Below are 72,089 nucleotides of genomic sequence, written 5' to 3'. Positions count from 1 at the left end.
CAGACACATCAGACAAGATGTGTAATATATATAAATAAGGGACATAAAAGAGCAAGCTACTGCTTCCTACTAACTAATAAGAATTAGAAGGAAAAAAATCTATCACTTTGGGAGGGCTGTGGCATAACTGACCATTGACTTTCTTGTACCTTTGGCTGAAGTATTGGCCATTGCCAGAGAAGAGATGCTGGGCTAAGTTTGATCATTTATTTTTATCATTATTTTGGCAATAAAATATAGCAAATAGAATAAAATTGATTCTTTTTCAAATAGATACATCTACAGCAAAGAAAAATTGTAGCTACATGATGCCTAAGTCAACCAAACTAATCTCCACAGACTTGTGAAATTAAATATTTTTATTTTGTTATGATTTTTTTTCTGACAGACAAGGGACAGAAATAATTTTTGTTTATTAAGATAATTTCTTTCCCAGATTTTATATATAGGAAAATAAAATAATTAGTTTTCAAATGTTTTTTAACCATATGACTTGGAGTGGGTATTTAAAATCAGATCCTGATTTTAAATGCCCTCTGTGAGGGCTTTAAGAACAGCCCAAATTTCTTGTGGGAGCTCTTTTCCTTCCATAAACATTTAAACACTAATATACAATAGTGAAATATTTATGATACATTTCAGTGATAAAATGTTAAGCCCCTTTAGTTAAATAATAAAAGATCCCTTATTTTTTCAAAATATTTAGTGCCCATTATCTGCTGATTATCATTGAGTTCAATAATTTTAATCAAATTGCAAGCTTCTCCTATTTTTTGATTTTTATTTTTGCTGAAATTTGTACTACTCCACAACACATTTCCTGCAAAAACAAAATATCCCTTCAAAAAACACCTTACAAATTGTATTGTCACACATCCTACATAGAAATCATGTGTAGAATTTAGAAATCATGTGTAGAAATCATGTGTAGAATTTAGGCTATAAAGAAATCTTTTCTTCCTCATGTTCAAATTCTTGTTTCATACATTCATCAATTTTAAGAATGTAGGAGGCAGTTGAAAGTGGGTAGATATAGGTTAGGTATTAGGAGGAAATTCTTTTCCACAAAGGTGGTGAGGCATTGGAACATGATTCCCAGAGAAGTTATGGATGTCCCACCCCTGGGGACCTTGAAGTGTTCAAGCACACTCTGAATTGGGTTCTGAGACACTTGGTCTGTCTGCTGGAAGGTGCCCCTGCCCATGATGTGGGAGTTGGAACAAGATGATCCCTTTTGTTCCCTTCCTACTTGGACCTTTCTATGCATCTAGCCAAATAATATTTTCTACTTAACACAGTCGAGACCAATAACTTGTATCTGAACATATTTATTAGTTGTGCTGAATATAGCACAACTTTTGTCAAGGTTTATAGCCTTTATTTGATAAACCCAGGAAATACAGAATCTCCTAGGAGTCTGTTCCAATGGCTAAACACTGTGTTAGAAATGTGCCTTCTTTCTCATATGAAAAGTACTAATACATCCAGAAGAGCTGAGATAGCCTCTTACAATGGCAAACTCCAGAATTCATGGAGTTAGAAAATATATTTGTAAATAAATGAAATCTGAATTCTGTTCTCCTTAATTGTAGAGCACATAAGAGCAAGTGGTGTACAAAGAATTATTTTTTCCTTCTAAAACATTCTTTTAAACTAGAAATTGATTAATGAATTAATAGCCAGCAAATGGCTCTTGTGGCTAATGAGGTCCAGTGAATACAGGCAGGACAGCCTGACTCATACATATCTACAGTCTTCATTTTCAGCACTACAGACATTGCTGAACAGCAGATATGAACTTTCCTAACAGAAACCCTCACCCATACATGTGCCTTATAGGCATTCATTAATTAACATAGAAAAAGTGTCACATACATGTCATATCAGATTCTTCAAAAATACATGAGGCCCTGAGAATCAGAGTATTCTTACCCTAATTAGCCTACCAGAAGGATGTATCCTTTCTTCATAAAAAAAAAAAAGATGATTCTCCCGAAGTTAGACTAAGACTGTTAATGCAACTGCTTGGCTCTTCTTGTTATTTACACCTAGCAATAAGAAGGAACACTGAGGACAGCAAGGCTTACTGTATTTGCTTTTAGGCGTCTGCCCCTTGCCAGACCGCAGTGCCATAATGTAAATGTTAGTTGTGTGGTTGATTTAATGTAAATGTTAGTTGTGTGTTTGATTTCATACACTGCTGTCTGCAGACAACCACATCAAATGAATATGCATGCTATGTAGAATAGCACTTTGCCCTTTGTGAATTCCACAAATGCTGCTTTGCTGGTTTTGCAGCCCTGTGGCTGTGTGGTTTTTTGCAGATTGAGAGGGAAGTGCTCCTGTGCCTTTCAGGGCCAACTGACTGGGAACACCTTGGCTCAATCATCCCCTCGGATCCTGGAGATCTTACATAACTTGGCAAGACATCCCTCATGCCAGCAGATCAGAGTGCTCCTGCATTTCACAGCACCCCCTGTTCTTTGCTGTGAATATCTTTGCTGCACTCGCTATGATTTATAAAGTGGTGTGCAAGCTGCTGACTATTTATATACACATGGACTGAAATTGATCCAGAACAATTTCCTATGTGTATTATGACTTTGGCCAACAAACATGAATGAAGTACATACAGTGGCTGTTGCCCAGGGAAGGATCATTCTACACCGATGACAAATGTGTGGCAACAGCCAGGGAGTTAGAGAAGGGGACGTGACCAGGCTGACAAAGTGTCCCTCACTACAATTTGGCGTGTAATTACGAATTCAACATAACATGGGAATATCACCTAAAATGTTAATTAGCTAAAACAGAGTCCATGAAACAATGGTCCTCCAGGTACAGTGATCTTAAGGAAAGAGTAAAATTTGACTGTTATGCAGAATGTCTGTAAGCCTAAAGAGGAAGGTCCCTTTTTCTTTTAAGACCATGTGTTTCTACATGCTACTCTGAGGAACACACAGCTGTTTGGCTATGTTGCCATTTTGCCTGATGAGTATTCAACTGCCTGGCAGAGCTTGTGGGCCGAGGCCAAACTTTGCTTATACTGGTGTTTACTGGATTCCTTCTAAATTCCTTTTATGAACTATTTTACTGTGTATGCAATAATACTCTGCTTTGCTTGAAGGATTCCAGGAGCTTTATTTTGCCTCCCCATCCTCCTAAAGTGAAGAATGCTGGTAGTAAAGGTCACACAGCTTTTCCCCTTTAATCTTCAGATAAATAAAGTGTAGGAAGAAATAGGAGAGGTAAAGAAACAAGAAGACAGAAAAGTTGCAAAGGAGAAAAAAAGAAAATGAAACTGAAAATAAAGAAATATGGAAATGAAATAAAAAAGGCAAAGGAAAATACATGGCAACAAAGTTTAAATATAGTTGCTTGACTGTTTAAATTCTAAAATTACCCCACATCCTCATAATAAGATTAATAGGTTTCAAAGGACTAATAATCACCAGTATGACTGAATGCCTTTAAACTGTCTCTGCTTAGTCAACCTAGGAGGACTTTCTGCTTCCCTGATTGCCATACACATGATCCTTTTCTTTGTGAGCTCTAACCTGTCATGGGTCATTTTTCTTCATGCCTTTCTCTTTGCTTTCCTTCTCTGAACTCTGAACTCTTTTTCTCCATGCTCTGAAGTATCTTTCCCTCACTTTCTGCTCCAATTCTTCCTTCCAGAGACATAAACGTGCTTCCTGAGCACTCTACGGGAGTATCCCTGAGAATTTCCCTATGGATGTGACACTAAACTCCATCACAAAGACTTAATTCTGCTAGTGCCATAACCAAATATTGACATTTTCTCCACTGTAGCCCAGCTTTCCTCACTGAGGTGTTGGCCTTTCATGCCATTTTTAGTCATTTGCCTTTGGCACAAATTTAAATTAGTTGGATGAGGCAGAGAAGGTCTACTATTACTCAAATACTGCTGCCTCACAATCAAATATGAGGTCTCAATAAATTCCTCTTACAACACTGGGTTTGGTAGCTCCCTTATCTCTAGTAACCAGGCATTTCTCACAGTTGTTATTAAGTTCACTCACAACCATTAGTAAGGAGTGCTGAAGTCAAATTGCAATTGCAATTTGACTTCAGCTTTTTTATGTGAAAAATCCCATACTGAGCTCTGAGTTCTGTCTGTAAGGAAACGTTGTACTCTTTGCTGATTGCACACAGCTCTTCCTTTTTCTGGCATTCATTCATTTGCTGAAAGCCTGAGCAACCATCTAAATCCTTAAAGACCAACCTGGATAGGCAGGAAAATGACAGGCACGTGGGACAACCACTTCTGAACCAGGATTCAAAAGTGTGCCTATCCTAACAGGAGAAGAAGCAGAGGTACCCCCCACTTCACTGAAGTGAGTGTCTGAACCTTTTGGTTTTCCTTTCCCAACTCAGCAAACTTTCAAAACTATTTTGATTTTATAGGTCTGGCACTTGCTTTTCCTAATAACAAGCATTCAGATGCAGATAAAAGCCTAAAGTGCTTTGATTCTTCTTTTTTGTTGCAATTTGTTTGTTTAATTCTTCATGCTCTTGGCAGTCTATGAACTGATGCAACATTCTCCTTTCGCCAGTCTTAAGATTCCTTAGGAACAAATATATCAGGCTTATTAAGAAGCTCCAGGAATTAGGCAGCATGTAGATGATAGGTTCACAAAGTGACAATTCACACGATCCTGCTTAATGTAAAATTAAACTCAGGACACTGAAGTTAACAGTTTATAGGGGCTCAAAACTGACCTACACAGCTCCTCATTTGAGGAATGATCTATAACACCCCTACATCCAGCTCAGGAAGTCTGTCAGCCTTAGGTTGTGGAGGCCTGGAGCATATGCAAATGAGAAATTATTCTGTCCTGCCTGGTCTTTATATTCCTCCTCCTGTGACAGGTACACTACTGAGCTGAATGAACTTTGAACCTCAGCCATTACAAACCCACTTATATTCGGAAGCTTTGTACTGCCCTGGACTCCTCTACACACTGGGAATTCTCACTTGCCTTCCAACCTCTTCCCAGATGCTTTGCATTGACCAGCATATTCAGGGATGTTGGAAAGCATTTGAATTTACTTCCTAGCATTGATTCTACCTATAGATCTATGTATAGATCTTGAATGGATTTTCTAAAAACATTTGTTAATAAGCAAGTTGTTTCATTGACTAAAATGTCATGAGATTTCCTAGTAACCTGGTAAATTGGTATATGTCTGAGCAATTAGAAAAGTTGAGATAGCTATCTCTGAGAATAATTCTGATGTACATTAGGGATCCTCTATACTTAATTTCTAATATTAGATGCAGGATAAAAATGTCACCCCCCTTAACTGATAGCCTGATAGTATCAGTTTCTTCCATGTGTACTTGCTTTCCTTAAGGCTGCATAAGTCATATTTTCCTTTCCCTTTTTAAAATAACTGACAAATTTCTGAGCAAACCTAAACTAAAACAATTTCTGAGCTACTTGATATTTCTTTTTCTAACTGAGCAAGCTAAGCATTTATGCAGGAGCCTTAACCAAAAAAAAAAAAAATGACAATAAAAGAAATCCCATATGGTACTCTTAAAGACAGAGGTTCTTCTATGCCTTTCCATACTTCATTCCCATGCCAAGTACAAACCAAAACTATATAAATACACAAACTTCATTATAAAATCAAAGGGGTTGATGCATACAAAAATTATAAATCCTAATCTGTAAGCAGTCAAATGACTCAAAGATCACTGATAAAAAGAAGATATTAAAGGCAGCACATCCTTGCCATACACCAACAAGATTTTCCCTGCTGGGTGACCTACCTCAGCTAACCGTCAAAAAGAATCAGTCTCAAGGGAATGTTTTGCTTATGGATTTATAAATGTTGACAATAATCCTAAATGGATGTTAGGGGAATTGACAAATCTCAGCATTTTTCTTGATGTATGTGTGCCTGGGGGAATTTTGGAGGCCTCAGCATTCATTAAAAAGAAGCAAGCCATTGACAGCTGACAGGGAAAGACAGGTAGCATAGATAGAAAAGTAGAAGCTATTTGTTGACATAAAATTCTGAAGCATAACCTAATAATCTAGTATTTTCTTCCACTGTTGTTTCTAGGCTCACTCAAAGTGTACAGACCATACAGCCCAGTGTGCTTAGTGAAACAATAAATCTGCTTACTCTATAAATACCTTTATTGTCAAAGTTTGAATGCTCAGGAAAATAATGTGGACCAGATTAAAGGTGGAATTAGTGCTTTAGTAAGGATCTGGGGGGCAGCTGAGGGATATATTTTTGTTTTTTTCTCTGTATGCATACATGGGGTTCTTTTCCCCTGGAGGTCACAGCACATGTTAAAACAGCATCCTCTGGAAGAAAAGAGTTCTGAGCTTTGCTATGACTTCTTATCTTGACAGATGTGAAAGAAGGTGAAAGACAACAAATGAGGAAACTCAGAAGTTTGATTCTAACTTTATGTTTGATTGTGAGCTAAATTGTTGCTGGGACCACTGGCAGGGAAACTTGCAAAACCTATCCAGGAGTCTAAAGAAGGTCTTTGATTAATTTTCCTTTATAGTGCATTAATTACATCTATCTTTTCTAGCTAGCAGCTTTCCACTTAAATCTGATTTGACAGCAAGTGAAAACTAGAAAAATATGATAATCTGAAAAATTATTTGTGGATTTCTTTTGATAGTGAAATAAACAAAAATACTGGAAAATAGAATGGCAGTTACTCCTGTCCTATTGAGAAATAATACTTTCTAATGGTTTTAAAAAAAATATTCATATTGCTAGCACTCTATAATCCAGATTACTGTGAGTGCATTTGTGAGTGTTGGAATAAAATGCCAGAGGGCACTTAAAAGCAAATTTTTCAATATTTCATTGAATCCAGTTTTAAACAAAGGTAGCAACAGGTCCTCCAGCACCCCTGGGGCCCACAGGAACACATCTATTTCCTCTCTTCCACATTACCCCTTGTCTCAAGGAAAGTGATTAAATAGCAGTAGAAGTCACAGCAGTAAAATAGACCATGCCCCATTATAGGAAGCAGAATGAATAGACTGATCATACTTGTAATCTTAGAAGGCAAAAGAAAAGACAACAATGTAGTTATTTAGAGAGGAAGGAAATTGAGAAAAAAACAAATTTGTTGATTCTGGCCAACATCATATAGAAAGTCTGTGCAAAGCTGAGAAATAATTCAGATCTCTGAATTTGTTTTTTGACACTATCTCCTTGTGCTGCTCCATTCTCTTTTGTTGCTTTACTCCACCCTACATTGTATTTCTGACAAATATTAATAGAGTTTCTGTGTCCACTTCCCTTCACCAGGGTTAATACTCTACCCAGGCTGACCACAGGTCTTGCAGCTGATATTCAGTGGGACTTTCACAGTTAATGTGCAGCAGAAGGAAGCACATCATTTGTTTATTTTTTCCTTTTTTTTTTTTTTTGTGAGAGTTTCTTCTCTATCACAATCATTTCTGTGATGTTTTCCTGTTTTTATCTGTTAACTATGTGTCAATAACTAAAACCAGTATTTGAGCAAAAACCATAGCAAATCTTGACCTTTTTTTGCTGAGGCAATAACGAGTGAGTTTTGAATGGAGCCCCAGATGTCTTTTTAGGATGCACTGTAAACTTATTTTTAATTTCCTGTCTACTACCAGCCTTAGTCCATCAGTATTGCCCTTGCTTTCACAGACTTCTATATATCATGGAATATTTGTATTTTGGATTGTTTTCCCCAAGAAGTAATAGCTTCCATTTTACTGGCTGACATTCAACATAGTGCAACACATAACTTTAAAATTTTTTCTGTGTTATTTTTCTGGTTTCAGCAATGCTTGTTTTCCTTCATCATGACTGTACATATGGAGATTCATTGTAAAGAAACGGTCATATGCGTAAAATCCCAAATTCCTAGTAGGTGGGTGAAGTGCTTTACTTCTGTCAACACTGACCCATCCATCCCTATATCCTCTTGTCAGAGATAAGAGTTCAGAGGCACCAAGGTACAACCTGGCTCAGTTGCTCATTCAGTTAAATGGAACCTAATGAGTTCTCAAATTGATGGATTTTCATGAAACTCCTGACCTTAAAAGGAAAATGAAGTTTTAAGGAAAAGTACATAATAAAAAGGTTTAGAGTGTGTGTGTATCGGAGAAAAATTTACCATGGGGTTTTAGGCTTCACCTATTGTGTTAAATTGATAAGCTCTCACTGTCTCATAGAGTTTTGTTACTGCATCTGACATTTCTGTTCATGAGAACTTTGTCTCTTCTATAAGATGATACCCATCCTACCCTCCAAAATTAGATCTCTGACTTAAGATATTATTTCATAACTTGTAGAGGTTAAGAAATATCCTTATTTGAAAGCTGGTGAACTACCCAAGGTGTCTGCTGGCCCTCACACATTGTAACAGGCTTGAACATTTCCCTTCTCCATCAGAACCCTAACTTAAACCAGCTACAACAATGTGAGATGTCTCCCACCAAACTCAGTGTTTGCTCTTGTTCTTAAGCAAAACATTTTTTCATTTCACCAAACTCTTTTAGCTTTGATGCTCTCCTGATTTGCCTCTGATAATTAACAGTCACTGGGCTACAGCTCCTCAAACTCAACGTGAACAACTTCCTTGCTCTAACAAAATTAATTTCAGATGTTGTGTAGCTAAATGACATAAGAAATTATCTTCATTATGGCTGTAATTCATTATGAGTGGGCTAACACAAGGATCTCTGTGTCCTTTCAAGTCTCACATGGGCCATTAGGCCACTTCACCTGGAGTGAGGAGATGTCTGAATGGCTGTACCAGAACCAGGCAGCATCTGTCTATGACACAGTGAAACTGTAGCAGGCTCCAAGCCAGCCCCGTGTATTTTGGATCTTAGAGGAAGACCTTTGACTCTGCTTTCACTGCCAGGAAAGCTTGGACACTTAAGCGTTGGAGTCCCATATTCCAAATTAAAAAAAGATAATCAATGACAATTTTTTTTTTTTTTTTTTTTTTAGTTTTTCTGAGGAGAAAACACATTACAATCATGTGCAGCTCTATAATCCAGTTTTTAATTCCTATATTCCTATCTCTAATTTCCTACTCGTGATGTCTTGGCAACTGTTTCTGCTCCAGGAGGTATTTTTTCCTCCCTCTCCTACTCCCTCTGAAGTCCCACACGTGCCAGGAAACGAGCAGGCACTGCCTCCCCCATGCCCTGCCCTGGGGCAAGGCACCCCGGGGCCAAGGGTGAGGAATGAAGCCCAGGAGATTTCCTGGTGATTACCAAAGGTGAGTGATGGAAACGAGGGGACACTAGAAACGATTGCAGGAAACAGATATCATTATCTTTGCTAGTTTCTCACAACAACAACAGTTACCTGGGGCACACCAGACATTTTCCTTCATGTAGCAGCTAATTATCAGAGACCAGCGGTACAATACTGACAGCAGCTGTAGCTTGTGCAGAGATCAGCCCTGGCTTGTGTTCTTTCCACCCACTATCTCTTCCAGACCTGGTTTGTAATTCAGGTTATATCACTTCAAAGAATTTGACCTTCCTCTCTGTCATCCAGCTGCAACACACCGAAGCAAAGGCAATGGGTTTACATTGAAGTGGAAGAAAAATCAGTTCAGAGATTTGAGTGCTCAAAGGAAATAGTTTTTCCTTCTCAGAAGATCTTTCCCTATCTACTGCTAAATGGCGCTGCCTGCAAGCACTGGTGATCAATTTCTTCTACATACATAAAGGAATGGTTTAGATGATGCAAATATGTAAAAATATGCTTTTTACATATTCAGCAGAATTATTCTCAGGTGAACATTTTAAGTATCTATTGCTGTTGCAAACTAAAAAAAAAAAAAAAAGGTGTGTTAGTGTTTTGGATTTAACTGATTAAAACACTGCACTAACAGAAACAGAGTCCACATTTTGGGACTCACATGGTAAACAACTAACATTAAAGCCTGAAGCAACACAACCTGCATAAAACAATGGAAGCATCACAAAAACACCCTGTGCAAGAGCAAGGGGGATGAATGTTGCAGATCATGATCTGTGGCATCTTTTGAAAAGGATTTTATTTAAATATATATATTTTTTTACCATTACTTTTCTCATTATATATCCCAGCACATGAATGAGACAACTACATGAAGCTTCCCAATATCTTTGCTGAATTACTGAGTTCTGCCAATGCCCTCCTGAATGCTGCGACAGAAGAGTGGAACTTTCCTCAGTGTGCAATTCCTACATGCAGAAATAGGAGTATGGATGTACATTGAACACAGACTCCCGAACTGCTGCCTGTGGGCTGGTGGTGCCCCACATCATCACCTCTGACCTGTAGATACACATCCCATACACAGTGATTAAACTGAATGCTAAAGGTGAACCATCGTCTTTGCTGAAAACTGGCATTGGCTCAGAATCCCAACAATTTGGGAATAACAATTTGAGTCCTGTCACTGATCAGCTGTGAGCAAGATGCTTCACCTCTGTGTGCCTTTGTTTCCCTTCCAACACCATCTGCTTTGCTTAATTAAAGCGAAAGCTCTTCTCTGCAAAGACCGTCCCTTCACAGGCATTTGTGAAATGCTTTTCACAGTGCACCTCTGAATTCATTCAGGACACAGCGCTGCCAAGCTAACATTGATTACTACCATTAACAATCTCTGTTTTAACTTGTCATCTATGACAGCAGTATTACTAACAGGAAACTCGAATCCTAAGAAGCAAAAAAAACCCCAAAATTCAACATGAAAAAAGAACTCTGTGTTCTGTTTGGGGTATTGCCCTTTCAATCAAATATGAGAAGAATCCTTACATCCAAATGTGGATGCTAAACTATCAGGATCTTCCGCAGATTGCTGTGGAGTGTAGCAACCTCTGGGTGTGTAGGATATTTCAAAGCACTTTGCTTCTGAAAGCATCATTTTTCATACAGTCATTTGCATGCAGTTTTGTAGCCTTGTTTTTCATGGATTTTTCAAAATGCTAATTTTTGCCTACTCTGCTATAATCTACTTAGAGTTTGGGTGGGATCTTACACAAGGGATGCAAGGGATGTACAAGGGATAATATCTGGAAGAAATCAAAGGCGAAGGCTGTTGCCTAGTTTTAGCTGCAGAAATAAAGCTGTTTCAACGCAACCCTAATTACAGTTTTGTGGTGCTTTGTCGAGCCCTGCTGATAAGTTTCCGTGGTAAACAGCTCTTTATTGTTCTTTCACATTCAGTCACCATGGCAACTAGCATTTTAGGGTTTGATCCTGAGAGATGCCAAGCACCTGCTTCTGTGAGAGTATCTATGGGAGAGGAGGATTCAAGACATCTTATAAGATCAATCCTTTCAATGACAACAGATTTACTACAGGAGAAAAAAAGGAGATATGAGGGGAAGAAAGCTTTTGATGTGCCTTTTTGGAAGGAATTGTGAAAAAAATCACAGGTAGTGTTTGGCTCCAGTCATACCTTGCAAAGAAAAACAGTATCTGACACTGCTGCTCACGGGTGTAGTGCAAAACAAAACTAAACAACATAAAACTCACAAAAACCAACAAACAAAACCAGAAACAAAAACAATAACAACATAAAAGAGGCCTGACTAGCCTAAGGATCTAACTCTAAAGGAAATTCTAGTCAGAAACAGAGCCTCAGAATGTCACTAACAAAACGTCGAGAAGACGAATTCCCTTTTATTCATTGCCAAATCCTTCATTGTCTTCTTGTTCTAAAAAAAAAAAAAAGAAGATATTGCTTGGGAGGTCAAATTCAGGTGACAAACAGCTGAGCAAATTTTCTATTTTAGCTTCTGAAAAATCCCTGAGGGACTCTTCTTTGTCTTTTCTGCTTGTGCTGACCTCAAGCTGTTGGTCAGAACCTGGAGGAATCACTCAATTTCGCAGAGTAGTGCTTTTTTTTTTTTTTTTTTTTTTTCTGTACAGCTCCATTTCCTCTGAATTTATCTTGACGTCTCAGTAGGAAGATAGAAGGTTTGTGTCAGCAGTTAGCAGATCGTTTGAATGTAGGCAGGTGTGAAGATACCAATTGCTCCCTTATGTGATGCTGCCGGGAGCGGAGCGGAGGGGAAGGCTCTGTGCCCCCAGCTGCCAGCCCGGCACTGCGGGATGCCCCGGTCCCTGCCCCGGTCCCTGTCCCGCTCCCTGCCCCGGTCCCTGCCCCGCTCCCTGTCCCGCTCCCTGCCCCGCTCCCTGCTCCTGTCCCTGCTCCTGTCCCTGCCCCGCTCCCTGCCCCGCTCCCTGCTCCTGTCCCTGCCCCGCTCCCTGCCCCGCTCCCTGCCCCGCTCCCTGCTCCGCTCCCTGCCCCGCTCCCTGCCCCGCTCCCTGCTCCTGTCCCTGCCCCGCTCCCTGCCCCGCTCCCTGCCCCGCTCCCTGCTCCGCTCCCTGCCCCGCTCCCTGCCCCGCTCCCTGCTCCTGTCCCTGTCCCGCTCCCTGCCCCGCTCCCTGCTCCGGTCCCTGCTCCTGTCCCTGTCCCGCTCCCTGCCCCGCTCCCTGCCCCGCTCCCTGTCCCGCTCCCTGCCCCGCTCCCTGCTCCTGTCCCTGCTCCTGTCCCTGTCCCGCTCCCTGCCCCGGTCCCTGCTCCTGTCCCTGCTCCTGTCCCTGCTCCTGTCCCTGTCCCGCTCCCTGCCCCGCTCCCTGCCCCGCTCCCTGTCCCGCTCCCTGCCCCGCTCCCTGCCCCGCTCCCTGCCCCGCTCCCTGCCCCGCTCCCTGCTCCGGGTCTCTCCTGCTGCCCTGCAGCGCTGCTGGCCCGGGGATGCTGCCAGCCTCAGGGCAATGGTTTTGTTCGCTCCGCTTCAAAATATTGGCCCGGGGTTATTCTGTGTAAATGCAGCCTCCATCTGAAGGGCACAGTCACCTCGGGCTTCGTCGGCGTGGTAGGAGGAGGCAGCACTTCCTAGGTGGCATCTTACAGGGAGCGAGTCACCTTTTAGGTGTTTTGATTTCTTGTTAAATTTTAAAAAGCGTGTTCTAGGTCTCTATTTGCAAGGCACCTCAATTAATGGCCCAGCTAATTAGAATGGGGAAGTTATTGCATTCATACATGTACAACATTGCAAATTTAGGTATTTTGTTTTCAATTAGGCCTCAGACAAAAAAAAAAAAAATAAGATCATGCTGCATACAAGAACATATCTCTTGTTCATCCCTGCAAATATGCAAATATGCACAAGAGAAGAAATCAGTTTCTTCAAATGACAATTTGGGAACACCTTAACTGCAATCTTAATATCATGGCATCTTTATGTGTGTGTATGATAATTTGTGCAAATAAAATTGTCATCTATTTTATAGTTATGTACTGTTAAGATATACTCTTATAAGAAGTTTTTAAAAACACACAAACCGGCGATGGGGATTGCAACACAATGTTGAAACCACCTGGACAAAGGAGGAGGACTTCATTCACAAGGAATTGAACATGGCCAGGGACAGGGATGTATCACCCATCAAGGTGGTCCAAGGAACGCCTGGACGATAAATATCTGAAACTGAGATAGCCAGAGCCAGCAGGGAGATACATCTCAGTACCGAATTCCGGGAACGGGTGTTCATCACTCTCCGGACATGTATTGTTCAATTTGCCACAGAGAAAAGAACTCCACCTGAATACATGCAGTCCAAAAAGGAAGAAAAGGGACTCTGTCTCGAGCAAGCAAAATTGTATAAAAATCAGCCAGAGAGGACAGTCAGTGTGGAGCACAGGAGACCCTCTGCTCCACCGGCCAAACCTGTGTCTCAGCCAGTGCCAACACCTGAGCTCGGCACTGACCTTTTGTTTTCTTTTTTGATAGTGGCTTTCCTTTTTGTTGTTACTCTCCAAATTTATATTTGGTACATTTAATAAATTTTCTTAAATTAATAAATTGGAGCTTTCATTTATAACATTATTGCTATTAGTGGTAAGGTTATGGTAAGGTTCAAGATTTTTATGGTTTGTACTTTAAAATATTTTCCTAAGAACAATTTTTTTTTTTTTACCTTTCTTTCTTGCTTTCATAGCCCAGGTGTAACAACAACTGAAAGGAAAATAAAGATTAAACATTGGCCAAATTGAAACAAAGCAATATGGGTTACAGACAAACCATGGAACATGATTTAGTGGTGGACTTGCAGTGTTAGGTTAACAGTTGGACTTGATTTTAGAGGTTTTTGCCAACACAAATGATTCTATGATTCCCTCTGATTTGGGTCTACTAGCAATGAGTATTAGAAAGTGTGTCACCTTTAAAAATGAGTACTTTGAGACAAAGTCACACAGTTGCCTACTAGACTACATAGCTGTAGAAGTTTAGGAAGAAAAAGTATCCACACAGCTGAGGCAGAGAAAGCTCTTGGTCCTATAAATGAAACTATGTCTAAAAAACTATTAAAGAATATGTTCTGGAACATCTGTAGTCATCCAAGGGTTACCATTAGGGGACTGAGTTAAGATTTTTTAATATATATATGGGAAGACTGGCTTAATGACTGTTAGATCAGGAAGATTTCATAAGATATTAGCTTGCAAAAGGTCTAGTGATCTGTAGATTCCTTATTCTGTCACCTACCTCACAGTAAAGTAGTATGTGTCACTATGTGTCACAGTGTTAGTAAAGTGCAGCCCTGAAAAAGATGAAATCCAGTGTTAAAAATGATGACGGAATTAGGTGCAGTTTAAGGCAGGAAGGACAGGTGGTCAGCAAAAAACAAGTATGATTTTATATGTCACTAACTTGCAGGTGAGCTGTGGATGGTCAAGTTATTCCCTCTGCATTAAACCTGGTATGGACTGAAGTATTATTCATGTCAATTCAATGACTGGAAAAGCTGCATATACAATGTACACACAGCAAAATTGAGCATTAGAGTGCTACTATTAAATACAAAATAAGATGTGATTTAAAATAACTTTTGGCTCATCTTCCAGTAGAGAAATCTTTCTTTGTGGAGCAGGATCACCTGCATTATTAAGCTGTAATGTATCTCTGCAAGAAAGTGTGCCACCTCATACATTAATCTGGCTGCAACACTGTTCTAGGAAAAGATAGGTTGGGGTTCATCCATCTACACACAAAACAGCCACCCCAGGGTATCTCTCTACCAAAAAGGATTGGCCCTTCTAGGGTCCAATCCATCTTATCCTTAAGCACACTTCTAAAATAGGTTGAGGAATGCCCAGGCTTGCCCATGTGATTCAAACAGGAGTTTATAATATGCAGAAAGTTATGCACTAAATTTAGGGCAAACAATTTTTACCCTGAACATCTAGGCATGACTCTCTACAGTTTGGAACTAAAATTTTCCTTGTATTTTGAATTTGTGTAATATCTAATAGACCTTAGCTCTAACCTAGGACTGTGCTTTAGCTCACTTGAGCAAAATAATGCTTGAAATTTAATGCTGTTACTTCCCCAGTAGATTCAGGTGGACTTTTGCCTCAGTGCAAAGCTACACTTAGACAATTTGTTTAACAGGTATAGTCAGTCAGCATTGCCACTTCACACTTTTTGCTGAAGTCTTTTCCAACCAGAACTTTTCCAGCCACACCTAAAAGGAGGTTCCAGGATTGTCCCCAATGTATATAAAGAAAAATAGTTGTAATGTAGTGAATATCAGATCATTTAAAGGCATGAAGTCTAAAGGTTCATTGTTGTAAGAGTTGCCCAAGATCTTGTGAACTTATTTCATGCTGTGCACTTACATCTTTTTTCACATCCATTTTCCCCTTGTATCTGCCAGTAAACTTAGACAAGGTTGAACCATCATGTCAGCAGTGCATTTGTCGGCTTGTGCACTCAAATCTCTTTTTCTCCTGCTTTGTCTCTAAATACACGTTTATCTCTATGCCAAGCTGTATATCTGTTCTATATGTCCGCGGGGTGTGTGGGGAGAGGCCAATTTGCTGGTTGTAACAAGTAAATGGCCAGTATTTCCCAGTAGTTAGCAGAGCTATATTCTGAATATTTGGCAACTTTCATGATCAAACTATAGCAGTAGATTTAGTTCTAAGTACCTCGTCTTTACTCTGTGCAAATTAATCACCAGCTGGATGTGTGAGATACTGAGTGACATCCCCTGCTCCAAGAATATGACCCAGCACTTGTAGAGGAAAAGAAAGATAAAAAGGAAAGGAGACAGAGCTGTCCTGCTGTTCTGTAACACAGGGGGAACCTCACACAGCAGGTTGCAATCTGAACTGTCCCGTTTCATTATGCCACTGAGGCAGGCTCCTGCAGTGCATTAAGGTTTTAAAATCATTTAGGAAATATGAAGACACATTGTTATTAAATAATTTCATTGCACTTCAAAAACAATTTTCTGATGTCCATTTTTTAGCATAATGAAAATTGTCTTTCACCAGTGGGGACTGGCAAGTGTATATAGACTGAGTTTCTGTAATAATATGATTAGTATGGAAATGGAAATGGACTGTAAATAATACTTAGGATGATCTTTTATTCAGCCACATCAAGGAATCACACAAAGGCTTCCTTAGAGTGACTTCCATGGTCTACTGAAAACACAGAAAATTTATCCAGAGAGGATTTTCATGATCAGCCTAAAGTTATACCTAATAAGAATTTATTCATAGTAGACTCTTAGTTAATTTGGTTAATTTTTTTTGAAACAAAGTGAAAACCTTGAAGACACATTTACATGTAGAAAAATAAATGGTTATTATATAAATATTATCTGACTATTGTCACACAATCTTTATTTCACAGAAGAATGTATATATATATGGCAAAATCAGTGTCAGTCATCTGTGTTCATGAAGCATTGCAAAACCAAAAAATTTTATTCAGAATTCTAAATTCAGAAATCTACCTATGGAAACTTCTTTTTGATTTCAAGAAGCAAAAACTGAAAAGAAAGCTTTTCTTATTTTGTCTTGAAAGTTGTGATTAATTGCTTTATACTTATTTTAAAAATTAGTCCAGTAATAGATGACTGTTTACAGTTTTTGCAACATTTATTTACATTTATGGCAAAAAGTATATGCTTTTGATTCTAATCAGGACTCTCTGCAATGCATGCATTTTTCGTAAAGTATGTAAGGGAACTTTCTTTAATTTTTTATTATTGAGCTTCATTTATCTACAGGGTATATTTACAAGTTAGATGCAAACTGAAAATGTATTTAGGTGTGAAAATAAGTCAGAAGCCTCAACACATACTACTTAAAAACTGATGAAAAATATAAAAGTGTCATTGGAACTTCATTTGTACTCACACCAAGCTGTGAAGAAAAGTTACTGGAAAAGGGAAGCCTTTAAGGAGATGTGCACTTGCATCACCTCGTGTTTTCAAGATACTGTAGATTATAAAAGATCTGTATTTAGACCACCTTATGACTAGATTTATTTTGAATTTCAAACAGCTGGAACTTTGTCAATATTTTCCCCTATCAAAAGTGGTTTAGAAGCTGGGCCCCTGTAGGGGAGCCACATGTGTGGTGAATTCCCATGAATTACACACAGTCATTTTTATTCAGGAACAAAGAAACAGACTTTAAAGAACTTAAATAGTAAGAAGAAGCAGCTGAGAACATCTTCCCATTCCCTTTTCTCTTCTGTGTACACTAGATTTTTCCAACATTCAGCTGAACTCCTTTTTATCTTGGACTTGACATGACACATCCTTGAGACAATCTATCATGCAGCTTTCTGGAAGTCAATTTTTGTAGCTCTTATGGGCATGACAACACTGAATAAGCACTCTCAGGAGTCTTTCCAAGGCCAAAGTCTTCATGTTGAAGGTCCATCCTTCAGTAATAGATAAATGTTTCAACTGCTTTAACCAGTCCTAAACTGTTGATCAAATAATAATACTAATAATCTTATTTCTTTTGTCTTCTTCACGTGAAAATTCTAGGAAGGAAAAAGAAAAGAAAATCTGTTGAGAAAGAAGGTAGAAAAAGAAAGAAAAAAAGAGAAAGAAACAAAATTAATAAATGCATCAAGAAATTCTAAGGAAACAGACTTTTTAAAGCATTTGGTTTATTATATCTACTGAGCAATTTTTTTTTTAAATTAGGGTTTTTCAGTAAATTACATTAACTGGGGGTGCTGGTATTGGAGAGAAAATTCAAGAAACAGAATACACATAGGTGTATTTTATCAGTTATGCCATTCCCATTAGGAACTGTAATTTCCAAAAACAAATCCAAAAATAAATGAAAAGAGTAATTCTATCCCAAAACTTTCATGGCTACAGCAGTATTGCTATGAAAGTGCCTCACATAGGAGCTGATTTTTGAAGCTGATTTTTTTTCCTCCCATATGGGATGTGTATGGTTTAAATAAGTTTATATCACTCCAGCTGGATTTACTTAGCTTTTTGTTTGTTTGGGGGTTTTTGGTTGGTTGGTTGGTTTGTTTTTCATTTTTGTTTTTTGTTTGTTTGCTTGTTTCTTTTTTTGTGAAGATGAAGGTTAGGAATATGTAGAGAAAAATAAAAATAGAAAAGTAATTGCAAAGCTCAACACCAGCTCAAAAAAGGAGAGATTTACCTGTGAACTGGGGGGCAGGGAATTAACAGCTCTTTCTTTGATGGGATTGTTTTTGCAGTCTGTAAAGTGCATGGGTTTAAATACTGTGGTTTGGAAACTAACACTTGGAAAGGATTTCTTTTGGAGGCTTGTGAACTACTACATAAATAATTTTCATCCAAGCATTTGGTGATTTAGGTTCTACAGTAGAAATTATCAAGATGTTAATTATAATATCTTCGTGTGTGATAAAGGTCTTTTATTTCCCACTTCTTTTACCTCTGCAGTGGTCTTTGGTCTTTGTTATACCTTAGCTGTTTTGCATGGAATGAATCTTTGATGTTAACTACTGTTGATCTCTTTTCTTTGACCACAAGGATTTAAAGCAAAGTGAAGTGAATCCAATCCCTTGTGTCATTAAACTGAAGACATTTCCTTTGTCTCTTTCCCCCATTTTTTTTCCTCTGCATTCCATTGTATTACTGAAGAAAACAATTGCTATATTACAATCAGCTGTCAACTCCTCTGTGTGAAATAGGTATTAAAATCAATGATACATGTGCTTTGTAAACTTCAGAATAAAAGCTGTCGATGAAAGATGGAGAAATATAGTCATGATAGTAGGGAACATTAAAAATAAAAAAAAAAATAAAGAAAAATAGCTATTATGTACAGGAAAAAATCTAAAAATATTTTTTACAATAAAGGGAAAAATGGCACCTTCTACAGTTATCTCAGAGGGATTTTAATACTTTTTGGTTTGATGTAAATAGGAGTTAAACAGTTTATGATAGTTTTTAAGATTCTGCCAGAGATTTGATCTTATCAAGTCGAATAACATCATACATCAAGCACAATCATAATTTCTCATTGAAAACCTCTGAATCCTGGAGGTCTGTTACCAATCAATATCAAACCAACTGGCACAACTCCCTGGAGGAAGCCATGGTCACACACCCTCCTGGCAGCCAAAGGCTGAGGTGGTGAAGGTTGTTTGTTCCAGCAGCTGCAGTGCCCACAGGAAGATTCCCCAGCCCCACTCGGCTGCTGGCTGTACACGAGAGCACTCCAGGAGGAAGTCAGGCACATGACACTGTAATAGAGTTTTCAGCTTTGTCTGATTGCATTGCAAACACCACACATATTGAAACACTCTGGCAGCTTCCTGGTGCTCACAGTGAGGAACCTGAACCTTTTGACCTCAAACATCTTATTAAAGCCTTTGCCGGACTGTGTCTCTGCAAGGGAAAAAGCCAAGAAACTACTGGACTTTTCTCCTCTATAATTCATTCAAGTAAGCCCTTGCTGAGTAGAGGACCTTGGCTTTGATGTTAAAGTCTCCTAATTGGAAGGAAGTGAAGTGTTAGCCTGTCAGGCTATTAGTCTCTCATCAAATACTTTAGGAGGTATCAGAACACTGAAGTTCTCACACTAGTGCAAAGAGAGCATGGAGTGGCCTGGTTTTTGTTAGAATGTTTAAACTTTGCATCTGTCTAACAATTTCCCCCAAATTTAATATAAGTGGAGTTGTTCCTTTCTATTTCTTTCCTTTTATCTGTACTTTTTCCTCTCAGAGCCTCTTTCTTTTCATTGCCTACAGCATATCAGTTCCTGTGAGCAGGAACGTGGGGCATAACTGGTGTAGGCTATAAACTCTAGGGATTCATATTACAGCCCTGATTCAAACCCAGGCATTTTGTGCCTAGTAGGACTTACCTCTTTGCTGCTGGACTGTGAAACACCTACTTCTGTGGTAGTTTTCCTCACAGGAAAGTCACCTGTCAGAAGGATGTCCTTACAACAAGAAATTTTAAAATACAAATATTTTTGAAGGATGGTTCTGTTCTATAGCCTCAGCACAGGTCCAGGCTTTATTATATGCCAAATTTATAACATTTACTTGCATTCAATCAACTTGAATTTAAAAACAGGTTGATGCTTTGTTTTTCTGCATTACAAATTGGGTATCAAAACATGAGGATGGTGTGTTTCTGTTTTAGGCAAATCCAAATCTAACTAGACCAAATGAGATTTGAATGGAGTCAAAGTCTTGTAGGGATCTGACTAAACTCCTTCCAGGATCATGCAAAGTTGAATGCTGTGTAATTTCTATACTTTTATTTGAAAACAGCATCCAAAATGTCACATTGAAGGAAATCTGTGAAACAATATATGATAACTACCTGAAAGGAAATTACTGAATTGCTAATGCACATTCTTTGGAGTTATGAAGATAATTGTATAGACACATCTGCTCTTGGTTTTTCTTAGTTCACATAATTTCTTAGTATGAGCCTAAAGAAATTTTGTACTGCCAGTGTAAATGTTTATGTTCTACAAAGTTTTCCCTATTTTGATTTGCTTAGTAGAAGACTTATGCAAACAAATTACCTGTGGCATTTCATGCATATCTTCCATAATGCTAAGTTTCCTTTTGTATTGCAAGATGATGTCCATATGAAAGCATATCTAATGCATCTGTGCCCTTATTATGCATGTCTTTTTCCTGGCGGAATATGACCCTGTTCCTGTATAATTACAATTGTTTCTTTTTCATGCAATTGTTTGAATGATAGCCAGATTTCTCACTTTAGCTCACTTTAGCAATTTTCATTGTTCCAATTGGTTCTGACAGCACTTTCATCTGTTTTTGGATGGGTCATGAGTTTTGTCTTTAAAAGCTTTTTAAATTTCCCTCCACTGTTTCATTGTAGTTATCATGTTAACTCATTCTGTAAGTCATTCCCATCTCTGGATGTTTAGTCTTTTATCATTAAATGTTGCAAAGTTTCACACATCATAATTATTTTGTTGACCCTGCTTTTCTTATTCGGAAATTTTTTTTTTTTTCTGTGATAATTTAAGCAATAAGGCCCAAACAATTTCTTTCTCTTCAGTAAGTTTGATCACTATATATCCAGGCTCCAAAGATATTCATGACACTTCACCAAACATGTATATTTCACGATGAAGGTAATTTACTTGTCTAGGCTTATTACAAAAATCCTCTCAACAATCCTCTTCTACCCAGTTCAGCTGAGCACAGGTCTGGGTGCAAGAGCTAATGACTTAATTATTTTTGACACTTTTTAAATTATTCTGAATGAAAATTTAGTTTAATTTGGTTTATTGTCATGTTTTGTTCTCTCTCGCCATTAGATATTGATATAGTTTGGACTTTTCACAGAACAGGAGCATGAAAACCAAAGATTGTTTTATTGATACAGCTATTTTTTCAGATAGATTCGGTTTGTGTTTGAGTAAGCAACAAAGAACACTTACAAGTGTGGTATTTCAATAGTGGGAGACCATTTACCAGGTTCCCAGCTGGGCTCAAATACCACTCCTGTCCCTACACAGGCATCTCTCATGTTTGTATCATTAGCAGATGTCACTACAGTAATACAGATCATTGTGGGAAATATTCAATTAAATAAAATTTCAGAGCCATCCACAGAGAATTTTACAAATAATCTTTCTCATAGTCATTCATTCTCTGTTCAGGACAACTCTCTCATGAGCTATCCCTTTGGCTAATTCCTTCTGCATTTTGTGTGTGCCTTATGTACCATTCTCTCCAATTCAGCTCATAAAATCACATTTTTCAGTAGTGAATGACTTAGTGAAGTCCAGACACCTTAAACTTACACCTTTATTATATTAAATAGTAGTGTCTTATCAGAAAAACAAAATAGTTCAGTGATTAGCTACAGAGAACTGATGCGACATTTTATTTATACTTTTATATCTACTTTATTTTTCCTCTTTTAAAATTTATACCTGGATCAAAATCTTAGCTGTTACACTCAATATAAATATATGATACATTTTCTTAGAAGTAATTATTAATGATCAGGCAAAGAAATAGATTATATTTTCCTTGCAATGTCCTGAGTTGTCCACTACAGAATTCCAGATTGGGCCTTCTTTCCTTTGATTTTCTTTAACCTGCTACACTGCCAAATAACCACCAAGACTGTGTATATCATTTACAGAAACTGTGGCTTTATAATCCCTGGAATACATAACCCTTAACACAAGCTACTTCATCTGGATATGTGCTGACTTAGAGCAGCTGAGAACCTCTCCCTTGTGTCCAGATTTACTGCCCATCTGGAAGACACTGAAGCTAGAGTTTATATAGAACTGGGTCATAACTTAAGCCACATTAAAGAAGAGATCAGAACAGGCATTTATAGAATTCCTTTCAAGCTGTATTTGCTATTAAACTGAAAATAGCTCCAATTTCCAAAACGAAAGTAAACCTCAAGTGAAGCCAGCTCTGGGAAGATTGGTGAACAGGCTGCGAGTTCCATCAGTGCTCGGTCAGCGGCAGCACGTCCTCGCTGCGGGCAGAAAGCGTGAGCGTGGATCTGCATGACTGGCACACTTATGCTGGTTTACTCTCAGCCATCCGGATAAAAATCCCATCATGAGCTCAGCACTGTGGGAACCCCGGGCTTGGTCAGGGGTCCCATGTGGTGGTGAAATTTCTCCTCCAACCCGTGCTTCCAAAGAGCAACTGCGCAGGCTCTTGCTGTTCGGTCTCAAGGCAGTTTATTGTTAGTTATCTAAAAGATTGTCTTCTCGGGCTGCTGCTGCTTGGTCAGTGGCCTGGGCAGAGGCACACACACACCCTGACACCCTCACTGTCTAGTGTCTTCTTCTTCTCTCCCCCTGCCCAGGGCTGCTGCTATTTTTTCTATGATATATTACGTATTACATGTTTATAGTTTTCCCCCAATACCTACTACCTATATTACAAAGTACTTTTCTACTCTAAACCAATCTGTGAGTGCCAACATCACCAAGAACATGGAGGCAAGGAAGAAGGAGGAAGAACAGGATCAGCCCACTTTCCTCCATCTTAGAACTTCTGACCCCCATGTACAAAGTAAAAACCCCCCTGTACAATACTAAAAATATTTCCCCTCTGTTTTGTAACTACTTTTATTGTACCATCTAATCTTTTGTGACTGCTTGTTCCACCTCCAAAGTTGGTAACTCATTCCATGGCTCAAACTCAAAATCACAGCTGTTTCCAGCTGCCTGACAGGGTCTAAAATGCTTCTGACCAAGGCCTGGAACCTCTAAAAATGTCTGAGAGACATTTTGAGTTCCAACAAGCACGATTCCAGCAGGAGACTTGCAGCGTCGCTGAGCGCAGGGCGGAGGCGGCTCCGCGTACCTGGCGCGCAGCGCGGCTGCTGCGACCCTGCATCCTTCCTGAGAGCACAGCGCTGCCACAGAGCCTTCCACCTTGGCTGCCTTCCTGTTGGCTTTTGTGGCACAGTGGTAAACACACAAAGTGTTTTTAAAGTGGTTTTAAAGTTTTAAAGTTTGTTAAGTTGCCAAACTTTTATCCAGGAAAAAAATGGCCACATGGCTTTTGAAAGAAAACTTTACTAGAAAGTAATAAGTGGGAAATAATTTTGTCTGAAATTTCCCAGAAATAGTCAATCTGAGGAGAAAACCCAGCATGGAGCATTAAATAAAGGATTAGTTTAGAAATTATGTGAGGCCTTGTGTGAGAAATCATGTGATAATAGCTCCTTGTAGCACAGAGCTTGACAATTGTAAAATAGGCAGTGACATCAGTTCTGCCTATAACTTGCTATTATTAAAAAAAAATGCAAGACTTTCAATTTGATTACCTGCATATTGCATATTAAAAAAATCCATAACTATAATTTTTATAAGATGTTACATATTGCTGTCAAAATCTGCCTTTCCTCACTGCTGCTTCTGTAGTCATGCTAGTGACACCTGAGAGTAGAATATGGACAATATTTGCTTGAATATTGAGATTTTGAAAGTCCATAAAAAACTGCTAATCTTCTGGTCTGGAGACCTTTGTCCTGAAAGTCACTGGTCCTTCATGGTATTGTTCAGATTACTAAAGTTGTCTGATCAAGAAATTCCTAGATTATTTCTACTTTTATTCCCTGACCCTTCCATTTTCCTACAAATTAAGCATTCTAAAGGATGTTTATGTATTGGCTTCTTAATTACTCTGTTAAATGTAATTCACCACATTAAAGAGAATCAATTTCTCTTGGTCCAGAATACAGGATTCCCATAAAGCTTCCCATCACCCTAGCCATCTACTTAAAGCCAAAAATTGCTGCTGCAAGCTGTCATTTCCTACACGCTTTCTTCAAGGAGAACCATGACTGGCTTTCTAAGGAAAAATGTCTTGTTTAGCTAATGAGTAAAGCTTGCTCTAGATCTGTTGCAACTGTAGTATCTGCTTCTCTGTATTTTGTACAACAGGATAATTTACCATTTATTCACTGGGTCAACAGAAAATGCTTGACCAGTAATAATTAGAGGAAACACAAAAGAATTTTAAATACTACAGTCTAATGAGAACATTCCTTCATTAGAAGAGTAATTTTTCATCTCAGCTTATATATGTCAGGCAATCTGACTCCTTTCTTAGTATTAAACTGGCAGTATTTCATATTTAGAAGTGCTATGCAGATACTAACTAATCAATCAGTTTTCTTATTATAATATTTTATCCTGTTCTGTGGTGTCAGGTTTGCCATATTTTAAACTACTACAAATGCCAATCAGAACATGAGAAGTGCCCCTTTTAATGCTTAATACCCTTCATTTTGCTTAAATTATGGCTGAACTGAAAGTTCTTGCAGCCATGGTTACATGCCTGTCATCATGTTTTCAGAAACACTGCATTTTTATCTCAAATATAGTGTTGTAACAGCATTCTGTGGCTCTGCAAAGAAAAAAAAAAAGTAAACCCTGATGCATTTGTATAGTAAGCCATAAGAAAATTATCATTTACAACACATAGAAGAGAACAGAATTTTCTCTTTCTGTTGGAAGGAGCCTGTAGTGAACATACAGTCCAAGAGCCTCACCAATTTTCAGCTGACCAAATGTTAAACCACTTTGTTAAGGGCGTTGTCCAAATGTATCAAACCCTGACCTCCTTGGGGCATTGATTTCCTCTTCTGGGAAGAGGCAATCCAATGTTTGACCACCCTCTCAGTAAATAAATGCTTCTTAATGTCCAGTGTAAGCCTCCCCTGGTACAGCACTGAACCTTTCCCATGTGTCCTTCCACCAGATCCCAGGAAGACCACTGTACCTCCCTTTCCATTTCTCCTCCTCAGGAAGCTTACAGAGCAATGAGATCATCCCTCAGCCTCTTTTTGTCTAGACTAGACAAATCCAAAGGCCTCAGCTGCTCCTCATAGGACATTTCTTCCAATCCTTTCACCAGAAACTTGCCTTGTGTGATTTTTCTTGTTGCTTTGGAACCAAAACCCCTTTTTAAACTTGTATATATGGCTTATCTCTTTAGATAGTGTAAATTAGTATAATGCTACTAGTTTCCATGTAATTATGATTTACCTCCCATATTTTCTTGGAACTCCTGTAAAATGAGAGGGAACTCCTGTGTTGAGGACAGATTTAAATGACTGTGTCATAAGTGCTGACAGACGAATGAACATCTTTTGTTCATGTAAGGGATAAGCAAAAGAAAATTATTTCTTTCTAGTTCAGTTTAGGAAGTGAAATGAGAGCATTATCCAGTTTGACAATTAAAAGCAATGACAGTGGTGGCCAGTGGCTTTGACTCCAGCATTCCTTCTAAACCTACCAAACTCCACCTATGGGCTATGTGCCAGCAGTAGCATGTTACAGTGCCACATACAGGAGGTGCAAATTGGTATGAGAGTTCTCTCTTAATTACTGTTAACCACTTTTATGTTTTTTACTCTTACCACTGATAAAAAGTAGAAGAAAGCAAAAAAAGTAGTATTTGATTTTCATTTTGTAGACTTGCCCCACTGGCTGTTAAAGACATTACTCTAAATTACTTGAGCTTGTAAATAAATCAGCTTGGCTACACACCATGCCACATTCTTGAGATTATTTAATCTTGCTTTGGGAAAACATTAAAGATGCTAAAGTCGTCCTGTATTCTGTTACTGATTTACTTAGTTGTTAATAATACATTATACTTCAGATATTATGAATGTGTCTAGTTTACAGAACTTTCTAATAAGCATTGTTTGCTCTGGTGCTCCTTTCAGTGGTTATGAGCATAGTATAAAGAACTGTTTTGTAGTTGTGACATACCTTAGGTAGGCAACAAATTAGATAAGTACATCTGAGGTTTAGCTATGGTCCAGGCCCCTAGATGGTTTGAATGGAGATAGCACTGGAAAAAATCCATCTCAAATCCATGAAAGAATCTGTCTCCAGGCATGTGGATTACTGCCAAGACACAATTTCTGTCAGCAAAGTCAACACTTATTGTCCAGTGATCTCAAAAAGAGTGGATTTTTAAAATATTTTTCATAAGTTTTCTCAAATTGCCTCACAAAAGCTGTTTTAATAGTGTATTTCAAGAATAATGAAAATAATAAAGGGCTTATGTTCCACATTCTTGAGGAAGTGCATGTCTATGTTTGAAATATTTCCTTATAGAATAATGGCGTGATGGCATAGCATACTGTCCTGTGACAGTATCTATAACGTTATAAAATCATCAGAAAATTTAAGAAAATTTAAATGTTGGAGATTTTGTTTCATTTTGTTTATTTATTTGTTTCCCATGTAGAAGAGGTGTGGTGTCAACACCTGAAATGCTCACAGTAGATTTGGTTGGAGTTGTTCCCAGACAGTGTTGCACTAAGGAAGTCTGGCTGGATTTGGGCTGTCACAGCTGCTTGGTAATTCTCCACCTATCTGTTCCATATACACATGCAATTCAAATTAAACTATGCTCAAAATATACCCAGACTGTCAATGTCTTCTACTCATGACATACTTCAAGAATAAAACATTACAGGTGCTTTCATCTCCATGTGCTGGGAGAGGAGCTGGTGGGAGAGAAAACTGGCTGAACAGCTTTGTCCAGACAAAAATGAACAGTGAGTTTTGGCTGGAATTTGGGGAAAAAGGGCTAGAAGGAGAATCCCAGGATTCATCCCTCAGTGCTGTGGAAATTAATGAGTAAATCATCTGAGTGCCATCATGTGGCATGTACAGGACAACCAAGGAATCAGGTTTAGGAAAAGCAAGTCCTGCTTGACAAACTTGATCTCCCTCTATGAAAAGGTGACCTCCTGAGTGCATGAGGGAAAAGCTGGGAATGTTGTTTATCTGGGCTTTGGTAGAGCTGTTGACACCATTTCCCACAGCATTACTCTAGAGAAACTGGCTTCCCATGGTGTGAACAGATGCATTTTTTTGCTAGCTGAAAAACTGACAGGATGGCAAGTCTCAGAGGGGTGGTGAATCATCTTGTTTATATCTTGCTGGTATCTGGTCACTAATGGAGTTCCCCAGGGCTCATTATTGGGGCCAGTCCTGTTTGATATCTTTAGTGATGATCTGGATGAGGGGATTGAGGAAGCCCTCAGTCAGTTCACAGATAATATCATTTTTCTGGGAATGTTGACCTGCTGGAGGACAGGAAGGCTCTGCAGAGGGATCTGGACAGTCTGGATTGATGCTGAGGCTAATGGTGTGAGGTTCAACAAGGCCAGGTGCTGGGTTCTGCCCATGGATCACAACAACCCCTGCAGTGCTACAGGCTGGGGAAGAGCAGCTGGAAAGTGGCCAAGAGGAAAAGGACATGGGTGTGCTGGTCATGCAGCTGAACATGAACCAGAATGTGCCCAGGTGGCCAAAGAGGCCAATGGCCCCTGGCCTGTATCAGAAGTAATGTCCCAGCAGGAGCAGGACAGTGATCATCCCCTGGTATTTGGTTCTGGCGAGGCTATACCTTGAGTGCTGTGTCCAGTTCTGGACCCCTCACTACAAGAAGGACATCGAGTGTGTCTGGAGAAGGGCCATGAGCTGGTCTAGATACTGAGTCATTTGAGGAGCTGCTGAGGGAGATGGGGGTGTTTATGCTGCAGAAAAGGAGGCTCAGTGATGACCTTATTACTCTCTACAACTCCCTGAAAGTAGGCCAGGTGGAGACTGGGCTCTTCAGGCAACCAGCAAAAGACAAGAGGAAGAGACCAGAGGAGGTTCAGATTAGGTGTTATAAAATATCCCTTGATCCAAAAGATTGCCAGACACTGGGACAGGCTGCCCAGGGAAGTAGCGGAGTCACATTCTTGCAGGTATTTAAGAGATGTGTAAATGTGGCACTTGGGGACGTGGCATGCAGTTTAGTTGTGGACTTGGCAGTGCTGGGTTAACAGTTGGACTTGATGGTCTTGAAACACTTTTCCAACCTAAATGATTCAGTGATTCTATGAAAAGTCAAGCCCCAGGACACACTTGGCAGAAAGGCAGTATTGATCTTAGAAGGAAAGGCAATGATTGAGCACCACCAGTACATGAACCTCTATCACTCATCAGACCAGTAAAATCAGAAATAAATGCAATTAAAGTCAATGGATTTATAGTTGTAGGCAATACATTTCAAAACACAATAGTCTTGACAGTAGATGTACCTTGAGAGACAGGTATGTGTTTTATATGATTTTACCAGTATAATTCTCTTGTTTTCTTGCTTGCTTCTCTTTCAAGTGTATCCTTGGCATTTGGCTCCAGTTTCACAATAGGCAATCCACTGTTTTTTTTTGTCCTTGGTTTGCGTGTCTCTAACTGTGTGACTCCATTTCACTGCATTGAAAGAAATGTAGATCAGTTCATAGGTTATACTGGGAATGGTATTTTTTCTCCATAGTTCTCCTGCAATTTAACATATAAATAACTGCTCAAGACTGTTTCTCAGGAGGGAGAGTGAGAGGGTGAAGCCATGTGAAGTGCTTACTGCATCTCAGAGAAATACATCTGGTGAGGCTGTAGAGCACATTAGCTCACCAAGGTGATGAAGTGAAGTTTGAAATGACATTTAAGTGCCATGAGGGACAGCTGCAAATGAGAGCTACTGACTGTGTAAGGCTTTTTCTTTCAACACACTGAAAAACTTTCGTTATTCTTGCTAACCTGCTGCTAGCCTAATGGGACAAGGTTTATAAATATTGAAGGAAAAAAAATAAAGGTATGTGTCCTCTACTTGAACATTTTTCACAGTAGCAATATGATAGAAATGTGCTTATACCTAGAAGATGGTGCTGGGTTTGCTGATGGAAACAAGTCATATCTCAGTGCCAGTGCCTCAATAGAAACAAATCACATCCTGGATTCTGTCCAGCTTAGACAATTACTGAACTGTAATAATATGAATAGTCTCATCATCAAAAGGAGCACTGTGACATCTTTCCTCTCTGGCTTGTTTTATTTTCCTTTTATAAAGAATTTTTAGAATATATTTTACAATATAATGTAAAAGAAATAAGAATGTTAAAATATGTAACAAAAATAAGTAATTTCTTCATATAAAACTAATAAAGATATCTGTCCCATTTGCCACGTGTTTTAAGATAGAGCGAAAGAATAAAAGCTACACAGTATTCAAATATAGTATTTTAAGGACAAATAATAATGACATCAAACAATTCTGTAGATTTAGGAAAATCAAGGACTGAGTGCCTTCACCTGATTCATGGTTCTCTAGTATCCACTGATAGAGAAAAAGCGGGTTAAGTTTTTCAATCCTTTCTTCATTAGTTCATGGCTCCATGACATCTTAGATTCTCCTAATGAGTGGTCTCATTGGACATTGCACAGTTTGCTGCATTTTTTAATGTGGTGAAGAAATGATTTGCATACATCCCACCAAAACAGTTATGTCTACAGAAGCGACTGCATTACAAATTCAGAGATTTGAAACTAAAGAAATGCCATGGTGTGCTACACTTTTAAATCATTTACAGTTTAAAACATTTGTTGTTGTTCCACAGAATAGACCCAAAATCCTACTAAAGACCTTTCCCCTTCTACCGTATATTTTGAACTACAGATTAATTTGCTAAGAACTAGTATGTTATTACTTTTCAAAGGTTATTGTATTACTTTTGGAAAGCCACACTGAATTATTTTTATATCTCTGAAATGAATGTCAAAAATCATAAAAATTTCGCATTTTGTTATGGTTTTTTATAACTAATTTGACATTATCATAATTAGTATAAATGTGTTATATGTTTTATATAGAACTCAAAGTGGTCTTGCACAAACTTCAGAACTATTTTTAACAAATATTTCAGGGATACATTCACTATGTTTTGTGTTTCCCAGTAAAAATCAACATCAACTCTTCAGTATTACCAATTATATTTTTAGTTTGCCTAAGCAGAATAAATACAAACTTTTAGCACACACCAAATATACAAACAGTGCACTCACTGACTTCTCCTGAAGGTTTATATTAAAATGAATTTTCAGATAAATTATGAGAAATAGTGAGATGGAAATAAACAGCAGAAATTGATTATATGCAAATCCTCACAATACTGGATATGCATATTTCTCTGTGGAACAGAACATATGGCAAATTTTCTGAAAATTTCAGAGTGAGAATTTTCTTTGGAATAGTGTTTCCATGTATAAAACAGAACTTTAAAACAGGTGGAATTCCTACAAATCCTCCCTGTTTGGACATCTCTGTATGTCATGTTATTAATTTCTGACACTTCGGTGTAATTAAGTCTTTAGCAAGGGCTTTGTTATTTAGCATTCTATAATTTATTTAATATTCATGCTCTTAATAGGGCTGTAAAAGTAATTGGTTTGGATCATCTCAAGTGGAAAGCAAATCTCTTTGGTTTCTCAGAAAAATATTAATTTCTGGCATATATCAAGGAAAATATTCCTGTAGAGCTGGAAAAATGTGCTCATTCTTGTAGACACCTGTATGCTCTTGGCTACTTTATGTTTCTGAGGTGAGAATCAGTTACCACAAGAAAATCTGACACTCATTTTGAAGAAAAAAAATCTAGAGAAACACATTTAGTTAGACTCTCCCAGTGTCAGAAAGTATTAGATTCAAAGGTAAGAGTGTATCTGTAAAAGTGGAGGCAGGTTTTCTTCATGGGAAAACACAGTTTCAGTTCAACAGCAATTTATACCATAATGCTATGTGCTACTGCTATTGGTCAGTAGAACCACGTAGGTAAAAATGCCAGGTGAGTGGAGAAGCAGAAGACTGAATTGATATAGAGCTGCTGAGAGAAGCATTATGTTTATGACAACAGTGTCCAGATAGGTCTGATAATTAACCTAATTTTATACAAAGAAAATCTCAAAGTGCAATTTGATGATGCAGTGATCTATGTTTGGAAGTTATGTATTTTGGAAGCCATGGTTGGATTTCAGGATATAGACAAAGACCTTCAGCTATAAATGGATTCTAATATTGTATTAAAACAAAAATAAACCAATTGCTGAACAGACACCCAGGAAACGATTGTGGTATCCTGCACACTGGAATGGACCTCCAGATGGGTGCAAGCACCTGCTCACTGCAGGGGCAGTTATGGGGTCAGACCTGGCTGTGCAGGGTTTACAGCCCCCAAAGGATGGATGAATGGAGCCTGGGCAGCCTCTCTGGGCAGCCTGCTCCACTGCTCAGCCATCCTCTAGGGTGTATGAGAAACTGAGAAAGGCTTTTTTGAGCTGATACTGTATTGCTGAGGCAGCAGTCATCTGTTTCAGGGGCAAATAGCAGCCCCATGAGCATAGAAACAGCCAGAGGAGTTCTGGGTTATTTTCAGAACAGAGGCAATGAAATAGAGCACAATCAGAAACCATTACTTGGATGGGGAGAAGGAAAAGCATTACAAATCCATGGATGAAATCAGCTGATAAATTTAAACTGAAGAGGAATGCTACTAACACTTTAAAATTTTCAATTCTTTTGAGGAAACTACTTGGACTAATTTCAGGCAGAGAAATCCATTAGAAATCCTCAGAGAAAGGGTGAGCCAAGACAATCATTTCAGGAGGATATTTAAACAAGGCCCTGTGCCAGTAAATGACTCAGTAAACCACAGGTTTTGTGTGTGGTTTTCTTTCCTCTTAAAATGTTAAGTCACAGACAAAGTGCAGAAAGCTGTAGCAGAGATGGAAGGAACTGGGAAATCTCTTCATTACAGCTGAGTGATGACTTTTCTGCAGGAAGATCGTACTGCAAAATATAGTACTTTAATTTCATCTAAAGAAAGTTGAAGCAAAACCTTTTATTTTAAATTATATCATAATGTTATTTTCTTCTTTTCTTTTCTTTTCTTTTCTTTTCTTTTCTTTTCTTTTCTTTTCTTTTCTTTTCTTTTCTTTTCTTTTCTTTTCTTTTCTTTTCTTTTCTTTTGACAGGTATAAGAAGGAAAAGTGGATTTTCTCTGAAAGATTTTACCATGTATTGATGGCTCTGGGCTTATTTATGTCTACTATACCAATAGTTTCTCTCAGAGGTCAATGAATGATCAAAAGATCTACCCAAAATGCAGATATTTCAAAGGGAAAAATAAGCCTATGTTTTCCATTTCATTGCTCTCCATATATGTTATATTCCTGCAGAATGGTTCTAAAACACCAAAGTTGACAGTTAGCACTGTAAGATAAAATTCTGAGATCTCTGTTTATTTTGGCCTTGTCAAAAGAAACCAATATAATTGCATAATTATGTCATAATTATCACAGAAAAGCATCTTCCTCATCCAAGTTTTCAGCTTTCATTAATTTGGTTAAGAAACCAAACCAAACCAAACCAAATCAAACCACATTACCATCTGACTTGTATCTTTTTAAAAACATAAACATAATTTCTGCATATGATGCTGAAGATTATATTTGTATTACAGTGCTTAGGGAAAAATGATGGACCGAATACTTTAAAAACATGTAGGTAAGAGAATTGCATGCTGGTAACACATGAGTGTGGAAGGCAGGTAGTCCGTGCAGTACTAACCCTAACAGAGACAAAGTCAGGTCTCCTAGGAAAAAGGTTGGTCTTGAGCTTTCACCTCAGAAATTACTTGGCTTCTGCTGCTCCTTAAATGGTTCAACTTTGCACTGACTTTTAGCCAAGCTTCATTCCAGTGTGCTAATTCTTCCCAAAGAATTTTTGCCATTTACATAAATCAATCAGGGATAAGAATGCAAATGCAAAAATCTCAAGGATATGAAACAATTTACTTGATATTAATTATTCTTCATAGAGAATATAATTAGCCTGGGAGAGAGGTGATTTTGTTTAATATTTGCAATGATTAAAAAGAAGGAATTCCAAACCAGCAGTATCTACACTTGATACTTTCAAAGGGCCAGTTTTAAAAGGCTGAAAACAATTATGAACCAGATCAAGCAGGAGGCAGATTTTAATTAAAAACACATGAATAATAATCAGAAATTGATTAAGAACACTTTAATAGGTGTTCAGAAATACTCACTTTCACATCTGTGAAAGGCCACAGTGGTTGAAAACACAAGCTGATTTTGGAAATGAAAGCAGCTACATATGCATATATGCAAAAGTTCTCCCACACATGTGTATGCACATATGAGCAAACTGAGAATGTGCTGACTGTAAGAAAGAAGATACTATTAATAACAGTAATAAATTTTGTAATAATATTGTAGAATTTTAGAACTGATAAAAGAGTCACCAGTAGAAAGAACGTTAGACCATCAAGGATGCAAATTAAGGCCTTCTGAAAGTTTGCATATTTCTTTTATACGAAATTTCTTTATTGTGTTGCTTGGCAGAAAGATTAAGAAGACAGGGAAATGGAAAAGATAACTTTTCACACATTTCCAGTTGGAATCTTCAGAAGATGGCAAATCGCAACAATTTATGTTAGAATTTTTGATGCTGGCAAGTACTGATAATTGACCTGCAGCAAGATGATGCACTGGAGAAGGAGACCTTAGATTCCTTAGTGGTGGTTTTCACTGACCATAAGATAACTTGAAGAAGCTGCAGAGAAAGAAACCCAAACAGTGTCACCCAAACCCCAGCATTTTGTTACCATTTCAGTTACCTTGCATGAGTAATAAGGACTCTATTAGGTTGACATCAATCCTGGAGCAAAATAGAGTGATAATTTGCCCCAGATTGACAAAATAGGCTGATAATTGTTTAATACAGAATTATAAGAAAATGAGCAGAGAAAGATTTTTTAAAAAAGCATAAATACTGTATGAGCAGCTAAAAATCAATCCCAATTTTGAATTGTTAATTTTTACAAGCAAAACTGCTGCTACAATGGATTCCAACAAAGTATTAAATTCAGAACTAGTCAACATTTCAGTTAAGAAATTACAGTGATGAGTAAAATCAGAAACTTGACATGAAATAAGTGCACTAAAACCCAGTTAGTATAGACACAGGGACACATAACAGTAAATATCTTTTAAAGTGTCAGATTTGTTTATGTCATACAACACTTTTGTCAATGATCTGAAAAATACACAAAAAATTTTGTTAGAAAAGACAGCCGATTATTTTCATTAAATATTTATGGATTCACAACTTCTATGGAAGACATATCACAGCATTACTGTTCTTCACATAAAGGGGTTCAAACACAGCCTTGTTTGCTAATTTTGTAAACCTAAGCTCTTACCCTACTCAAAAGTTCTCAGATTATTTTTACTTGGGGTTGAAACACTGTTCAGGAGAAGCAAGGATAAGAGTAAGTGGACAAATCAAAAGCTCTGACAGAGAAGCAATACAGAGCATCTACAAATGCGCCTCTCATCTGCTTATCAGGCTTGTCATCATCCCAAAACTGCAACAGCTCCAGTGATCTCATATTTACTGTACAAACCAGTTTATATCAACCACTAAGAAACTCTCTATTGCAGCTGAAAGAGCCCGCTCTTAAAAATAGGATGTGCTTTAATAATTTTATTTGCAGCTGAAATTGAAGCTGCAGTAAATTCTGTGGCAAGTGATCTCATCTCTAAATCAATATTAATGCACAGGAGAGCAAGCCACTTTACTATTATATATAGTTATATATATAATAGGACCAGCCATTACATGTTACATTAATAACCATGATTATGTTATTCTTCTGGTTGATGCAGCTAAAACTCCCATGCAGGCCTGTGAATGACCCCCTGTACCAAAAGAAAAAAAAATATCACTACTCCCTGGTAAGATAAAAATTGGCAGCACATAAGGGATGGTTCTCATTTCTGTACACCTCTGAAAGTAGCAGGAAGGTCACGATCAGTAGAAGTATGTGAGGAATTCATAAAGATCAAAAGACAAACATACCTCTCAAATATTTTTTCAATGTCACATCTGATTTTAGAATAGATACATGCAGTGTTCTAACGTGGGATATCAGCAGACAGAGTTTTTAGCTGGTAATAACTCCTGTGTGCACACACATATTCCTTCTTCAGAAGAAGTACTTTAAAAGGCACTAGAGCAAATCAAGGGCTTTGAGATGTTTTGTATCAGCTGCATGCCATTTTATCTTGCAACAAGAGACTGGGTGAGCCACTCGAGCTGTTTTTGATCCTTCCACAATTCTACTTGTAATGTCTCCAGATAATTTGGTACTAGAAAAATGTCACATCAGACACAGTTACACGGAGCACACACTTTGACAACGTTCTAACCATAGGGAGATTGAATGTGAAACTACTTATATGGTCCTAATCACCAGGCTATGGAGCACCTCAGGTATTTAATGCTGCTGATTCCCACAGCCTGCCTATGAGGTAGGGGAGTTTTATTAGCATGTGCTCTGTCAGAGCCTTGTGTAATTTGATAAAACAAAATAGTCACTCCAGGTCACACAGGAATTCTACAAGGAAGCCACAGATATGTTCCAGACACAAACTGCACAAAGATCTCTCTGGGAGAGATAATCTGGAAGCAGAGAAAATGAGCTGGACCTAATAATTTAACAAAGTTCTCAACTTTGAGGTAGAAATTCCGTTTTTCTATTGAGGTAGAAATTTTGTTTTTTTCAGTTCAAATGAGATAATATGCAACAGAGCAAAAAGCAGATATCACACTTCTTAGTTCTGTGTAAATATATGACAAAATCATTAAAGAATTCTATAAATGTAATTAAATTGGTTCCCCAAGAGTGCCACTAAATCATGCCTTACAATTCCAGTTTATGAAATGGCTTCAATGGAATGGAGTCAACAAGAAGAAGGGATTAATCTGTCTACAATCTGTCAGGACCCTGCAATTCATTTCATACCTGGAGTTGGCTCAGAGCTTTCTCACACATCCTCACTACCTGCACAGCAATGGCTTTTCATGTGTCATCTCTGTGCAGGCAGGATGGGCACTCAGGAGAGAAAAGGATTTCTGGGATACCTAAGACTGCAAAACAGATTGTTTAAAAATTAGAATATCTACTATTAGACTAACTGATGCAGTTTGAGCATAGAAATTTGCCTTTGAATTTCAAATGCGTTACACAAGGGAGTTGCCATTGCCTACAGACTACTTAGAAAAGTATGGCCTTCAAAAATAGTAGTCTTTCCTTTTGTTTTTATAGTTTCTTGTTTCTAAGTTATTTTTATTTCATTCACACTATTTTCCTTTATACCATACTAACAAGTATCTGTTTTTTCCATACACTGAAACACTGTTGTTAAATATATTATACTGCTTAAATCCACAGGGGCTTCCTGGTTTTTGCTGTACAGGCATATGCAAGCTTTTAACGCTAAAAATAAAAAAGGGATTGGAAATAAAAGGGAAAAATTTTGAAAGTTCTATAATTTATTATTACCTGACTGCATTTTCAGTGTCAAACATACCTCCAGAATATCTTACTTGCTAGGAAAGTCATAAAGCACCACTTCACATTGAACTTGCTCTTAAAACAAAGCTCGTTTGCATTTTGCACCACAGGGAGTTACTTGTAAACTTCCACTCAGCAAGGTGTGAACAGAGAAGTGACAACAAATCATGAATTATTCAAAGATGTAATTCAATTCACAGAATCACCCCAAAGCCTGAGTGCTTATCAGGTGTATATTTGCACAAAAGTTCTCTGAGTACAAAAGAAAACCTAACACCAAACCAAGCTTTGCAAAGCATTGGTTTTATCAGCACCTTTTAAAACTTAAGAGATGGTTGAAATAGCATGAAACTAGCCTTGCCTGTGGAGGTGGTGAGGAAGAGGGCCACGAGCAAGACATGTGCAGTCCAACTTCACAGTGACAGTGACAGGACGCGGGGCAGTGGAGCAAAGCTGTGACAGGGAAACTCAGGCTGCACAAATGTTCTTCACTAAGGGTGGCTAGTCACTGGAAGAGGCTTCCCAGGGAAGTATCACAGCAGCAAAGTCTGTCCAAGTTAAGAAGCATCTAGATGATTAGTTCAGTTTGCAGTATTATTGTGAGGAGCAGGACATGGGATGTGATGAACTTAAAAGCATCTTTCTAACTTGATATATTCTATGACTCTACTAAAGACAGATTCATTCCGATTTTCATTCACAGGGTTGAGAGAAGTTTTTTTTCTAAATTCAGTTCAGCCAGCTCCTTTAGCCAACGCTGTGCCTTTTCTAGTTCATCAAGATTTTCTATATTTCAGGTTTTCCAACACTGTTTCCTTAAATCCCAATATTTCTAAGTGAAAAAATTTGTGTTATATCTTTTACAGATCCATCAGAAATAGATGCTCCACTTGACATTGGGTTTTTAGGGATAGTTCTTAGTGCTGATAAATTCATTACTTGCAGTTAGGTAATCAGAAATCTGTATTCCAGTTTTAAAAGTATATAAACAGACAATACTTTTAAACCTTTTCTCTGTGGCCATTAAACTGGTGTCCTAAAAGTACTAGAAGAGCATGAGTGGAAATCTTTCTCTGCAGGAAAACTTTGGTTTTGTTCTGCAGTTAACCGTCAAATAATACTTCTCACTGAGAGAATAACAAGTCTTACAAAAGTCTTAAAGGAATGGTTATTTGAAGGATAGATAGTTATTGGAGGAAATTGCTTACATTAAATACAATTTAGAAAGACAAAAGTTAATAAACTAGTTGATTCAACAAAATGCTAATGCAGCAATTAGGTGGAAAGTGAAACTTTAAAATAAAACTTTAAAACAAACAAGCAAACAAATTAAAAAAAAAAAGGAAAAAAACTGGCCAAGAAATACCATAAAACCAACAAAGAAGGGTAGTCCAGCATATTTTCTGATAGAAATCACAGACAGAAAACCCTGGGTTTCAAGAATGCATTTTGAATATTTTAAAAAATTATTTAAGGACAGGTAGTCCTGCAATCTAGGAATTTTCAATAATTTCTGCCAGAAAGTTGCAGGTAGCATCTGTTACAATAAAATCCAGACTAGTTACTAGCATTCCTTAATCATTAATATACTTGCACAAAATAGAGAAAATAATATTAAAATCACAAAATTAAATTAAAGCAGCCCTACCCAACTGTTTAATATTAATTAAATTGGTGTAAAGCCATTGTTTGTGGAAGATAGATTGAGGATAACCAGAAGGCCTGAGTATGACATTCTGTTCCATCTCAGGACTTTTGATAAACAGATGTTGATTTTTGATTTAAAACCTTAAGTTCAAAAATCATGTAAGGATAGATTATTCAAAAATATTATATGAAACTGTAGCTTAATTTCACTCATTTATTTGTTCATATCAGCTTCCTTAAGTGGACAAAATTATTCTTGTCAGTCTTTTGATTTATTTTGTTCTGCTGGAAAATAGCATTACAAATTTTATGAAGAATAAGTGGTTCTGAGAAGAACGCAGACAAATAGAAACATTTTTGAAAATGCAGAGAACTTAAAATATATTCCTGCATAAACCTAGTTTTTGCCTATATATGTGCAAAAATTACAAAAGAATACTAAAAGGTACTAAATGCATTAAATAGGAAGAAAAGTTTCATAGACTGGATTAATTTTATGCCACAACATAGGCTCACCATCACTTTGTTGCTGCTAATTTTTTTAAAAAGTCTATGAATCAGTCATTTTCCTTCACTTCACAGTCCTGACAACCTCCATCCTGCTCCATTATACTGTAATTTCTTGCTGTAACTGGAATGCAATACATAAGTGAGAGGAGATGACTACCCATTATCATATCTTTCTTCAGACTGAGATGAGTTTACTACAGTTTGAAATAAAATTAACCAGGTAGTAGACTTCATGCATTGCTCGTCATGCCCAAATTCCTGAAGCTTGAGAAAATCTTAGAAAAATTGCGCAGAAGAAGTTTCTACTACAAATACATGAAGGAAAAAAAAAAATCATTGTTAAGTACTGTGAACATATGGGCCATTGTGAGGTTTTAAGATCCAGCTGCTCATGACTAAAGTGAACCAGCTCTGTTACAGGGTAATGTGATTCCAGCAAGCTGCTGCTGAAAGCAAAACACGGTCAGGGCTTACAAGAAGCTCCAGCTACAAGGAAGCATTGTAATCGAATTACTCACTTTCTGTGTGCTCCCCACATTGTTTCTGCCAGTAATCAGTGGCTTTCAGACAAAAGGTGTTGGTGGTTACATGCAGCAGCCACCCAGTATATATGTACCTGGTAGGACTTGGGTCATGGCTGCTGTCACAGAACTGTTCCTCGAGCCTTCAGGCTCTGACAGAGTGCAGAAGAAGAGTAGAGATTTCTCTAAGTTCAAAAGTAACGTGCATCTACTAGTGTTATAAACTTCAAGATGACAAAATTTATTGGTAAACGGAAATATGCCAGTTCTGTCTGGAAGACAGAGATTCAGATATGACTTGAGGGCCATTAAAGATTTGGGTTGGAATGGTTTGGTAGGTTTTTTTTTTTTTTAGTTGGTTGATTTTTTGTTTTGGGGGGAGTTCTTTGGTTGGTTGGTTTATTGGTTATTTCATTGTTTGGTTTTTTTTTTTTTTTTGTGTTATAAGTTGAGGTCTGTGAACTTGACCAAATCAAAATACACATCTGTTACAAAATATGGTTTATAACTGACATAATAGCAGCTGATTCATCACCCATTTCTCAGTGTCCCTTGGCCAAACCAAACTGGCTGTTGAACACATTTAAGAAGACTGAAAAAAGAATTAAAACACAGACACAGACAAATGATTAACACAGGCAGCAAGAAAAGATTAACAGTGGGAAACGACAAACAATTTCCTTTTAGATACAGATAAAAGATAATCATTGTTAACCATTTCTAGCAAGGGTCTTAGATACATGGAACAGGATCTACCAATTCACTTAAGTATTGAAATTGCCTTAAGGTGTTTATGTTATTTAGATAATGACTTCTAAATTCAGAGTAATGCAAGACTGAAAGGTCCCTCTTGGATCACAGAAATCCATGCACTGCTACCTGAGTTACCTGTGGTTGTTGTTTTGATCTGGGGGAGTTGTCTCTACAACAGCTACTGGATAGCTGTTCCAGAACCTCACTCCTTTGATGTAGTAGTGAAGTTTTCAGCATATTTTTAGCAAGTTTATATCCTGTGCCAACACTGTTAGCTTAAAATCCCTTTTTTCTTCTCCTGCTACTAACTTTATTATTTATAAAAAAAAAAAATCTTTTTTCTTTTTTTTTTTTTTTTTTTTTCAGATCAGCCAGAGGAAAGTGTTCTAATTTCACACCTTGATTACTTTCTTTCTGCCTTCTTCCTTTTTAATTTATCTGTTTTGCACCTGAGGAACCAGAACTGCACCCCATGCTCCAGATATCCTGCCCTCTGCTGCCTGCTACAATTGCATGCTACAAAATCCTCCTAGAGGACTTCACACTTCATTGGAACCTTTCTGTAATGAAAGGTGATTCCAGTTACTTGGACATCCCAGCTCAAAACTTTGAATTTTGGTTGCCCTTTCACAATGTCAGTTTTCATTCTTAGATATTTTCTTCTGGCCATCCCCTTTGTTTTGACTCCATAATGAGCAATACAATCAAAGGTGAAGGATATATTTAATTTTGAGAGAAATGGAAGCCTTCTTTTTCTACTTACTGCATTCAAGTAATCTTTCTTTCTAGGGTATACAGTGTGGCCTAACTTCAGCTGCAGGATGAGCAGAACACTTCTGTCCAGGGAACTGCATAGGCAGCTGGTGGCAGGACTCAGCTGACAAGAACTTCAAATCCACTCAAGTTGAAGAGGACATGGATGTCAAATGTCCCACTTTTGTGGCAAACGCATTAACTTTTAGACTACTGAGCAAAAGGCTGCATCCTGGTATTTCTCCAAAAGAAGACTGTCTTGTAGTGTTTTCAGGTTGAAAATCTTGGGTTCAGAATTGACTCAGCATAAAACAATGTGGAAGTAGGAATGCTGCCAGTTTTAATGTCATTTGCACATGACTTAAGTGTTTTATTAGAGCTTTGATTTTGTTAATAAAATATTCAGAGCAGTTCCTGCCAAGAGATACACTGGCAACAGACCTTGTACACAGTGAAGTTTGTTTTAATACAGTCATAAAATAATAATGTTGAAGAGAGTGGTTTTTGACCTTTCTGCCCACTTACCTTATTTTGGCTCTTTATACAAAGCCATGAAATGTCTGAAGTGTCCATTTACAGATTATTGACTTAAATGAAAGAATAAAATTTTGTTTTCATACTTTAAAATCCTAATTGCCATATTTCAATGAATATGATCATGACTGCCACAAGGATTCCTGAATAAAACCCTTTTGCTGCACAGTCCGGGGCACAGCAGTTTGCAATAAATGACATGGGAGCCACATGCTCAGCTGGGGTGAAAGGCTGGGACTCCACTGGCAGAGAGAGGTTGACTTGGATCGGCTGAGGATGTGGGATTTGACTGCTGCCTTGTAAGGGAAGTACCTACTTGAGGTGCAAGAATGAGGTATCAGATTTGTCCTAAGGAGGTTTGTGTGTTTCCTTTGTTTTCTACTACCAAATTCCTTTGACATTCTAATTTAGGTCCCTGAGATAATTTATAACATAAATACTACTGAAGATAAGAGGCCTCAGATTCCATTTTAAATGTATATCTCCTTCTTGGCGATAATTTAATTTCTATAGCAGTTACAAGAACATCTCCAATAATTATGCTTGTAGGGAATATAGCCTATGATAAACTGTCACCAAATGAGGATGATATTAGATAATCCTTCCAGATTATGTAGTGTTCATTTCGACTGGAGAAAACTGATGTGTGCAAATGAAACTGTAGTCCACAATATTTGATATATATAACTAAAGCAACATCTCCAAAAATATATTCAGAGGGAAACCTGTTTTATTGAAATCTAAAGTGTCCTCAGAAATTGTCATTAAAATTGTCCAGTTTACTTCACGTTTATATTCTATATATCTATCTGTATAATAAAGTGGTGCTTAGAAGCTTTTGCAAAAAGTTCTCTCATGTAATTCAGATACAAATGCACAAAGTAAAACAAAGTCTCTCATTAAAAGCTTACCTCTTAAATTGCTGGGGAAGCAAAAGAGACCTTTGCTATGGAAACAGGGTAGAGACAGATTAAATGACTTGCTCCAGGTCATTCCTGAATAACTGTTCAATGTCTTAAGCATGGGGCCATTCTTTTGTTCCATTTCAGGTCAGGTATTTGTAAAATGAAGGTGTATATTTCTTCTGCTTTTTCTACTTTTTTTCCTTCTTTGAAGCAATCAACACAAAACCAGAAAAGCAAAATATTTTCAGAAACACCTGTGTTAAGCATTCCAAAATGAGTCAGACTTGACAAGACTCAATTTGCAAAAAAGTTATTAAAGTGGCTTTCAAGATATTTTCAACCATTTCCTCTCAGCAAATAGTATTACCTTTGTCCAGTTGTTGCCCAAATTCAGAGGTAGATAAATGCTAATGGCTTCAATTTGCAAACAACAAAGAAATCTGACTTCCTTGGAATTGACTTAGAAATGTTTCAGTATCTGAGAGTAGGCTAACATCTGCGTCTTTTCAGAAATTAGAAGTAAAATATCCTTTCATTTTAGTTCTCTGAAATGTTTAGTGTGGAGATATTCTCAGAGCATACTAAAATGCAGGGTCTGAAAAAGCAGTGGTGGCTAACACTTTCATTTCCACTGGGAAAAGAAATATTAGCTTTTCACTCCAGATTCAGTGTTCATCTCTGAATTTTTGAATCTGTGCATCTTTCCCTTGGCTATGGCACTACAGGCACTATTGTCTTTGTACATGGCACTACTATTCTTTGCTTTTAAGGAAGTAACCAAATTTCCTCCTGTGAGAAACCCATGTTTTGGTAGTGTTCTGCTCTGGTATTGGGATAATACAGCTTTGAGCTCTTTTGTCTAAGGAAAGGATAGAAGCTGGGTTTCCTTGGTTGGTGAGAGTGGCCCAGACTCTAAAATACCACATTGTGCTGTAGGGCTAGTGTATTACATTTTGAAAAGAAGAGCACTAATCACCTACATGAAATTGAAACTCATACTCTATCTTTTGCAGTAACTTTCTGGCTCCAAGTGTCTGGATTCATCTAACCTCACTGCAGAGAGGAAGCCTGTGTCCTCAGGTAGTGCTAAATGGCAGCTTGATGACTTTTAAAATCTGTATCCTTTTTGATTGTTTTTTTTTTTTTTTTTTTTTGTGATTTTTTTTTTTTTTTGGTGATTTTTTTTTCCTGTACAGGGAGATTAATGGTGTAAAATGCAGTGTCCTAAATTCCATTTTGGAAGATGAGATCCTCCCAGAAAAGAGCAGTGCAGTCTTTTACTGAATTGGCTCAAAAGGGCTGCTCCATACCACTGAGTTAAACGCTGGTCAGGTTTTATGCAAGGGGATCATGGGTGGCCAGCTGGGTCATTTTATGCTTGTTCGAATGAGGAAAACATTTTCTCTTTTTGCAGCAGGTACAAATGAGGGAATGGCTGGTGAAACACGCAGGTCAAGCACAGACCTTGTGGCAGGTTTCCTGTGAGGAAAATGCTGGCCAGCACTGCTTGTTCTTGCTTGCTCTCTCCAGGAATGTACCAGTAAGCTCCAGAGAGGTCTGCAGCGAGTAAGGGCACAGCTACACATCATCCCACACTAAAGAATCTCCTGCCAAATTGCAGAGGAGACAGGCAGCCTTTTGTGTTAGTACCCAAAGCCAGGCAAGGCTCTCTCTCACTCACTATGGCAACTGTCACTGCGAGAGTGATGACAGTGGGAACTGAACCTCCACAAGTGAAACTGAATCAGCTCCTCTGGAAGGAGAACAGCATTCCTAGCATACTTCCAGGGCCTCAGGCCAGTGAGGAAAAAAATCGTTTATCTCGAGTTTTCTCCCCTTGGCTACAGACCTAGCTGCACTGGTAAGCTAAGTTGCCTCCTTGCCCACACATCATTTTGACAGCCTGATGCTCTCTATTCTCTCTTCTTCCTCCCACCAACAGTATTAGGAAAGCTTACTCTAGTTTGAAAGAATTTTGTGAGGGAAAAATCAAACCAGACAATCAAACGCACAAAAGAAAAAATACCATAGAAAATACAAAGTAGACCTCATGAGAATCCATGCCTGCCTCAGTGAAGAGATCATATGGAAAGGTGGATCAGTACTCCCCAAACATGCCCTTTGAATACAATACCCTCCTTTTTGAATATGACTTTTTTGACTGTGTGATAATAATAGGTTGAACTAAACTGAGGGTACTCTTTCATTACTCCTTCTGGGGTTTTTCCCTCCCTCATTTCAGTCCTGTGCCAAGCTCTAAGGTCCATATAAATGAAAGTTCTTACATAACCAAAGATGATTATAAAATTTCATTCAGTGCCTGATTCTTCTTTAGGTATATGCCTAAAGTGTACTAAAAACATTGACAGTTACTTAAATATAAAAACTCTTAAAAATGTACAACTACTCAAAGACAAACCTCATTGAGGAACAATTTGGTCTGTGGGGTTTCCAAAATTAGTTTCGCAGCATAGTCCTTGAGTGTCATTTTGACACAGAATACCCTGTACAATACCCTGAAAATACAAGGATATCTGAAAAACTAGGTTGAAGTCCATATGAAAATACCCTTGCTGTTGATGCCTTAAGTTTTAGCTTCTATATTTTTCAGATCAGTACTGCTTTAGTGTATAACTCTAAGACTCCATAGCCTTTCAGATACTGTTCTTCCATTTTATTCAAACAAAATAATTTCTCTCTAAGCCTAAAACTCAAGGACCCTTTACTGTCTCAGGCCCCAATAAATGTAAACAACAGTGAATTGGGGGGGAAACTTGAAGTAAATAACTTCATTACCTGAAGCTGTAATTGGACAATTAACCTCTGATATGCAAATAGACCAAACTTATATCTGTATGAAAAATTCATGATCATCGTCCATCTTGGATGTAGCCTCTGTGAGGATCCTGCACTGCTCAAGGCGTACCCTTTGAAGGCCTTTCAATAAATACCTGTAATTATTTATTATATTATTATTTATTCTGTAATTCTGTCTAGCATCTGTTCTAGGCAGCCTCTCCAGGCATCATCATCTTCCTGTGAATAGGAATCTACTGTTGGCAAGGCTCAGACCCAACTTGAATCCCGTGATATGGAATAAAGGAGAAAACATTTTTTTCCTTCATGTTCAGTTAAAGTGTAAGAGGGGGAAAGAAACAGTCAGTTATGTCTGATTCATAACCCTCATTCTTTAGAATTAGCAGCACCCAGCATGTTGAGCTGGAATGATAAGCAGGTAGAAGGGAAGATGTATTTTTCTAAGCCACAGGTATAAATACCTGGATGTCTGAAGACTATGAAGACATATCTGGCAGAACAGGATGGGCAGCTGAGAGAGATATAGCTAAGATAATCATGTAAAATGGGTTCTGTATTTCCAGGGTTACCCATTCAGATACATACTGTGGGCTTCAAGGAGGACATCAGAGGCCTTGGAAAATATTTTGAGGTTTCTCAATTACGTAAATATACTTGACCTTCCCATAGGTTTTGTTGTCATGGTTGCTGTTGTTTTGTTTGTTTGTTTGGTGTCTCTTTCTTTTCAGTCTACTTCTTCTTTCCAGTATGCTCCAGTACGCTTTTAGGTAGGGAAGAACCAGTTCAACTCGAAGACTACTAAGAAAAGTCTTTTTGTTCTTTTTTATTCCCCATATTGGGAGCATGGAAATATCCTTGAGATGGAATTGTAAAAATAAACACAATTCTATCTGCTTCCAGTACGAGCTAGCAGACAGGTTGCACCTCTTGGTTTTAGTTTTACATACACAGGAAAAAGAAATAGCATCTGGTACACAAAACGGCAGTGATGTGGAAGTTGCTCACTTAATTTCTGTGGGTTTATGCCTTTTGCTGTGCATGTCTCCCTCAGGAATCACAAATAAAACCTCCTGTATACATCCCTAGATAGTAGCAGATAAAGAGGACACTAGAAATAACCAGAGCAAAGATTAAGTGGCTTAAAACTTTATTCCTTACTTTTTTCTTCTCATGATACCACATTTTTTTGCTTTTATCTTTCATCTATGGCAATCTTTATTGAACATAATTGTCCTTAATTAATTAACACTATATCAAACCAACTCTTATCATACAGTGATCTCTACAGTTCTCTTTTTCTTTCTCTCTCTCTCTTTCTCTCTCCTTAAATTCCCCACAATATCAGATAATTGAATATAGAAAGCTGAGATCCACCAGCTTTTTCCACCAAAATGCATTACTACATATTACTTGTAATGCTTGCCGGGGCTGATGTTGAGAATAGGGTGTGAATTATGCTTGGCTGAGAGATAATAGGATATTTAATTAGGTTAGAATGATTCTGGAAATAACCTTATTTGTGTAGCAAGGAAGGTAAAGAGACACTCAAAAGAACACAGCTATAAATTACCATATTAGCAATAGCTTTTGAATCACTAATAATTACCTCTGCATGCTTTCAACCCTTTCAGTTAGCAAGCTGAATCTTAAAATTAAAACATTTTTGAAAAGATTTAATTTAGCTCCAACTTTTGACTTTAATGTTTAGGCAGTTGGACCTTAGAAATTTCCCTTTTAGTTCAGGGTGTGATGACCTTGCAGATGAATAAGTGCATAAGTAAGGTAAACTAACTTATGAACCTGCTATACATTATTTATTCTGAGGAAAAATATTTCCTATATTCCTTACAGTCAGTGCAGAGAAGTTTATATCTTGATGGAAGCACTATAAGCCTCATCTTATTTCCTGAGAGTAAGACTGCAGGTGGACAGATGATAAAAAGAAAACAGTGTATTGTAAATCCACACTTGTGGTCTTCTATTACTTTGTGTAGCCAATGCTTTATTGACCTCCCAGGGTTTGAAGTAAAAAATGTTACTTAAGTTAAACTTTTACTTACATGAAAAATCTACTGTCTTATCTTACTGTGTATGAAATAGAGAAAATAAATTCAACCACGTTTCAGTAAATGACCAGAAATTCTCTGTGTATATTAAAAGCTTGAGTCTGTCTTACCTGAAAGTTAATGTTTTTTTTTAGTGCCATCTTGTCAGAACTGTGGTCGGCAGTCCCTTCCCTTCCACCCTAACACATGACCTAGATCCCCCAAATTACTTAAGAACAGTTCTTGAGTGAAGCATATTGTATAAAAAAAATAATGCTTGAATTTGATTTTTCCTCTTGTATAAAATAGCCTGAATTTGATTATTTTCATTGACAGATGTTTAAAGGTTGAAGAAGAAAAAGAAAAATGTTTGCATTTCAGTCACTGGAATTCTTTGGAGAGAATTATCTGGCAATGCTAGACTTGCAAAGAGTTATTATTTTTAATTTATAAACCTATTATTATGTTAAAATAATAATGTTATCATTGTTAATAGCTTTTTTTCAACACTCAAATAATACTAGCTTTGGAAAAGATGGTCTGTAAAAATAGTCATGCTGCTGTAATATTTTTTGGACTTTTTTCCTGTTCAAGGGAATCTAAAGGGAAAAAATATTCTTAATTTAATATGTTTCATTATGATGACTACCTTCAATTAGATATAAAATATTTTTCTCTTTGTCTTTCCAGTTAGGAGCTCTAGGAATTTTTCAGTTCACAATTCTTTTTATTTTCTCTTTCAGTTTGAGTTCCATACTGGTTGGAAATACACCTTTGTCTTCTACTTTCCTCCTAAAGACTTCTGATTAAATTTAAATATGCATGTTTATTTAACACTGAAACAAAAGAGCAATGAACTACCATCCTTCTCTACAAGAATATCTGCTCCCAGGTTGCTTGACTCTTCTTTCTGACAGAAGAGTGCACAACTAGCAAGTTCCTTACCATGAAGCAGCACTTGAGTAGAGAGACACTGAAGAAAAAGACCACCTAACTAGATGGAGATGACAGCACACAAATTCAAAGAATTCTAAAAAAAAAAAAAAAAAAAAAAAAAAACCACCCAGAAATATTTTTTTAATACTCAGAAACTCTTCTAATCTCTTGGTGGTCTTGATTTTTATCTCAGTAACACCAAGGAATGAATTAACGCTAAAATTAATCCATTAATCTAATGCAGTAATGTGGATCCAAATTTGTGGCACAATATTTTAATTACTTTTAATGAGATACAGTAATTAATGAGTTACATTAATTAATTATGTTGCTGTTAAGGCAATGGTATAGAAGTGGCAATTCCTTAAGCTTTTTTGTGCTGAAGGCAAAAAGAGCTTTTCTTGTTGGAGGCAATGACCATAAATTAGATACATAATGATATAATAATTTTAACGTTTAACTCTTAGGAGCTTTATTAAAAAAAGAGGTGATTAATAATTTTCCTCACAGAGTCCAACAGCACTCTATCTTTGGATGTGAACGAAAGAAAAATGTAACTTTAAATATACATGTTCAAAAGATCTTTAGGGAAAGTTAGTGGAATGTTTCCCAATGACTTTTCTGATATTTGAATCAGGGCCTAAATGAACTCTAAAGTTTTCTCAGTGTATTATATCTATATCATATCTTTAGATTGCCTTTTCTTGTGCTTTGTAGTGCTGAAGGCGTTTCCACGACATAACAAGTAGTAACACAATGCTGTTTGTTGCTATTCTGCTTTCATGAATTAGTTAAAAGATGGCAAAGCGAAAGTTACAGGAAACTTGCTTTTCCAGGCTCCTTTTGATGGAGGTTTTTCATGTCAGGGAGGTTTCTGCTTACAGCAGAGTTAAAATGTGTGTCGGCAGGCCGCGTACGGCACGGCGCAAGGCGCGAGTCAGCGGGACAGCGGTTGTTCAGCATTACCCGCTGCCCAGGGCGCAGGGGCTCTCCTGGCAGTTTTCATGGGAACACTCAAAGCTTTGTACAGCTGCTTCACACAGTCAGTGCATCCGTTAAAATATAGGAAAAAGAGAGAAAGAGAAGTTATTCCTTACTGCTGTTCTGAGAACGGGATATATTGGAAACATGCTGCATTTTGATTATATTTCATCGCAGGTTGCTTGATACTGTATCATTAGGCTTTAATTTCCTTTGTGTAGAATTGCACTGGGGAAATTAGCAACAGAATCCCAGAATGGGGTTGCTTTGTGTTAGGTATAATGTAAACAAAGTATGACTGTTCCTGTCCCAGCAAGTTTATAGTCTAAAGGATAAAAGAAGATGAAGAAAAGTTATTTTCCAAGGCCTCTTAAGGCTGAGAAGTGGCTGAACTGTTTCCTGAATGGTGCCACATAATATTGAATTTGTTTCTTCACTTTCACTTCTGATTTAAAAAGAATATTCACATCTTGAAAATTTCTCAGAAGGATGAAATCATCGTTATATTTATCTTGTAGACAGGAAAATAGAGATATTTCATGTTATGCTGCCAGAATATCTGATGTTGGGTTCTAGGCTGCAAAATCATGCAGAAAGGTGCTATATAAAGTGTTTTACATGTCTAGTGTAAATGAATTATACATATTACAATTGGTTCATCTGTTCAGTATAAGATAAAAAATACAGTTCATGTTGGGCAAACTATGAATAAAATCAAAGCACTGTCAATAAAAAAGCTTGGAATGTGATATATAAAATGTGAAAAAATATTTTAAAAAATAGAATGACAAAAAGTGGAATTTAAAGGAATATTAGGGGTTATCTATCAGCTCTTCCTCTGCTGAAATCAGAAGGAATGGTAGTCACATCACACTTTGCCCATTATGTTCTCTAAACTTTCAATAATTTATATTTTGTGGGTTCCCTAGACCATCTAATGCTCAACTGGCCTTAGCATCAGAAAATATATTTCTTTGTATCCAGTTTAACTCCCTTGCCAGCAATTTACATTCATTGCTTCTTGCTATAACAATTTAGACATAAAAAAAAGAGTTTATTTCTTCTTTTCTGCAACAGCTTTTTATGTAACTGAATACTATTAGAAGAAAAAAAGATCACACTTTTTCTTTTTTTTTAATGGCCAGTCTTTATTTCATTAATTTTTCTCTTGAAAACAATGTTGCACATTTTAATCACATCTAAGCATAAACTCTGCTGAAGGAATTAATGTAAAATAAATGCAGATCTTTTCAACCAAAGCAACAACAAAAACAACCAAGCAAGCAAACCAAACCACCAGGACAACTAAATTATCTTTGCCCTAGAAGCAACTAAATTATCTTTGCCCTAGAAGTAATGGAAATATGTTCTTGAAATAAAGTCTGGATTCAGTTTCATGTTTGAGACTTCACAACTTAAAATGTAAATTTATTTTCAGCTTCTTCTTTGAATCTATAAAACAGGTACACAACATGTAAGAAAGAACAATACAGAAAGTTTCATTAAAACAATAATGGAATTACTTTCGCTTGAGTATGTTCTGTACATAGGGGTCCAGGACTTGAACCAGATCCTTTTGTAAGAATTTGCATTTCCAAGGTGGAGTCATTACTGGAGAACTTGAAAGATTCATCCAATTCAGAAGTCCATATTAGACGACTTTTAGAGGATTTTAGAGTCTGTGGGTGAGTTGTTATGGGGCTTTAAAGAATTGCCAAAACTGGAATAAGAAATGTCCTCATTTGTGAGCTGGGGAGAAAGACTGAGAGAAGTATCAAATTCCCTGCTAAAATAATAATGATAATAAAGTAGAAAATTCCTTGATAATTCTCAAATCCTTCATTAAAAACTGTGGTTGAAGATGGAAATATATGGCCACAGTGAAGCAAAGAACTATGAAATATAGATCTATTGCAAAGGCTGTGAGGACAATTTTGAAGATCTTTGGGGACTTCTGAATGTTCATATTTGAGCTATATGTGCTGAACTTTGCTTCAATTCCTTCAACCAATGTTGTTGGTTGGAGCATAAATACTTGTGCTCCAACATAGCATAAAGGTAAAGCACTTGAAAAATAAATATATTCTTTACTTTCTACAAATTTTGTATGGAATGATTCCTAGTCTTGCTAAAATGGAAAAAAATCATATGATAGATTGAAATATATTCCCATAAAGTTGTGCTTACAGACTGCAGATAGGATATACAATTTTTTTGGAACTCTAGACCATTCTATCCTATGTATTGATGGCAGGCTAATGATGGGATATACTTGGATATGCCTAGATTCATATCTGAATAATCTACTGACTCAGCAGATTATGTAAGAGGTGAACTAAACATAATTTAGTGCATTTTCTTGTTCTGGTTGCTAATAGCAACAAATTGAAAACTGATAAAAATCTTAACTAAAAGTGTTAGTTTTCCCATTTGAACAGGAAAATTATTTGGATTTAGAAAGATTATTTGATTTAGAAAAATTATTTGATTTAGAAAGATAATGGTAAAGCTTAGTCTACTCTTTATAGAAGGAATTTCTCATCTATTTATAGGGGTTAGTAGCATCAGTGTGGAAGTAGAGCAAATAATTTTAAAATAATCTTCCATGGGATCTAAGAAAAACAAAAATCTTTGAAGTTCTTATAGTTAAAAATAATAGGATACACAAATATACATAATGTTGAGGGCAGGAAAAATTAAAGTATACTATAATATTATCCAAATAAATCAATACTAATAAAATTTTCAAAAATAATATAAAATAAAAAATAAGTAAAAAATAATTAGTAAATAAAATTTACTTATATACTTTAATATTCAGATACATTTTAGCACAAAAAACATACTAGCTTTGTGTTCTATTAGTACTTTACTAGCTTTTTTTTCAAGCAAGTGTGGCACAAAGAAAATTATATTTTTTTCCTCTGAAGCATACAATGTCTGAAAACATGAAACTACTAAAGTGTTTTTAATGACTTTTTAGCATCATGTGGCTGTTAGGGTCATAATCCAGCATTTCCTGGCCACTTCCCAGAATGCTGTGAAGTAGCATCAGGATTGCTTTAGACAGGAAAGCAAGCCATAGTGAAATGGTTTGAATTAGTAACTGAGTCGTCATTTGCTCCAGCACCAGTGACACTGAATAAAGCCAGCACTCTGCCTGCCTGAGTGCTTGATTTCACAGCAGAAGGTGGCAGGAGCCCTGCAGTCCTGCCAGCCCCATCTTGGGCAATACTGGCATGGGGGACTCCCTGGAGAGGAAATGTGGTCTTAGACAGAATCCCTCAAAATTCAGGGATAACTTAGGGATTTCTGGATTCTACAGCAGCCATCCCAGCTATTCTTCCTGACATCTCAAAATATCTATTTGGGGATGTAAACAGTTCTGGACTGGAAGAATTTGCTGGGATTAAGATATTCAGCTGCTTATGATCCTGGCAGATGTGGTATCCCTGGGAGAATCCAGGTGCTGCCCTTTTCCTGCAATGGACGAGTAGTTCTGTTGAGTGAAGTATTTGGCATTACAGATGTTAGTGTGACTCTATAACAATGGAAAGGTTTTAAAATGGGAAACTAATCCAAAACAAATTAACATCTGCTTGGACAGTACTTTACTCTTGCCATCGGGATGTATCTTTTTAGGAAGAAAAATAAATTGTGGTTTTCAATCAGAATATTACCAATAATCTCACTGTAAGAGACTACGAGATTCAAACAGTTCTACTAATATGCTGTCAAGTAGTGCTAACACTATGACTGACTCTATTCCAGATAGGAAGTGAGAAGCAAATTGAAAAACGTTTATTGGCTCCAGAAACAAGCTTACTTCTTCTTTTGATTTTCCTAGCAATAAAATAACCTTAGATGTAATGTTTATCATAATAAGTATGAAGAAATGAAAAAATAGGAACATATATACATACACAAAACCATTAAAAAATCCTAACAAAAAAACCCAAAAACCCAAACCCAAACCAAAAATATCATTAAGCTGAATTTCATCAACACTTAGAATTTCTGTTTGAGTTCCAGAAATCCTGCTGTAGGCTCTGTCTCCCTTTGGCAGCCTCAGTACTCATTGATGGATGGATGAAGTTTTAGCTTTCACATTTTACAGATTTTGTACTGCATTAGTATATAACTCTGAACTTCATAAAAAATGTTAGCAAGTTTTCTCTTCCTCTCCTCTCCTCTCCTCTCCTCTCCTCTCCTCTCCTCTCCTCTCCTCTCCTCTCCTCTCCTCTCCTCTCCTCTCCTCTCCTCTCCTCTCCTCTCCTCTCCTCTCCTCTCCTCTCCTCTCCTCTCCTCTCCTCTCCTCTCCTCTCCTCTCCTCTCCTCTCCTCTCCTCTCCTCTCCTCTCCTCTCCTCTCCTCTCCTCTCCTCTCCTCTCCTCTCCTCTCCTCTCCTCTCCTCCCCTCTCCTCCCCTCCCCTCCCCTCCCCTCCCCTCCCCTCCCCTCCCCTCCCCTCCCCTCCCCTCCCCTCCCCTCCCCTCCCCTCCCCTTCGCTTTCTAGGCTTTAGGCCCAAAAAGTATAAACAAAGTATAAGCAAATTGAGGAGAGCAAATTGGGAGGATGGGACTTCATAACCTGAAGCTGTAATTGGACAATTAACCCCAATATGTAAATTGACCAAAACTTACAAAGGTGTGAAAATTCATGATCTGTCATCCATCTTGGGTGGAGCCATGGCCAGGCTCTTGTACTGCCCAAGGTGTATCCTTTGAGGACCTTTTAATAAATACCTACTTTATTCCTTTAGCACTGTCTAGCCTCTGTTCTAGGCAGCCTCTCTGGTATCAGGTGGTGAGCCAGATACAGCTGCTATTACCATCCAGCTTTGAAATCTGCTTGCTGGGTCAGCCCAGCCACCTGCATCTCTCATGGGTCTTCAGCTGTTTTCCCAGAGCTGATGTGGGACAAGCACCTGTAGGGATGAAAAAGTGACTACCATCTAAGATGGGCATAACAAAGCTCCTCCTGGCTCATAAGACATGGGCTAATTTTTGACTTTTCAGGCAGAACTGTGACTGCAAATCACAAAGGTCTCAGTCAAAATCTCGGGTGTGTTAATGAGCAGAACAGAAGCCTAATCCACCCAAGGAAAGTGGACTCTTAATTGCTTAAATTTTCTGCTTGTATGGCTACTAGCTGGCTGACATAACCAGAGTAGATGTAAAACAGTCTAATTCTGCCTTAAAACCAGTTTTTCGATTCTTTATTTTCATTTTCCACATACCTTTGTTTTCTTTCCTCTTTTACCCATGTTTGTTTTCTTCCTCCTGACAAAAAATTATAGCAAGTGCTGTAAAAAATTGCCTTATGTATTATTGCCTAGCTTTGAAGTGGTGTACTGTCCTGTACTAAGCACAAATTGTACTCTGGGAGCTCTGTATTTTTACTTGATTTTGCATCCTGATCAGTTGCACAGCATGTATTACATGCCCAGGCTAAATTCTTTGGTTACAGACTCATAGATGGTGATTTGCAATAGTTTTGTGTCCCTGTCAAACCTTCCTGAACTTCATTAGAGAACCTTGGTGATTACCAGGAAACAGCTGTGCCTGTTTCTGTATATCCGTCAGGCACAGTATGTGTTTCATGGATAAACTGAAGTGCAAGAGATTTCATCAAAGGTTAAGTAACAAGTTCTCATCCATAAGACTTCAGAAATTGACACAGTGGGTCCTACAAGAGACCATCTAAGTTTCTCATCTCTGGCTGATGTAAGAAAAGGGGAGTAGAAGGAATCTCTTTCCCTGGAAGTTTTTTATCAGACACTTAGAAGTGAAAAATGGGATTTTAAAAAAATAACTTTTTCTGTTAATGTAGATTTTTTAATATTTTTAAACCTTTCACATTCTATGACATAAAATTTAGCCCAAAACACACCTAATCATATGAAGAAAAGTGAAATTGTAGACACATATATTTTAATTTAACTGTGAATGGGTAATCATGAAAATGTTAGTTCCTGTAGAGATTTGTTCCTAATTCAGTTGCAATTCAATATTTTTCAAATAATCTGAAAGAAAATATTCAATTATTGCTGATAATTCAGAAATTGATAATGAAACCCCACTCTATTTCACACTATCTAGGTTTCTTGACAGGATGAGTGCAGTTGAGCATGCTTTCTAACATGGTACAGGCAAGTGGAAGATTCATGTTCAAAGAGCAAGGAAAGGTACCACAAACATGAAATATGAAATTGTGTCTTTAAGAGCAGAGATTCTCAAAGGTCTTTAAAAATCATTTGGAAAACCCAATCTTGATGGACCTCCAATGCAATAATATGGCTAAGAAAGTAACCTTAGTCCTTGCCCTGAGAAATTATTCAAGGTTTTGAAAAATATCTGTGACACAGGAGATTTAAGCAGTCTTGTATATTTACTTTATAAAATAGCAAGTTAGCAAACCAAATTATAATTGCATATAATCACTAATAATGTAATCATAAGGGAAAGAGGTGCTGAAGAAAAGAAATCATGCAGCGAAATGCATAAAAAATTTATAAAATGGAAATAATCTTTTTACCAGAAGGAGAGCAATTGGGACAAATTCCCTAATGGATTATTCATCTCTTTAAGACTTCCTGCCTAAATCACATCTTTTAGAAAAAATATCAGTCTTTAAAAAAATGCTGAAATCTTCAGTTAGAAAAGGGTTGGTGTGGTTCTTTATTCTGTATTATGAAAAATATTGGATTTAAGCAATTGAAATGGTTCCTCTAAATCATATAAAAATATTGTTCTCATCTCTCCTTAAATTTACACTTCTAACTTTTACTTAACATCGGTGATAACATTAATAACTATGACTTAATCTCCACTGCCATTCCCCTTTATAAATGACAACAGGTAAAATTCAAATTATGTGTTTCTCTCTTCAGAATATTTTTTCCATCCGCAACAACAGTTGGCTAGATTTGTTATAAAAAATAATTTTACTGAGTTTATTTTTCTTATTTCCTAATTCTGAATTTCAAAGGTCTTCTATCTTGGTCATATTTTGTCCACAAAAAAGTATATTTCAATCTGGAGAGCACAGACACCTCATATTTAAACTAATCCCACAGTTATCCCATCAGCAATCCCTGACAAAAACAGTTCTGGCTTTCCCCAGTTGTTTCACACCTTGACCGTTTTCCTCTTGCCCCAGTCAGATTAATCCAAAGGAGTTCAGGAAAGCCTCAAGGATCCATGCACACCAGCACATAGCTTTTCCACTGAGTACCAGGCCAGCTCCAATATTTTTAATTGAGACCAGAACAGAATGTGTGAAACTTCCAGTGGAATTCCTCACACTGGGATTCAAACCACAGTTGAGTACCATATGCTCCATAAGAATGCTTATTTTTTCTCTTTCACTTTGAATTAAAAGCAAAACCACACGAATGAGGTAGTAGAGAAAAATCTAAAAAGCAGTCCCAAAATTATATGCATAATAGCCCCAAAAGACACCCAAGAAATGACTCATTTCCAAGAACTGATATTTAAATGAAGCAATCCCAAAATTATATGCATTACAGCCCCAAAAGACACCCAACAAAGGACTCATTTCCAGGAACTGATATTTAACTGATATTCAAATTGAACTAGACTTAAACCTCAACCAATTATATTTAAATATAATGAAAAATAAATACAGCTGAGCTTTTAAGATAACTGGAATAGCTAAAGGTCTGTCAGCACTTCCAGTATAAACCTGGTTTGTTCAGGGGATTATAAGTGCTGTAAAAATGTGTTCCAGGCTGAAAGTTGGCAGGCAAAGATTGTAGTTTTAGAGCTTGGGATTTTTTTCTTTTTCTTAATTTTAAATAGATTAAAAAAAAAAAAAAAAAAAAAAGGATTGGCCACTTTTAAGATAGGATTGGTAGACTTTGGAATTTTCCAACACAATTTCTGACATTTCCATAATCCAAAAAAGGACTAATTTTAAAAATAGGATGATGTAAACTATTATTAGTCCATGATGTGAACTAACCACATGCTTCTTTTGGGATTTGTACAGGGGTTTATTTTAAAAAGGCAAGTGGGTTCAAACACAGGTCACTAGACTCATGTAGTTTGTTTGACTCATAGGTGGGATTTTTCAAGCACCCTCAGCAGTGGCCTTGCCCAGATCGCAAGGGCTGACATCAGTAGTGTCAAAAGCTGAGAACTTAATGCACCCCCACTCATCCACTGGAGTAATGACAATAAATTTGGAAAGCCACTTTTTCTTTTATTACTGACCTCTCATGCCTTCTCTTTATGATGGATTTTTTGTCAAAAATTCCCAAAATAAGATATCACAGATTTATTGATATCATTTATTCCCAGCAGCTTCTGCAATGTACTTGTGGCAGTTCTCTAGGAACATGACTAGGCACAGAGAAGTGAAGATATTCTCTGTAAGTGTGAATAAGCACCGCTGCAAAGGTATGTGTCATTTCAAGGAACATTATTCTTTAATTCTTTCATTCACCTTTATTCTTCTTTCTGTCCACAGGGGAGAGTGGACGTGTGTGCCCAGAGGGAGTGGGACTCCACCGCCATCATCACAAATATGAGCAGGGCCTTCAATGGGCTGCAGAACTCTGTTCTGATTGAGGAATCCCAAGCTTCACAGGGTTCTTCCAGGACTTTCCCAAGTCAGCTGTAGAACAGAGCTGTTCTGCTTTTGTTGGTGTTGAGGACATGCTAAAAAGATTCTCCTTTTCTGCTCCCAAAAGAACGAGCAAGACAATTGTTTCAGGCACAGTGCCCTGGTGAATGAAATCAGCATTTACATTTTGATTTAAAAGGAACTGGTCAAGGATTTCACTTATCAACTTTAGAAGGGTAAAAAACAGGAAGTTTTTATTTCAGAATATAGCTTTTTCTCTCATCTTTGGTGTGTTTTTTTGGTATGTTGAATAATTTCTCTATCATGTTTATCACATGTAATCACAAGCAATTTTGCTTCTTGATTTGTGAAAGAGAAAGAGAATACTAAGATCTGAAAATGTATTATAAAATAGAATTGAATAATTACTTTCCAACAAGCAGTGGTTAATATTAATGAGACACAAAATCATATCTGTATTTCTGTTTATTTGCACAGTGAAGTATGCTAACAAAAATTAATTGTTTTTAGTTTTTGTCTTTCAACTTTTTTCTTTATAAGGAAGTTTTCATTTCATTTAGTATTAAGGTGTTTTAAAATGCAGGCTTTAAAAAACACACAGACCATTCATAGCATCTGGGGTGAGAAACCATATTTGTTTGTAGTTTAGATCTCTAATAACAGTTCTGAAATGCTAATCTAATCTAATTCTAATCTCACAAATTATGTGGCTTTCCAGGATCAGATTTAGCAGGGAGGTTGTCCTTGTTAAGGAGAATTAGGAAATACTGGCAGTGGGTCAGTGTGACAGATCTTCGTTCACTACTGAGGTGAAAATGAAACAGGAGACTGGAAAGAAAGAGAAAGCACAAGTTAAAGCATATATCAATAAAGACTTTACAGCTAAGTGATATTTTAATATTTATCCATCACTGAAGAGTGCATGCTACATATATTAGGATTACTTCTGAAATTCTTTGTTACTGAAAACTATATATGATAGACTTTTGTTTTTTCCCTGCTGGAAATGGAGTCATGGGTCAGATTAATGTGGTATAATCCAGTGCCTGATTAAAAGACCACCACAGGTTTTAGCACAAGCCTTTATAGGAGAATAAGTTCAGAGCACAGAGATTTGCTTTGTCACGCTAACCCACAGGAAAGCACTTCTGTACTGAGTCTGAGATTCATTTTACCTAGAACACCCCAAAACCTGCACTGACGTCATTCCCTTTCTACACCCACCATTCCTGCCTCCAGTCTGGCCTGATGGGTTGTGCTCCCAAAAGCTTTTTAACTGATCAGAGTTCTGCACCCTAGTCTTCTGAGGAGATGTGAAAGGCAAAAATATTTAGTTGTTCATCTAAGCTGTCATCATCCCACAAATCCAGGCAACCTCAGGTGCTGTCAAGTTGACAGCGTTGCTCAGTCATAAACCCTGTTCTGTGGAAGACATCAGTGTAAGAGAGACATTATCTAAACCTGAACTCCTGTAAACTGTAAATGGTCACAGAATCATAGAACCATTAGGGCTTGAAAAGACCCCCAAAATCATCAAGTACAACATTTGACCAAATGCTACCAAGCCCACTAAGTCACATCACAAAGTACCATGTCCTCTCATTTTTGAAAACACCCAGGAATGGGGATTCCACTGCTTTCCTGGGCAGCCTGCTTCAGTGCACAATCCACTACTTCAGTGATGAAATTTTTCCTAAAATCCAGCCTGAACCTCCTCTGACACAACCTCAGGCCATTACCCCTTGTTCTATTGCTAGTTGCCTTGGAGTGCAAATGTGCACTCAAAAATAAGTGCAATTGTGCCCCTCAGCATGAAATCAGGGCTGTTACAAAGAAAAATATTAAATTATCATGCAGTGGGGTCATCAATCCAATTGTCAAAAATAATACAAAATAATTATTTTTACTCCCTTCAGTAAGACTTTAATATTTATTTTCCATCATTTTATTAAAAAGTGACAACAGTATCGAAAAGAAAGATTTAATTCACCTCCCTGCCAAACACTGGTGTTGGGAACAGGAAGAGGTGTGGCTCCCCTCCTGCTGAGTAGGCATCAGTGAACAAACTGCAGTTTTCAATTGCAGGGGATTTATGGTTTGTGAGGGACCAGACAATAGTGAGAGAGGAGTGGACAGACAGCCTCTTCCTCCCCACAATGCAGAGGATAGGGTAAAGATTTGGTCACAAGGTGTAGTCAGAACAGCTCTGCTCAGAGAACAAAATCTCACCATGTCTGGGAACCCGCATCCTCTGAGGGGACCATAGGATGTATCAAAGTAGTGTGGGAGAATGGGGGACAAGTGCAAGAAGGGGAGGAAAAGTTAAATTAAATGTGTCTCTGTCTTTGTACCAAAATCCTTTCCCAAGGCTGATTCTGGAGAATGCAAATTTAAAGCTGCTGAAGGCTCATGCCAGAGCAGAATATTGGTCAGTCAGAGAATCAAATATAATTTGAAGTCTCACTTTGCACTTCTATTTCCATTTTAGTAGGTCATTTTAGCTGAACTCCACAGGCCAGTGGTGACCTGGGCTAAGGGAATGAAGCTCTGAGGCAACAGCAGCTCATAATCTCCTTTTCAGCTCTCAGAATATACCCATCACCCTCAAACCTCCTGTCTTTTCTTGTGAATCCTAGCTCCATACTCCATTGTCTTTTAAGGAAAATTAGATTAATTTTAAGGAAAATTAGATTAATCCTTCCTAAATGTGCTTATAAAATGAGAATTTCCTTAAAACACTCACTCAAAGTAGTTCTTGCTAAGGTTTAACTCATGTTGTTTAAAGAAACCTGAGGAATTTTCAGTATCAGAACCACCCACCCTGGGCTGCATCACTTTAAAAACCAAATGTTCAACTCATTTCAGCTCTATTGTTGGATTACTTTGTTATGTGATACACTCCCCCACTGCACGCTCTGTGACACTGGGAGTCATAAACCCTCCATTTTGGAAATGAACTCTGGTATGTGCATAACCCACATACCAGGGAGCAGGGCTTGGTGGCACTCACAGCACTGCCTGTGTAATGAGGTGTTAGTGAAAGTTTTGGTCTCTTCAGCCCCTTTTATTGGTTCTGCAGTGGATTCCTTACTTACAGATGTTTTCAAAGCCAGCAGTTCCAAGGAAAGTCTACTTATTGCCAAAAGTTTACAGCTGAATTTCTTGGCAACCGCAAGTAATGATTTCATCATAACATGAAATAAGTCAGGGCTGCTGTTGAGAGACACCATTTTATAATCCAGCATTGTAAATTTAAGACTTTTATTTGCTGCAGAGTTTGGTTTCCATTTGTTCAACCCTCTGATAGGTGTATTGCTTGGGAACAGATATAGAAGTTTTACAGGGCCTTTGTGCAATTTAAAACCCCTGTATAGAATACCAGAGTGCACTGCCCATTCACATCATTAAAGACTTTTACAAGAGTATCATGTTCACACTTATATGTACTTTACTCTAGCGACCCTCCCCGTGCCATGTTTGAATTATTATAAATGGGGCCATGCAGAAAGCTCCCTCCATAACTGAAGTAGGGAGGCTTTGTTTAAAATTCAAATAACAGCTAAATGGTGTCTGTTTGTTCCTGATCAACACTCTTCATACAAAAAAAAAAAAGCAAACCCATCGTTGCACTTTCTTAAAAGGCAGCAAATGTGGACAAATATTAGCTTTTGGAACTAAAGGGGAAGTTATTCATTCACTCAGCAGTGCTTTGCAAACTATCAATCTTCCAGGTATTTCTATTAGCTTTAATCATTGAGGTTGTTTGTTTGGAGCAATTTCTAAGAGAATAAAGGTACCTTTGGCTCTTATCTCCTGTCATCAAAGCATCCATTAGGAAATCCAAGCCCTGTAGGCAAGCTCAAGGGATTACTCAAAGAGGTTTTCTTGAAACAATCAAGAATTCGGTGCCCTCTCTTCAGTGTACAGGAGTTCAGTTAGAAACCATAATCTGAAAGAAAGGTTTATCTGAGGCTTAATACAATTTGAACAGGATTTTGTTCAAGGCAAACCTACAGATAAAAGCACCTTAAGTATGTTGAAACAAAGATGAGCCTGCATTCCTTGTGGTGCTGTTTCTAAGTCCAATAGTCTGTCAAAAAAGTGTGGGGGGAGAAAGCTCTAAAAGTCTTACAATTATCACAATAGTAGATTGGACCACTGAGAAGCTAATTAATAGCTTTTTAATAAAGAATGCTGATTAAGTGTGAAGCAGACAAAAGCTGGTTCAGTGTTGGGGGTTGGAAGACTTGTCAACAGAAAGCTTGAAGATGGGGAAAATGTAAAGATTTGAAACCTGTTAAGTAGGAAAAAAATGTCAGAGATATGTGAAGAGCTTGAACAGAAAAAAAAAAAAAAAGAAAAGAAAAAAGAGTCTGGAGTGCATATAAGCCTGAATTTCCACAGTATTTGAATGGAGTATCTCTTTTCTTCAGGTGTAGGGATTTAATTCTGCTCACTGGTAATGGAAAGAGAGAGAAGAGATTGACAAAATACTAAAGCATCTTTGCATTTAGGATCCCTTGGCTTTGGAGACAGTCCAGTGTAGTACAGATAGGATTTGGATGACCTGGATTTCACTGCTGTTTCTTTCATTGAGCGCCTTTCCCTCTTTGGTTTTCCTTACCTGGGAAGGGAAGTGATGAATGGTTTGAGATAACTAACAAAAAAAATTAACATGAAATTTAGATGTTGTTGTGCTGCTGCTTTCCCAAGAGACTCATCTCTGAGTTGCAGCTTTGGTTCTGTAGGAGCAGAGCACAAAGTGTGTCTCTGCCCTGAGGAGCTTAGTATAATTATTGGGCTCAACTGAGACACAAATGAGCAAATAGGAAATTTTTAGGGGAAACCATTGTGTTTCAGCTTCTTAAGAACAGACACAGTTATTCCTTTCTTTAGATCCTTTAGATCGGAAGTTTTTCAGAACATACAACCAGAGAATTAGGGTGTCCATTTACAAGGGGAATGATGTGGATAATATGCATTTGAAATTTCAAAGGGTTTTCTTGACACAAATCCATTAAAAAAAACATAACAAGAATTAGAACAGTAATTTGCCATGAGAACAGAGCTCTTTTCAAGACTGAAAGTGAATTAAAGAATAGGATGAAGGCATGTTTCATTTTCAGGATAGAGAAGAATTGGCAGTATTATACTTCAGAGGTTGGTTCTAGAACCTGTTTTACTCAACTTCCTCATCAATGGCCTGAAAAAGGAAATGAGCTGTGACATCGCCAAGTGTGATTTAAGTAAGATTTTTTAGATAGCTGAATATTATGTCAATGACAAGAAACAACAGGAGGATCTCACAATGTCTTTGGCTGGAGATAGAAATAGCCATCAAGACATCAAACATCGTTGGAAGAAGGCCACCCAAATGACATAATTTGGCATGTATATAAAACCTTTTGTGCACCTACCTTCTCAGTGCTCTCTGTGGTTTTGTGATCTCAAGAAGGAGATGGTGGAATTAGAGAGAGTATAGAGAAGAGTAAGAAGGTGGTGGAAGAGCTATTTTACAAGAAAATATTAGAGAGGTTGGAACATTTTTATTTCAAGAGGAAAAGGCTGGAAGGCATATAATAAATTTCTGCAAGGTCCTGATAGCATGTAGAACCTTATCTGGAAGGTATTTATTTATGCAATAGCTAGTTAAAATTCTGAAACATATGGCCATGGAAGTTGTAAGAAAGACAGTTTTAGCAGGTTCAAAGTAGATTAGATAAATTCATGAACACCAGATTCATAAATCAGTGATGTCAGGGCTAAGCAGAGATGTGTCTTCTCCATTCCTTATCAACAAATTTTTATGAGAGGTGGACTACAGAGTATGAGCAGGCTCATGTTGTCTCCCAAAACAGCATTTCATATTGCCACTGTCAGAAGCAGAACACATCTGACCCACAAGGCCATTTCTTATGGCCTGATAATTTTTTCAACGTTGGACACTTATTCTTGTCAAAATAGAGGCTAAATATGGCATATACACAGTATTACCTCCACAGAAATGGAAACTGAGAATTGTGATGTAATAATAATTAATTTCCAGGAGCTGCACATCGCTGCATAAATGGGAATTACCCACATACCCAATGTGCTGTACTAACACCAGGTTAGGAAGAAAGTGATTTTCTCAGGGAAGAAAATAATCATAATATTAACTTTTACATAAGCCTGATAATTCATCAGCTTGCTACACAAAATCTGGAATCAATAAAAATACTTCACATGGTTCCAAAATCCTTTCTTCATCCTAACAAATTTACATGTCTGTAGAATTGTAAAATGTAATTAGCCTTCATTGACTCATAGTCCATCTGTTGTCAGGGATATTTTTACATGATCCCATAACAGAAGTCTATTATAGGCTAGGCAGCCCATCTATAGAACTGAATGAGGATGAGTTACAGAGAGAAATTCTTAATTTTTTTTCAGGCATATAATGCTGTTTCTGTGTAAGCTGCTTCCCAGTTTGCACCTAATTCACAATATCTATGATTTATGACATGAAACTTCAGTCTGAATTGAATCTCTATATGTCAACCACTCCAAAAGCTTTGCAGAAGGTAAGGTCGCACAAGCCTGGCTGCCATCAGCAATACTTTCCTGCTTCTTTCAATACATAATATGCAAAAATGTAAAATAATTCAACAGAAAACTCCCATTTTACCAGGAAAAGTTCTGATCCTGCAGATATTCACAGTCAGACAGAAAGGTAAGCTTTTAATATGCAGCAACATGCAATGGTCCTAAGGAAAGTTATAAATTCTGAGACTGACATCAAAGGCATAAGACTAACAAGGGACTTTTAAAATATTTCCTGTACTGAGACTAAAGTAAATCCTCCCACCAGGACTGACTCTGTGCAGAGGCAAAGCAGGCAGTCATTGAAGGAAGTGGATTACTGACAGTGACAAAACATCCACAGTCCCATTTCCAGCTTTTCCTGTGCCAGAAAAGGCAAACTTAGCTGCTACTGTCCCAAAGAGAGAATTCAGAGCAGCATCTCCTGCTGTGGGGGCAGTGGACCCTCCTAGTAGAAACAGTTAAGATCTCTTTATCTCCTTTAGGAGCAGTAAGCTCCTTCAGCTCATACATTAATGAAAAATCTTGGGTCTTGTGCTGTGACATCTTAAGTACTCTGAGAACATAGCCAAAGGCAGAGCCACTCTATTTTTTCTTGCTCTTCTGGTTTCTATTTTTTTCCTTTAAACTGTTTTTCTACTTATATTTCTATTGTTTATTATTTTGGATTTATTTAACTTTCTCCTGCCCTACTTACTATTAAACTGACTATATGTGTTTTAGATGATAAATCCTTTACATTACAAAACCTTTCAAGTCAATGCAGCTGCCATGAAGAAACATTCTCTAAACCGTCGTAGCTAAAGTCTTGGAAATTATTGTATGCTTTTGTTTTTGCTCATTAATTCTATTTCAGTTACATCTACAGTTAAAGACATCAAACATTTTGTAGTTAGGCAGGGATGTGATTAGCCTAAGATGCAAATTGCAGGTAAAACCTGAAGCCTGAAAATAAGTTACAAATCTTCACAAAATTGGTCTTTGTTACCAGATATTTGTGACAGAACTCTGCAAGAAAGTGTTTAATGTATATCACACTTATTGGGTTATCAGAAAACTTTAGATTTTGCATCTGGATGACATTTTAACTTTTGACTAAAAGAAGAAATGGATACAGTTTCTCCTAAGGTTGTCCTCTATTCACCTCAGATTCAGTTCCTTTACTTATTTGGTGTGGTTTTGCTTGTGAGAGGGTTCTTACTAGTGTAGGTATGGAATGATGTCACCTTAACCTTAGACACAAAAATAATATAAGAACTTCCAGAATAAGATATCTTCCTATGCCTATATAAGCTTTGTATAATATATGTTAGAAGCAGTTCTCCACATTGATTTTAATGGAAGTGAAAAATGAGTCATATCCTAACTTTGTTTTTCAAAGGGCAGGATTTCCAGATCTTGTCCTTTTAACTTGCTACAGATACTTGAAAGATATAAAACCTAGATAAGGCGATTCTGAACCCCTAACCTAGCTTTCTCTTCTGAATAAGACTGACAATATGAATCTGGCTTTTAGAGACACTAATTACATTTCAAAGGCAATGCTCAGTGTAGGAGCTGACTCTCCCTTCTCTGTGTGCCCAGTTGAGCATACTTGAGAATCTCAGCCCAATTTTGCATGTCTACTGTGTTTCATTTGGTTTCAAAGTGTTCTCCCAAATATCAGGAGTTCTCACAGGTCCTGCGTGGTACTGGCTGCCTGCCCCATTAGGGTATCTTAAACACTAGAATATCTCAGAGCAGTGTGTACCCATCAATGAAGAAATTAATTGAACTTTTCTTCCCTGGCAATCAGATTCTCTCAATTGCATTTCAGCTGAACATCCTGGCATGAAACTGAAAACCTTTTGCAGCAGAAGACATTTCAGTTGCCAATAACAAGCATATTCTAGTAAAGAAAAATGTGTTTCTTTTCTTTTTTTTTTTTTTTTTTTACTTTTTAAATACTTGGCAATTGCTACAGATATAATTTCAAACAACAATTTAAAAAATTACAATAATGAAGATTTTATTTTTCAGTATTTAAAAAAACCCTAATATTGGGATTATGACCAACATTTTTTTTTATTTCTCTCAATGTTTTCTAATCTGTATGTCTGTTTGACTGAAATTTACCTTGATCTCTAAGTAAGAAAGAACACTGGGGCCTCCTACAGTTTACTTTTCAATTGTAGCTGGAGTTCAAGTATCAGACAGAAACTACAACTGTAACAAAGGGGTACATCAACAAAACTGCTTTACTAACACACATAAACAGAGAATACTCTCTTTTCAAAGGTAGTACTTGTCTGTCCAAATTTTAGTATGTACTATCTTTAATTTTTACTTGTGACTTCATCAGTGGAAAGAAAAAGGGACTTTTTGGATGCAATTTGTCTTAGTCTAACTGAGATGTCTAAAATTGTCCAGATGAATGGCATCCAAAGTCTCTACATTTTTCCGTTCACTATAAAGGAAGCCTAGACAGCTTGTTCAAATGTAAATGTCTATACTGCAGATGTCTGAAGTTAAATGAAAGGAATCCAGGGAGTTCAGAATCCAAAACCAAGAATGTGCATATCATATTGAGAAGATCTGAACCATATAGATATTAAAGAACATGTCTAGCATCAGAGATGACACCTGAGTAGCCATGCCAAGAATGGAATACATATTTTCAAATTCCAGAATTCTTATATTTTAGCCACAGATTATCTTTTCTATGAAACGAGTAGGAATATAATTTTTTTCACATCTTAAAGTAATGCTTGCAGCTAGTACAGAAAGATTTTGGCTAATTTCCCAGTCATACCTTCCATTCCCACCTACCCACAATATCCTTACACAAGCATTCAAAGGAATATTTAATTTTTTACTCACTTAAGAAAACTAGTAAAGACACAAATAATACATTCTACACAGGAAAATCAGCATGGTATAGGATATAAGAGCTATACTTCCTTAGGAAAAACCCCTAATTTTATAGGAGAAAAGAAAAGAGTGCAGTGTGAGAGAGAATTGCATCCCTTCTTCACATTTTTGCTAACTGAAGCCATAATCCCAGGAAAAATATCTGAACAGATGTTTTCTCTTGAAAACATTCCAGAAAATGAAAGCACACATGGCATACTGATCTGCTACTTCCTTCAACTCATTCTCGTTCAGAGATAACAAATGTACCATGTGATGTTGCCATAGTAGCCTCTTGTATTTCACCACTGAGTGAAGAGGACAAAGTGAATATATCTCCCCATGCTCTGGGCACTGGGCTGGCTGCAGTAGCAGATTGTGTTTCCAGCATTTGATTCTGACATTGCTCTGTCTGTTGTGTTTTAGAGCACGTGTGCTAAGGCACAGTGTGCAACAAGCAGTTACATAGATCAGGTGTCTCGGATGTCCAGATTCTCTGGTCTGTTCACTTTCTACAGCCTCCCTGTCATACTCTATCTGTGTGCTTTCCAAACAGAGTTTTCCATCAGTTTATGCGATGAAGCTGTGTTATGGCTTTTTATAAAAGAATGCCAGAAAGTAGAGAACAAATATCAAACAGAAAAAAAAATCAAACCCAAACAACACTGCTAATGCTGTAAAAGTATTCATCTGAGGCAACAGTCATTGGCAGAAAGACCAATCTTATCTACTTGAGAAACTGGAAATAATAGAAATGTTTGTAGAATATAGTGGAGAAACTTGAAATACTGAAAAAAGAACTGACACAAATATTATAGAATAAGAAAGACATTGTTAAAAAGGAAACATGACTAAAACAGAGGTTATTTAAGGGTATGTGTTTCTCAGGAAAGTTGTAACTAAAGCAAGGCTTGATAGATCAATGTATTCACATTCTTATATTGACTTTAAAGTAGACTAATGACATATGAATATAACCACACACATTGAGAAGAGAGCAAAGTCTGCCTGTGTCAGCATCATTCTCAGAGAGTGCTTTAGCACAAGTTCTGTGCCTCTAAATCTAATGATGAACTTGAATAATGCATAAAGTCATTAAATTATATTTGGAATTGTAGACTGAATGACTTCTCTTTTCAAGTATAGCGAGAAAGAAAAATGGTGCTAAAAATGAAAGGCCCCAACAATTTCTGAGTAATTTTCTTTACAGAAAATAACAATCAAATAAACACAAAATTGATAGTAAGATTATTTTAGCTTTACCTTTTCTATGTTCCTGATCTTTAGACATATTCACAGAAAGTTATTAGTTATGAGTCAGTCCTGGTCTGATTCACTTAAATGAAATTAAGAGATCCTCATGGGTATGGTTAAAAATAGAGTTTTCAATTTCAAAAGGACAAATTAAGTTATCAAGTTAATAAAGGCAGCTGCATTGATGAGCCTATAGACTTCACTGTAGCATAAGCTTGGGAATTCTCTCTATTAAATGTATAGAGTCCAAGAACTCCTACCCCTGTATAGAAGACTAACTTTTCCAAATCATAGAAAATACTTAAGAATAGGCAGAGATTGCAAAATCAAATGGCAGAAATCAATAGGCAGAAATGCAAAATCAAAACCAAACCAGAATAGAAAAATGACTGCTCTGTAAAGAAAAGAATATTTTAAAGATAAGGCATGAAAGAGCATAACAAACCCAATTAAAAACTGCAGCTGAAAAAGGAGAAAAGGAATAAGAGAAGGCACTTTAAAAATTATTTTTTATGCAGTAAGTATTGGGAGATGCAGTGAGACTTCAAGGTGTGACTGAAAAAAGTAAATGAATGTTATGACAATTTTTAACACTCATATTTCTGCTGAATGTGGAATCAGAGGACTAATGGTTTAATACAAGTATAAAAATTGACATGGAAATAGAAATTATAATATTAAAATCAGAAATCAAGCATCCTAGTATATTAATGTGTGAAAATCTTCCAGAATTTGTAGCAAATTCATCTGATCTCCTATCAAATAATTTTAATATTTTTTTAAGGTTTTGAGATTAGTACTGAGTAACTGGAGAAGAGCAAGTTAGCACTAAATATTTAAATAAAGGAAAGTATACTGAGTTACAAGATCAAACCTGGAGATAGTTTGGATAGATTTGTAGCTAAGGATCAATGGAAAAATCATAACAGCTGTAATGTAATTTACTAAGGTTTGCCCTTGCCATAGTTTTCTGGCAGCATTCTCTGATGAAATAGGAGATTTTAAAATGGGTATTTCTACACCTATAAGCAATTTTTTAAAGGATATTATTGCTTAAAAGAAAGAGATGTCCATGGGTGGTGCCAAAAGAAGAAATATCAAAGAGTTCAGTGTCAAAGAAATATCTAAGAGTTCAGTGTCCAAGAAATAGGTGAGTTAATGATTAGTATTGGGGAGAGTGAATAGCAGGAAGGTGTCAAGGACCACAGTAATAAAAGAAATTCAATGGTCCAGGCTGCAACTTTTCTTAGAGACTTATAAAAAAGCCTCACAGTTGTAGAGTAGGTATTCATCAAGTAGACATGACCAAGGAAGAAGATAGAGATCCATTTATTAAGAAAATGAATACATCATCGACAAGCTGTTCCTGAGAAAGTGGCAAATGAGATCCCAAGTTAAATCTTCTAAGATAGGTAAGTGCTTGTGCTGCTAGAATGATGCAGTGAATTCTTCCTCATTTGGTGATCTCTGCTATGTTATCCTAACAAAATGAAGACTGAAAGGCTGCAAGAAAATAACAAAAATTTCCACTTATTTATCAATCAATTCAATATCAAGTTGGGAAGAACAATGTGACTTGTGAAAAACTGGATATAAATTGTTAAAAATTAATTCACCCAGATATAAGTGAGATTTTTGATCAGTTTTCCATGGCAGTAGTAGGAAGAAAAAGCTATACTAGATAGACTATAGAATTGGCTTAGGAAAAAAGTTACTCCTAAAATATTTTATACCTTAAAAAGCATGAAAATAAGAACAGTGGTCTCAGAAATCCCCTTGCATGTATTACTGTGTCTGACTTTGTAATGAACCTCTTTTTTTTGGTTTTGTTTTTTTTTTTTTAATCTCAAAATGCTCACATTTTCTCAGAAATATATCTGTCTCATTGGGAAGATTTTTGGAAACCAGTGGCATCAATCAAAAAGCTATAGGGAGAAAGTCAGACCTGAAGCAAACTCTCATAATTCCAAGGGGAATGCAAAATTCTAAGTAATATACAATTATAAAACATGAAAAAATATGGTCTATTTTGCAAAACATTTTTTATGACCATAATGAATGATAATAATTGTGATTTTGTAATCAGAAATGTGTCTTAGTATTACTGAGATAGAATCTATATTTATAAATGGTTTTAATGTATTTATCCAATTGAATTAAATAACTTATTTAAGTATGTGGGAAAAAAAACTATGATTCCATAATTTCCAGAGAAGTGCTTTTCTGTACTTTAATGAAATGAGCCAAACAAAAAAATGTTATGGGCAAAAAATAATCAAATCACATTTCCATACTGAAACAAGACTAGGCAAAACAAAGCATATTACACTGAGCCTTCACAGCCATTATAGCCAGAAGAGATATGTACTTCTTCACCTTAAGAACTGGAATATGAAATATTCACTGAATAGGAGCAAGCTCTGTCAGGTCCATCTAAAGCATAGTTGTGGGGAGAAGGTGGAAGGGAGAGACTCCAGCCTCAGTATAGGTGCAGCTCCATCAGTGTTTGTGCTCTTGCAGTGCCCTCCTCCTCCTCCTCCCCACTGCTGTGCTTTGGTTTGCATTCCCAAGTGGTCTCAGGGCGTGCAAACTGCTCCTTTGGGTGAACCTAAAACAGAAGATGCACTGCAGGAGAAAATGGAATACACTTTAGCAGCTGACAAGTATTTAAGCCAGACTAGAACTAGCCCAAAGTAAAAGCCCCAGAGTACTTTCAGTGCTGTATAAGGTGCTCTGTTCTGTTTGGCCCCACAGACATACATCTGTTAGGTTTGGTCATGGCACTGGCTCAGTGTAAGCATATTCTGTGCCTCTAGCAAAGCTTTTTTTTTTTTTTTTTTAATTCATGGGGAAATGTTATCACTGTATAAAAACTATGCTCATAAGTATTATGCTCAGAAAGAAACTGCAATCCATATGCAAATGTTTTCAAGATGGGAATCACACAAAAAGATTAAAACCTCTGGGCAAGGTTAGAGGTAAAATATGCAAGAAGATGGGAGACAGTTCAGACATCAGGAAATGACTGGGAGAAATTAAGAAAAAATGTAAGAAACACTAATTAAACAGGTGGGAAATACAATAGGTAAAAGGATTGCAAGTGGAAATATTAACCATGTATTCTCCTTTGCCTTGTAATGAAAAGGATGAGGAGCATGTTGCAACTTGTTCTTCCATAAAAAGCACCTCTTTTTTTTTTTTCAAATGAGGCAGCTATTAGGAAATGCTAGGTATCCTCATTCTCCCTTGCATA

The sequence above is a fragment of the Lonchura striata genome, chromosome 3 (assembly GCF_050655825.1).
Source record: "Lonchura striata isolate lonStrDom1 chromosome 3, ASM5065582v1, whole genome shotgun sequence".
Taxonomy (NCBI): Eukaryota; Metazoa; Chordata; class Aves; order Passeriformes; family Estrildidae; genus Lonchura; species Lonchura striata.
Note: the sequence above shows the minus strand (reverse complement) of the source record.